The 72,089-nt window shown below is 40.5% G+C and overlaps 3 protein-coding genes across 3 annotated transcripts; all 3 read left to right on the forward strand.

Moving 5' to 3' along the window:
• Positions 1-27,743: 27,743 nt before the first annotated feature.
• LOC126653979 (uncharacterized) lies at positions 27,744-30,367 on the forward strand. The gene is made up of 7 exons (XM_050347983.2): positions 27,744-28,175; positions 28,357-28,428; positions 28,760-28,827; positions 29,054-29,210; positions 29,698-29,778; positions 29,858-29,947; positions 30,051-30,367. Exons 1-7 carry the CDS (start codon positions 27,930-27,932, stop codon positions 30,168-30,170), a joined length of 834 nt encoding a protein of 277 aa, XP_050203940.1. The 5' UTR covers positions 27,744-27,929; the 3' UTR covers positions 30,171-30,367.
• Positions 30,368-35,014: 4,647 nt separating this feature from the next.
• LOC126687645 (uncharacterized) lies at positions 35,015-35,859 on the forward strand. The gene is made up of 2 exons (XM_050382200.1): positions 35,015-35,436; positions 35,514-35,859. The coding sequence occupies exons 1-2, from the start codon at positions 35,015-35,017 to the stop codon at positions 35,857-35,859; spliced, it is 768 nt and encodes a 255-aa protein (XP_050238157.1).
• Positions 35,860-60,017: 24,158 nt separating this feature from the next.
• On the forward strand, positions 60,018-61,322 carry LOC130015717 (uncharacterized). Its single transcript, XM_056106410.1, has 2 exons — positions 60,018-60,716; positions 60,796-61,322. The coding sequence occupies exons 1-2, from the start codon at positions 60,129-60,131 to the stop codon at positions 61,270-61,272; spliced, it is 1,065 nt and encodes a 354-aa protein (XP_055962385.1). The 5' UTR covers positions 60,018-60,128; the 3' UTR covers positions 61,273-61,322.
• Positions 61,323-72,089: the final 10,767 nt, after the last annotated feature.

Consider the following 72,089-nt stretch of genomic DNA (forward strand, 5'->3'; position numbering starts at 1 on the left):
CCCCCTGGGATTTTTGAGCTTGTCCTCAAAGGACCCATCGTTCCCGCAGTTCCTGCCGGAGGTGGGCGAAGGGGAAAGACTATTCCGTCTGTTCTTGCTAGTAGAGTTGGATTGCTGCCTCCGGCCATCTCTCTATCTCTGACTCCGACTCCAGGTGGTGGTGGTTCATCATGGTTGTCCATGAGTTTGTTTCAGTTCGTAGAACCAAAATTGATTGATTTTTAGGAAAGAACAATTGTTTCCCACAGACGGCGCCAAATGGCGCCCACCGAGGGGCCCGAACCCTCGACCACCGAGGGGCCCGCAGAACATGTATTATCCATCGCCCCTGTATAATCAAAACGCGGCAAGTTGGCCGCAAACGTATACCCCATGGGGTAGCCAGTATCACCAGGGATATCAAAGACCCACCGCACCAATTCCTTTTCCGTCCCTAGACGTAGAAGGAACCGTCACAACGGCAACAGCTGGATACATTCCACCATATGTACCACCAGGAGCCCAGCTACGACCGCTCTACCATGAGGCGGTGATGAAGAGCTTTAACGACTTCCAAGATAGACTGATTGGAATCGCGAAGGAGAAGACTGTAGAGGCAGATAAAGCACCAGCTCAGAGAAGGCAACAGTCGGAACCAATCCCAAGAGGGCGAGACAAAGACGCACGGAAAGATAAAGAAACGGCCCCCGGCGTGTTCTCACTGCACCACTCCCAGGAGACATGGGAAAGGAAAAAGGAGGGGACGACGCACAGCAAGACGAAAAAGCAAGGGATGAAGAAGTCGCGAAGAAGCAGAGAGAATACGTAGACCTGGAGAAGGAAGAAGGAGGAGGTAGACGGAAGGAACGAAACGCAGAAAGCCACTCTTCAAACAGAAGAAGAGCCGTTGAAGAAAAGAACACTCTGGATGAGAAGATTAAGCATGCGATGCGAAAGTACCAGAAGGATAGCTACGAAGACGATGAAGGAGGAGACGATTTTTCACCACTGAAAAGGGAGGTATTAGACGTGAAATTCTCTTCTCGTTTCAAACTACCAACGTTTGAGCCCTTCGATGGGACCGGAGACCCAAAAAGCCATATCTCAAAATTCAAAACGATAATGTTGCTTCAAGATGTTTCAGATCCGATGCTTGCAGAGTATTCTCGGCCACCCTCAAGGGATCAGCACAGAAATGGTACCTCGGACTGAAGTCCAATACCATCGGAATGTTTGCAGAACTGGCAACGGCATTCAAAGGGCGTTTCCGCACAAACATCCCGCTGCAGAAGAACTCAAGTGATCTACGGAAGTGCCGACAGGGTGAAGGCGAGACGTTGAAGAACTTCGTGGAGAGATTCAATAAAGAAGCAGTCAAGATAGAGCACCTAAACCATGATACAGCCATAGAGGCCATGAAGATGGGAACAAGGTTCGAACGACTGAGAGATAATATCTTAATGAAAAAGCCTTCCACTTTCCAAGAATTGATGGCAATAGCACATAAGTACGTAGAACTGGATGAGGCAAGAAGAACGCTGACAAAACAATATGAGGAAGACAAACCAGAGAGATACCGCAGTAGAGGAGGAGACGACAGAACGCAGAGATATGGAAGAGGAAACAAGCCATTTGACTTCACACCTTTGAATAGAGCACCAGTGGAAATATTCAGCTGGATGAAGAACAATAGAGTCATGTACAATGCACCCAGAAAGCTACACCCAGACAAAGAGAGAGACAAGAGCAAGTATTGCAGATTCCATGAAGGATATGGCCACGACACAGATAGATGCTGGGACTTGAAACGGGAGATAGAACAGCTGATCCAGTCAGGAGTATTGAAGAAGTTTGTACGCACAGAAGGAAGTGCAGAAAAAAGGAAACCAGAACATGTGGAAAAAGAAGAGGCAAACAAAAGATTCAAAGAACCCATGGGCGTGATCAACATGATAGAAGGGGGGGAACCCTATTCAAAGGCACAGAAGAAGAAGATACGTAAGGGCGTGTACTCGATAAGCACTAGAGCATCCGCAGAGGAGCTGCCGTTAGTCACCTTTGGACCAGAAGATGGGAGGCATGTGCAGGAACCGCACAACGACGCGCTAGTAATCAAAGCATTGATTAACAATTTTAGAGTAATGAGGATCCTGGTGGACGAAGGAAGCGCAGTTAACCTCCTTACCTTGCAAGTCTTTAGGGGGATAAGGGGATCGGTAACGGATCTCAGACAGGGAGCCAGTTAGCCGCACGAGAATGCAACTTGATCACTGAAGAAAAAGGCGAAAGTCTGAACATTGAGGCATTCCCTGAGGATCCAGAAGAAGAAGAAGGAGATAGGAATGCCCCAGTGGGCAACATGATGGAATTCCAGATCACCCAGAAGAAAGCAGTGATGATCGGGACAGAAATACCAGAGGCTGTGGCTGTAGAGATCAAAAGTGTATTGCAGAAGAATGGAGACACCTTTGCCGCAGATGCCTCAGAAGTAGTGGGAATAGACCCAGCGATAGCATCCCATAAATTGACTGTATATAAAGACGCCAAACCAGTAGTACAGAAGAAGAGATGGTTCGCAGAAGATCGTAGGAAGGTCATAGAGGAAGAGGTCAGGAAGTTGGAGGCAGCCAAGTTCATAAGGGAGGTGATGTACCCGGAATGGGTTGCTAACGTCGTCTTGGTGAAAAAAGCAAATGGAGGATATCGCATGTGCGTAGATTTCACGGATTTAAACAAAGCATGCCCAAAGGACAGCTATCCGCTGCCGAATATCGATCAGCTGGTAGATTCAACAGCTTGCTACCAGCTGTATAGTCTTGCAGACGCTAAACAGGGTTATCATCAGATACCAATGAACGAAGCAGATCAGGTGAAGACAGCTTTCACTACCGACTTGGGAACGTATTGTTACAACGTCATGCCATTTGGGCTGAAAAACGCGGGAGCAACGTACCAACAACTGGTGAACTTCATGTTTAAGGATCAACTGGGAAGGAACATAGAGGTCTATGTGGACGACTTGATCATAAAAAGCAGTACACCTGAAGAGCACGCCAAGGACCTGGAAGAAACCTTTGCGGTACTGAACAAATTTAACATGAAGCTAAATCCGGAGAAGTGCGCGTTCGGCATTAAAGCCGGGAAGTTCTTGGGGTACTTAGTGAGTCAGAGAGGCATAGAGGCAAACCCAGAAAAGATTCAAGCCATCCTAAACATGGTAGCACCGCGAAGCATCAGAGAAGTCCAAAAACTAAACGGAAGGGTGACAGCGTTGGGGCGATTTGTTTCTTCGTCTACAAAGAGATGTCTCCCCTTTTTCAAGCAACTGCGCAACATGAAGAAGTTCGAATGGAATGAGGAATGTCAGAAAGCTTTCGAAGAATTGAAAGTCTTTTTGACCAGCTCACCGTTACTCAGTCGCCCAAAGGCAGGAGAAATTCTGTACTTGTACCAATCAGCAGGTAAAGAAACGATCGCGTTGGTACTAGTAAGAGAGGAAGAAGAAGAGCAGCTGCCCATTTACTACTCCAGCAGAACGTTGAAAGGCGCAGAGTTAAATTACCCGACAATTGACAAGTTGGCATTAATGGTGGTAGTAGCAGCGAAGAAGTTAAGGCCATATTTTCAAGGGCATACGGTCATCATACGCACTAACCAACCTCTGAGGAAGGCATTGCAGAGGCCAGAAACTTCGGGAAGGATGGTTAGCTGGTCCGTCCAGTTGAGGGAACATGATATACGATATGAGCCGAGGAAAAAATTGAAGGCGCAAGCACTCGCAGACTTTGTGGTAGAGATGACGGAGAAACCAGACACTGAAGAACCCAGAGAAGCAGTTACTTGGAATCTCTACGTAGATGGAGCATCCAATGACCTCGGAGCGGGAGCAGGTGTTGTCTTGGAAGGACAAATGGGAATAATAATCGAGTATGCAGTACACTTGACATTTAAAGCAACCAATAACATGGCAGGTATGATATCAATCTATCATTTAAATATACATACCATTTATCGCAATAAACTAATAGTACTGCAGAATACGAAGCTCTCATAACAGGACTGTCAATTGCGAAAGCAATGAAAACCGAAGTCCTACGAGTCCATAGCGATTCCCAGTTAGTCACATGACAAATAGGAGGACAGTTCCAAGCAAAAGAGGCAAAGATGGCGAAATATATGGAGAAAGCAAAAGACCTCTTGAATGACATAGAGAGATTTGGAGGAGAATGGGAAATCTGCCCCACACCCAGATGATGGTTCTGCGAATGGTAGGGTCTTCTCTTGTCAACCTGAGATCACGAACACAGGTTAGAATGAGTCGGATGTTTGTGTCCGACCACACTCCGATGCCTAAGTCAGAAACCTTTGCGGTACTGAACAAATTTAACATGAAGCTAAATCTGGAGAAGTGCGCGTTCGGCATTAAAGCCGGGAAGTTCTTGGGGTACTTAGTGAGTCAGAGAGGCATAGAGGCAAACCCAGAAAAGATTCAAGCCATCCTAGACATGGTAGCACCGCGAAGCATCAGAGAAGTCCAAAAACTAAACGGAAGGGTGACAGCGTTGGGGAGATTTGTTTCTTCGTCTGCAAAGAGATGTCTCCCCTTTTTCAAGCAACTGCGCAACATGAAGAAGTTCGAATGGAATGAGGAATGTCAGAAAGCTTTCGAAGAATTGAAAGTCTTTTTGACAAGCTCACCGTTACTCAGTCGCCCAAAGGCAGGAGAAATTCTGTACTTGTACCTATCAGCAGGTAAAGAAACGATCGCGTTGGTACTAGTAAGAGAGGAAGAAGAAGAGCAGCTGCCCATTTACTACTCCAGCAGAACGTTGAAAGGCGCAGAGTTAAATTACCCGACAATTGACAAGTTGGCATTAATGGTGGTAGTAGCAGCGAAGAAGTTAAGGCCATATTTTCAAGGGCATACGGTCATCATACGCACAAACCAACCTCTGAGGAAGGCATTGCAGAGGCCAGAAACTTCGGGAAGGATGGTTAGCTGGTCCGTCCAGTTGAGGGAACATGATATACGATATGAGCCGAGGAAAAAATTGAAGGCGCAAGCACTCGCAGACTTTGTGGTAGAGATGACGGAGAAACCAGACACTGAAGAACCCAGAGAAGCAGTTACTTGGAATCTCTACGTAGATGGAGCATCCAATGACCTCGGAGCGGGAGCAGGTGTTGTCTTGGAAGGACCAATGGGAATAACAATCGAGTATGCAGTACACTTGACATTTAAAGCAACCAATAACATGGCAGGTATGATATCAATCTATCATTTAAATATACATACCATTTATCGCAATAAACTAATAGTACTGCAGAATACGAAGCTCTCATAACAGGACTGTCAATTGCGAAAGCAATGAAAACCGAAGTCCTACGAGTCCATAGCGATTCCCAGTTAGTCACATGACAAATAGGAGGACAGTTCCAAGCAAAAGAGGCAAAGATGGCGAAATATATGGAGAAAGCAAAAGACCTCTTGAATGACATAGAGAGATTTGGAGGAGAATGGGAAATCTGCCCCACACCCAGATGATGGTTCTGCGAATGGTAGGGTCTTCTCTTGTCAACCTGAGATCACGAACACGGGTTAGAATGAGTCGGACGTTTGTGTCCGACCACACTCCGATGCCTAAGTCAGAAACCTTGCAAGGTTCAAAGATAAATGACGTAGTTTAAAGAGAATGAATTAGGGTTTACCTTTGGTCTTCGGTCTATTTATATAGAATCCTCTCTCAGTAATCGACTCAAGGTCATCTTGTTGTGATTGTATTTAATTCGGACTCATGCTGGAAAATAGGGATCAGGTCAATCCCAATCTTTCCGGATCCCAAAGATCATATCTGTTAGGATCTGCGTTGTCTGACTAATGACAGCTGTTTGGTATCTGCTGTCTACCGTACTTATTTGACTATATGTACTGGGGTCAACTGCGTATCCATCATTAGCCCCTCCCCTCTCTATTCCGTAGCGCAATCATTTATGGTTGTTTGAAACACTACCCGGATAACTTAAATGCAGGGAAACCTTAGTTATGAAGTAGTTATCCTATTTTCATGCCGCGTGGCCCACTATTTGAAATTTCAATAATTTGAAAATCAAAATCAAATAATACCCGTCCTTTCCGTTTCTTACGCTATCTCCCTTCTCCACGTGTTCTTTCTTACCTTCCCTTATAACTGCTTCTCTTTCTTCTTTCTCCCATTACCTCTTTCATTCTAGCAAGTTTCTGTTTTCTCCCTTCTTTTTTGCAAATTTCTACTTTCTTCTTTCTTTCTTGGCGACCGTCCCCTCCATTTTTACCAGGTATTTTCTTTCTCCTTTTTATTTTTATTTTCCTCGCATCATGACTCGCACCCGTTCTAGTGTTGCCACTCCTTCTTCTGGGACCACTGTAGATTACCGTAGGGATTTAGTTGAGTTTACCTCTAAGATTGATGACGGTATGCTTCCTGGTATACGCGAGACATACGACATTCCCTTTGATTACACTTTGCATTCCTGTGATCCATCCTTTAGTGCTAACTATCGCCCTGACGCCCATCGTATTGTCGTTTATAAAGAACAGTTTTGAGGTGGTCTTCGTTTTCCTCTCACTCATTTCCTTCATGATTTCGTTCTTACCCACAAAATACCTCTAGGACAAATTCATCCAAATGCTATCCGGTTGTTGTGTGCGTTTGCTGAACTGGTTCATCATAAAGGTCTTATTCCCACCTTAGGTTTAGTGGCCGAAGTGTTTAATGTTTCCCGGCGAGCCAACGAGTTTTACCTTTATCTTCCTTTTGTTCGTGGCAAGCGTCTGCTTGCTGGTCTTCCTAAACTCAATAAGGGTTGGCAAAACTTGTTCTTCTGTGTTGGTCATGAAAATGCATTTGCTTCCTTTCCCCTTGTTTGGTTGGACAAACCTTTAAAAATTTCTGTTACTAAACCTCCGAAGAAGGACCTGCTTCTTCTGGAACAGCTTATTGGTGCTGCGCGCATCAAATGTTTCAATGCTCCTGGCCTTGTTAACAATTACTTGGCCCGCTTGTTTCCTGAGTACGCTCCCCTTGTGGATAATTCTGGTGGATCCCCAGATCCTAGTGCGGGTAGCCAATCTCTTCAGTTGAATGGAGATATGGATACGTGGAGGCAGGTACCCGTTCATGACATTTTTGATAAGTTTGATGCTTCCTTGCTGCATGTAAGTATTTCTTTCGTTAATTTCCTATTCTTCTTCTTACTTTGCTTGTTATGCTATCGTGACTTATCTATTATTTTTTTTAGGTGGTTCAAGGTGTCTCCCTTCTGCGTCAGCAGAAGGATCACTTGGTGGAAAAGTATGAACAAGAGCTTGCATCTCTGCGAAAGTCTACGCAGGCGGAGATGCAGAAGCTGAAAAACTCTCTCCAAGCGGCTGTTGACAAAGGCAAGATCTTGGAGCGAAAAGTTGCTGATCGTGACGCTTCTCTTTTGGAGGTGCAACGGGTTCGCGATAGGTTACTGTCTGAGCAAAAAGAGAATAGAAAAGATGTGAATGCCTATATTTCTGGCTGTTTAACCGACTTCTGTGCTACTGCTGTTGGGGTGGTTCGTCAAGACTATCCTGACTACGATATTGGGAAGTTCTTAGCTATTGATCTCCGTGCCTTGGGTCAGCGCGTCATGGCGAAGACAGCTGCTAAGAAGAAGCTGTCTGTAGATGCTTCTACGGAGAAAAGGGTTGCTTCTGCGCCTCTAACACCGCGTTCAGCGTCTGGGGCTACATCGACGTCTGATGATGGATTGGCGTTTGACAAGCCTCCACCTTCTGAGACTGCGGCCCTTAAGAGCGCAGATGATGTTGAAAAGGAGGTTACCGAAGAGCTTCCTACAGCTGATTCTTCTGTTCTGGTTGAGCGTCCTTCTGATACTATTCCTAAAGATACCCTTGGCGTGGATGCTGTTCCAGAGAAAGTGCTGTCTGCTGGAGAGGAAGATGTTCCTGTCACCGAGACTGCGCCTTCTGCGGAGGAAGTGGTGTAGGCTGTGAAGCCCTTCTTTTATATACTTATTCTTTTAAGCTAGCTTTCTTTTGTAATTGCCTTTTGGACAAAAACTTCTTAGTTCTTTCTTTTGTTTGGGGTACTTACGTTTTATTTGAACTGGCCCACTATTTTTAGAACTGTTATTTTTCGTAATTACTGATGCAATTTAAGTTTAAAGGGAAAATAACAGATGCCATGCTTTATTAAACTTTTAGAATGATAGCAAATACATCTACTGGAAATACTTCTTCATGTCATTAATATTCCATGTTCGGGGGAGAATCTGCCCTTCTAGGTGAGCGATTTTGTAAGCCCCTTTGCCTACTACTTCTACGACTCGAAATGGTCCATCCCAATTGGCTCCTAGTTTGCCAACTCCTGCTGCTCCTTTACCAATTTCTGCCTTCCGGAGTATCAAATCTCCTACTATGAAGCTTTTTCCTTTTACCTTGGCGTTGTGGTATTTAGCCATCTGCCTCCGGTATGCTTCAGCTTTTACAGCTGTCTGGTGTCTTCTTTCTTCCAAAAGATCCAGACATAATCGCATGGATTCTTCATTCTTTTCTTCATCAAAAACTTGAACTCTTAGTGAAGGCATGCCGATTTCTACTGGTAATACAGCTTCTGTGCCATACACCAGACTGAAGGGGGTTTCTCCGGTGGCCTTTCTGGGTGTGGTGCGGTACGCCCAGATGACTTTGTACAGTTCATCAATCCATCTCCCCTTCAGATCATCGAGTCTCTTCTTTATTCCTGTGAGGATAGTTCTGTTGGTGACTTCTGTAAGTCCATTCGTCTGCGGGTGGGCTACTGAGGTGAACTTCAGCTTTATGTTCAACCCTTCACAGTATGCTCTGAACTTGCGGCAATCGAATTGCTTTCCGTTGTCAGTGACTAAGGAATGTGGTATGCCAAACCTGTCTATTTATATTAGCAACATGCAAATTTATACAAGTATATGATAAAAAAATATAAAATGTTTTACCTTCCCATGACTTCTCTTGATAGCCAAGTTTGGATCTTCTCCGTAGTGATCGTCTTCATTGGCTCTACCTCCACCCATTTGGTGAAGTGATCTACGGCTACCACGATGAACTTTACTTGTCCCCGCGCTGGGGGGAAGGGTCCCAGTATATCTACGCCCCAAGTCATGAATGGCCATGGACTACCGATGGGGTGTTGCTCAGATGCGGGTGTTCGTATCACTGCGCCGAACTTCTGACACTTATCACATTTAAGTACTAGGTCTTCTGCATCCTTCTTCATTGATAACCAGTAGAATCCTTGTAAAGATGCTTTCCTAACCAGGGCTGCTGACGCCACATGGGCTCCGCAGATCCCCTTATGGATTTCCTGCAGAACATATAGACCCTCCGTCTTGGTCAGGCATCGAGACCATGGGTGCGTAGCTGATGCCCTGTAGAGTACTCCTTCTAGGACTGAGTACGACGCTGACTGTCGAACTACCTTTGCGGCTTCAGCTGTTTGCTCTGGTAGAATGCCTTCTGTTAGGTATGCCAGTAGTTTCTGCATCCAGGTGTCCACCTCTTCTATAGGTAACACTTCCTTCTCCGTATCTACGGAAGAAGTCGAACGCTCCTCTGTCATTTTCATCTCCATGAAACGCTGGTTCTTTGCGGCTGCTGCTTTGGCGATTGCATCCGCGGCTGCGTTCTCTTCTCTGGGTATGGGGCAGATTTCCCATTCTCCTCCAAATCTCTCTATGTCATTCAAGAGTTCTTTTGCTTTCTCCATATATTTCGCCATCTTTGCCTCTTTTGCTTGGAACTGTCCTCCTATTTGTCCTGTGACTAACTGGGAATTGCTATGGACTCGTAGGACTTCGGTTTTCATTGCTTTCGCAATTGACAGTCCTGTTATGAGAGCTTCTTATTCTGCAGTACTATTAGTTTATTGCGATAAATGGTATGTATATATAAATGATAGATTGATATCATACCTGCCATGTTATTGGTTGCTTTAAATGTCAAGTGTACTGCATACTCGATTGCTATTCCCATTGGTCCTTCCAAGACAACACCTGCTCCCGCTCCGAGGTCATTGGATGCTCCATCTACGTAGAGATTCCAAGTAACTGCTTCTCTGGGTTCTTCAGTGTCTGGTTTCTCCATCATCTCTACCACAAAGTCTGCGAGTTCTTGCGCCTTCAATGTTTTCCTCGGCTCATATCGTATATCATGTTCCCCCAACTGGACGGACCAGCTAACCATCCTTCCCGAAGTTTCTGGCCTCTGCAATGCCTTCCTCAGAGGTTGGTTAGTGCGTATGATGACCGTATGCCCTTGAAAATATGGCCTTAACTTCTTCGCTGCTACTACCACCATTAATGCCAACTTGTCAATTGTCGGGTAATTTAACTCTGCGCCTTTCAACGTTCTGTTGGAGTAGTAAATGGGCAGCTGCTCTTCTTCTTCCTCTCTTACTAGTACCGACGCAATCGTTTCTTTACCTGCTGATAGGTACAAGTACAAAATTTCTCCTGCCTTTGGGCGACTGAGTAACGGTGGGCTGGTCAAAAAGACTTTCAATTCTTCGAAAGCTTTCTGACATTCCTCATTCCATTCGAACTTCGTCATGTTGCGCAGTTGCTTGAAAAAGGGGAGACATCTCTTTGCAGACGAAGAAACAAATCGCCCCAACGCTGTCACCCTTCCGTTTAGTTTTTGGACTTCTCTGATGCTTCGCGGTGCTACCATGTCTAGGATGACTTGAATCTTTTCTGGGTTTGCCTCTATGCCTCTCTGACTCACTAAGTACCCCATGAACTTCCCGGCTTTAATGCCGAACGCGCACTTCTCCGGATTTAGCTTCATGTTAAATTTGTTCAGTACCGCAAAGGTTTCTTCCAGGTCCTTGGCGTGCTCTTCAGGTGTACTGCTTTTTATGATCAAGTCGTCCACATAGACCTCTATGTTCCTTCCCAGTTGATCCTTAAACATGAAGTTCACCAGTCGTTGGTACGTTGCTCCCGCGTTTTTCAGCCCAAATGGCATGACGTTGTAACAATACGTTCCCAAGTCGGTAGTGAAAGCTGTCTTCACCTGATCTGCTTCGTTCATTGGTATCTGATGATAACCCTGTTTAGCGTCTGCAAGACTATACAGCTGGTAGCAAGCTGTTGAATCTACCAGCTGATCGATATTCGGCAGCGGATAGCTGTCCTTTGGGCATGCTTTGTTTAAATCCGTGAAATCTACGCACATGCGATATCCTCCATTTGCTTTTTTCACCAAGACGACGTTAGCAACCCATTCCGGGTACATCACCTCCCTTATGAACTTGGCTGCCTCCAACTTCCTGACCTCTTCCTCTATGACCTTCCTACGATCTTCTACGAACCGTCTCTTCTTCTGTACTACTGGTTTGGCGTCTTTATAAATAGTCAATTTATGGGATGCTATCGCTGGGTCTATTCCCACTACTTCTGAGGCATCTGCGGCAAAGGTGTCTCCATTCTTCTGCAATACACTTTTGATCTCTACATCAACAGCCTCTGGTATTTCTGTCCCGATCATCACTGCTTTCTTCTGGGTGATCTGGAATTCCATCATGTTGCCCACTGGGGCATTCCTATCTCCTTCTTCTTCTTCTGGATCCTCAGGGAATGCCTCAATGTTCAGACTTTCGCCTTTTTCTTCAGTGATCAAGTTGCATTCTCGTGCGGCTAACTGGCTCCCTTTTACGGTTACTATCCCTTCTTCGTCTGGAATTTAAAGTGTCAGCCATCTGATGCTGGTCACTGCGCCACACTGGTACAGGAAAGGCCTTCCCAAAATGGCGTTGTATGCCAAAGGGATATCCACTACATTGAAAACTGCTGTCATGGTCTTTAGTGGCCTTTCTTCTGCTTCTCCCAGAATTATCTCCAGCTCTACCATCCCTTCCGGTCTGATAGGCTTTCCTCCTAAGCCAACCAACGGCACGGAAACCTGTCTGAGATCCGTTACCGATCCCCTTATCCCCCTAAAGACTTGCAAGGTAAGGAGGTTAACTGCGCTTCCTTCGTCCACCAGGATCCTCATTACTCTAAAATTGTTAATCAATGCTTTGATTACTAGCGCGTCGTTGTGCGGTTCCTGCACATGCCTCCCATCTTCTGGTCCAAAGGTGACTAACGGCAGCTCCTCTGCGGATGCTCTAGTGCTTATCGAGTACACGCCCTTACGTATCTTCTTCTTCTGTGCCTTTGAATAGGGTTCCCCCCCTTCTATCATGTTGATCACGCCCATGGGTTCTTTGAATCTTTTGTTTGCCTCTTCTTTTTCCACATGTTCTGGTTTCCTTTTTTTTGCACTTCCTTCTGTGCGTACAAACTTCTTCAATACTCCTGACTGGATCAACTGTTCTATCTCCCGTTTCAAGTCCCAGCATCTATCTGTGTCGTGGCCATATCCTTCATGGAATCTGCAATACTTGCTCTTGTCTCTCTCTTTGTCTGGGTGTAGCTTTCTGGGTGCATTGTACATGACTCTATTGTTCTTCATCCAGCTGAATATTTCCACTGGTGCTCTATTCAAAGGTGTGAAGTCAAATGGCTTGTTTCCTCTTCCAAATCTCTGCGTTCTGTCGTCTCCTCCTCTACTGCGGTATCTCTCTGGTTTGTCTTCCTCATTTTGTTTTGTCAGTGTTCTTCTTGCCTCATCCAATTCTACGTACTTATGTGCTATTGCCATCAATTCTTGGAAAGTGGAAGGCTTTTTCATTAAGATCTTATCTCTCAGTCGTTCGAACCTTGTTCCCATCTTCATGGCCTCTATGGTTGTATCATGGTTTAGGTGCTCTATCTGGACTGCTTCTTTATTGAATCTCTCCACGAAGTTCTTCAACGTCTCGCCTTCACCCTGTCGGCACTTCCGTAGATCACTTGAGTTCTTCTGCAGCGGGATGTTTGTGCGGAAACGCCCTTTGAATGCCGTTGCTAGTTCTGCAAACGTTCCGATGGTATTGGACTTCAGTCCGAGGTACCATTTATGCGCTGATCCCTTGAGGGTGGCCGGGAATACTCTGCACAGCATCGGATCTGAAACATCTTGAAGCAACATTATCGTTTTTAATTTTGAGATATGGCTTTTTGGGTCTCCGGTCCCATCGAAGGGCTCAAACGTTGGTAGTTTGAAACGAGAAGAGAATTTCACGTCTAATACCTCCCTTTTCAGTGGTGAAAAATCGTCTCCTCCTTCATCGTCTTCGTAGCTATCCTTCTGGTACTTTCTCATCGCATGCTTAATCTTCTCATCCAGAGTGTTCTTTTCTCCAACGGCTCTTCTTCTGTTTGAAGAGTGGCTTTCTGCGTCTCGTTCCTTCCGTCTACCTCCTCCTTCTTCCTTCTCCAGGTCTACGTATTCTCTCTGCTTCTTCACGACTTCTTCATCCCTTGCTTTTTCGCCTTGCTGTGCGTCCTCCCCTCCTTTTTCCTTTCCCACGTCTCCTGGGAGTGGTGCAGTGAGAACACGCCGGGGGGCCGTTTCTTTATCTTTCCGTGCGTCTTTGTCTCGCCCTCTTGGGATTGGTTCCGACTGTTGCCTTCTCTGAGCTGGTGCTTTTTCTGCCTCTACAGTCTTCTCCTTCGTGATTCCAATCAGTCTATCTTGGAAGTCGTTAAAGCTCTTCATCACCGCCTCATGGTAGAGCGGTGGTAGCTGGGCTCCTGGTGGTACATATGGTGGAATGTATCCAGCTGTTGCCGCTGTGACGGTTCCTTCTACGTCTAGGGACGGAAAAGGAATTGGTGCGGTGGGTCTTTGATATCCCTGGTGATACTGGCTACCCCATGGGGTATACGTCTGCGGCCAACTTGCCGCGTTTTGATTATACAGGGGCGATGGATAATACATGTTCTGCGGTGTATAATAATTCCAAGGAGGAAATACCTGACTAGTTCCGGGTAGTTGCGCTCCTCTGCCCATCAATCCTGCTGTTGATCCGGGTATGGAAACCAGTGGTGTGATGCCCGCACTTGCGGCTCCAGTCCCCCTTGGGATTCCTGAGCTTGTCCTCAAAGGACCCGTCGTTCCCGCAGTTCCCGCCGGAGGTGGGCGAAGGGGAAAGACTATTCCGTCTGTTCTTGCTAGTAGAGTTGGATTGCTGCCTCCGGCCATCTCTCTATCTCTGACTCCGACTCCAGGTGGTGGTGGTTCATCATGGTTGTCCATGAGTTTGTTTCAGTTCGTAGAACCAAAATTGATTGATTTTTAGGAAAGAACAATCGTTTCCCACAGACGGCGCCAAATGATGGTTCTGCGAATGGTAGGGTCTTCTCTTGTCAACCTGAGATCACGAACACAGGTTAGAATGAGTCGGACGTTTGTGTCCGACCACACTCCGATGCCTAAGTCAGATACCTTGCAAGGTTCAAAGATAAATGACGTAGTTTAAAGAGAATGAATTAGGGTTTACCTTTGGTCTTCGGTCTATTTATATAGAATCCTCTCTCAGTAATCGACTCAAGGTCATCTTCTTGTCATTGTATTTAATTCGGACTCATGCTGGAAAATAGGTATCAAGTCAATCCCAATCTTTCCGGATCCCAAAGATCATATCTGTTAGGATCTGCGTCTACTGACTAATGACAGCTGTTTGGTATCTGCTGTCTACCGTACTTATTTGACTATATGTACTGGGGTCAACTGCGTATCCATAACCAGAGAAGAGAACGCAGTCGCGGATGCAATCGCCAAAGCAGCAGCCGCAAAGAACCAGCGTTTCATGGAGATGAAAATGACAGAGGAGCGTTCGACTTCTTCCGTAGATACGGAGAAGGAAGTGTTACCTATAGAAGAGGTGGACACCTGGATGCAGAAACTACTGGCATACCTAACAGAAGGCATTCTACCAGAGCAAACAGCTGAAGCCGCAAAGGTAGTTCGACAGTCAGCGTCGTACTCAGTCCTAAAAGGAGTACTCTACAGGGCATCAGCTACGCACCCATGGTCTCGATGCCTGACCAAGACGGAGGGTCTATACGTTCTGCAGGAAATCCATAAGGGGATCTGCGGAGCCCATGAGGCGTCAGCAGCCCTGGTTAGGAAAGCATCTTTACAAGGATTCTACTGGTTATCAATGAAGAAGGATGCAGAAGACCTAGTACTTAAATGTGATAAGTGTTAGAAGTTCGGCGCAATGATACGAACACCCGCATCTGAGCAACACCCCATCGGTAGTCCATGGCCATTCATGACTTGGGGCGTAGATATACTGGGACCCTTCCCCCCAGCGCGGGGACAAGTAAAGTTCATCGTGGTAGCCGTAGATCACTTCACCAAATGGGTGGAGGTAGAGCCAATGAAGACGATCACTACGGAGAAGATCCAAACTTGGCTATCAAGAGAAGTCATGGGAAGGTAAAACATTTTATATTTTTTATCATATACTTGTATAAATTTGCATGTTGCTAATATAAATAGACAGGTTTGGCATACCACATTCCTTAGTCACTGACAACGGAAAGCAATTCGATTGCCGCAAGTTCAGAGCATACTGTGAAGGGTTGAACATAAAGCTGAAGTTCACCTCAGTAGCCCACCCGCAGACGAATGGACTTATAGAAGTCACCAACAGAACTATCCTCACAGGAATAAAGAAGAGACTCGATGATCTGAAGGGGAGATGGGTTGATGAACTGTACAAAGTCATCTGGGCGTACCGCACCACACCCAGAAAGGCCACCGGAGAAACCCCCTTCAGTCTGGTGTATGGCACAGAAGCTGTATTACCAGTAGAAATCGGCATGCCTTCACTAAGAGTTCAAGTTTTTGATGAAGAAAAGAATGAAGAATCCATGCGATTATGTCTGGATCTTTTGGAAGAAAGAAGACACCAGACAGCTGTAAAAGCTGAAGCATACCGGAGGCAGATGGCTAAATACCACAACGCCAAGGTAAAAGGAAGAAGCTTCATAGTAGGAGATTTGATACTCCGGAAGGCAGAAATTGGTAAAGGAGCAGCAGGAGTTGGCAAACTAGGAGCCAATTGGGATGGACCATTTCGAGTCGTAGAAGTAGTAGGCAAAGGGGCTTACAAAATCGCTCACCTAGAAGGGAAGATTCTCCCCCGAACATGGAATATTAATGACATGAAGAAGTATTTCCAGTAGATGTATTTGCTATCATTCTAAAATTTTAATAAAGCATGGCATCTGTTATTTTCCCTTTAAACTTAAATTACATCAGTAATTACGAAAAATAACAGTTCTAAAAATAGTGGGCCAGTTCAAATAAAACGTAAGTACCCCAAACAAAAGAAAGAACTAAGAAGTTTTTGTCCAAAAGGCAATTACAAAAGAAAGCTAGCTTAAAAGAATAAGTATATAAAAGAAGGGCTTCACAGCCTACACCACTTCCTCCGCAGAAGGCGCAGTCTCGGTGACAGGAACATCTTCCTCTCTAGCAGACAGCACTTTCTCTGGAACAGCATCCACGCCAAGGGTATCTTCAGGAATAGTATCAGAAGGACGCTCAACCAGAACAGAAGAATCAGCTGTAGGAAGCTCTTCGGTAACCTCCTTTTCAACATCATCTGCGCTCTTAAGGGCCGCAGTCTCAGAAGGTGGAGGCTTGTCAAACGCCAATCCATCATCAGACGTCGATGTAGCCCCAGACGCTGAACGCGGTGTTAGAGGCGCAGAAGCAACCCTTTTCTCCGTAGAAGCATCTACAGACAGCTTCTTCTTAGCAGCTGTCTTCGCCATGACGCGCTGACCCAAGGCACGGAGATCAATAGCTAAGAACTTCCCAATATCGTAGTCAGGATAGTCTTGACGAACCACCCCGACAGCAGTAGCACAGAAGTCGGTTAAACAGCCAGAAATATAGGCATTCACATCTTTTCTATTCTCTTTTTGCTCAGACAGAAACCTATCGCGAACCCGTTGCACCTCCAAAAGAGAAGCGTCACGATCAGCAACTTTTCGCTCCAAGATCTTGCCTTTGTCAACAGCCGCTTGGAGAGAGTTTTTCAGCTTCTGCATCTCCGCCTGCGTAGACTTTCGCAGAGATGCAAGCTCTTGTTCATACTTTTCCACCAAGTGATCCTTCTGCTGACGCAGAAGGGAGACACCTTGAACCACCAAAAAAAAATAATAGATAAGTCACGATAGCATAACAAGCAAAGTAAGAAGAAGAATAGGAAATTAACGAAAGAAATACTTACATGCAGCAAGGAAGCATCAAACTTATCAAAAATGTCATCAGCGGGTACCTGCCTCCATGTATCCATATCTCCATTCAACTGAAGAAACTGGGAGTACAGACCAGACACATCCGCGTCATGAATGGACGCAGAACCAAGGTGCTCTTCAATCCAGGCGCGAGGATCAGGACACAAATCCATGTCAAGCTTTCGGCGTTTCGCAGACGCCTGTTTCAACCGAGTAGAGGGCTCAGGCACCTTTCTGGAGGAAGAATCCCCTTTCTTCATAGGAGGTTTGTTCAGCGCAGACCGCGACGCAGGCATTGTTTGAGAGCCCCCAGACGCAGACGCAGTGGGAGTAGAAGAAGCAAGAGCAGACGCAGAAGGCGTTACACCAGGAAACTCCTCCACAACAATCTTGATGTCATCTAGATAGTTCATTTCTGGAGGCACAGCAAAAGCAGATCAATACACATAATAAAAATTACAAAAACTGAGAGATTAGCATACCCTTTTCAGAAGAACTTAGATCCATAAGTGACGCAGATTCGGTAGGTTCGTGAGAAAGAGATTGGCTACCCACACTAGGATCTGGGGATCCACCAGAATTATCCACAAGGGGAGCGTACTCAGGAAACAAGCGAGCCAAGTAATTGTTAACAAGGTCAGGAGCATTGAAACATTTGATGCGCGCAGCACCAATAAGCTGTTCCAGAAGAAGCAGGTCCTTCTTCGGAGGTTTAGTAACAGAAATTTTTAAAGGTTTTTCCAACCAAACAAGGGGAAAGGAAGCAAATGCATTTTCATGACCAACACAGAAGAACAAGTTTTGCCAACCCTTATTGAGTTTAGGAAGACCAGCAAGCAGACGCTTGCCACGAACAAAAGGAAGATAAAGGTAAAACTCGTTGGCTCGCCGGGAAACATTGAACACTTCGGCCACTAAACCTAAGGTGGGAATAAGACCTTTATGATGAACCAGTTCAGCAAACGCACACAACAACCGGATAGCATTTGGATGAATTTGTCCTAGAGGTATTTTGTGGGTAAGAACGAAATCATGAAGGAAAGGAGTGAGAGGAAAACGAAGACCACCTCGAAACTGTTCTTTATAAACGACAATACGATGGGCGTCAGGGCGATAGTTAGCACTAAAGGATGGATCACAGGAATGCAAAGTGTAATCAAAGGGAATGTCGTATGTCTCGCGTATACCAGGAAGCATACCGTCATCAATCTTAGAGGTAAACTCAACTAAATCCCTACGGTAATCTACAGTGGTCCCAGAAGAAGGAGTGGCAACACTAGAACGGGTGTGAGTCATGATGCGAGGAAAATAAAAATAAAAAGGAGAAAGAAAATACCTGGTAAAAATGGAGGGGACGATCGCCAAGAAAGAAAGAAGAAAGTAGAAATTTGCACAAAAGAAGGGAGAAAACAGAAACTTGCTAGAATGAAAGAGGTAATGGGAGAAAGAAGAAAGAGAAGCAGTTATAAGGGAAGGTAAGAAAGAACACGTGGAGAAGGGAGAGAGCGTAAGAAACGGAAAGGACGGGTATTATTTGATTTTGATTTTCAAATTTTTGAAATTTCAAATAGTGGGCCACGCGGCATGAAAATAGGATAACTACTTCATAACTAAGGTTACCTTGCATTTAAGTTATCCGGGTAGTGTTTCAAACAACCATAAATGATTGCGCTACGGAATAGAGAGGGGAGGGGCTAATGATGGATACGCAGTTGACCCCAGTACATATAGTCAAATAAGTACGGTAGACAGCAGATACCAAACAACTGTCATTAGTCAGTAGACGCAGATCCTACTTGGATCAGTTCGTGATCGTGTTCATCGACGACATTTTAATTTATTCACGTACAGAAGAAGAGCATGCATAACATTTGCGAATAGTATTACAGCCGCTAAGAGAGCATCAGCTTTACGCCAAATTCTCGAAATGTGAATTTTGGCTAACGGAAGTAGCGTTCTTGGGTCACGTGGCATCACAAAGCGGCATAAAGGTTGATCCAAAGAAGATCGAAGCTGTGATGGAGTGGAAACGACCGGACTCAGTTACCAAAGTTCAAAGTTTCCTCAGTTTAGCGGGATATAACAGATGATTTGTACAGGACTTCTCAAAGATCGATGTACCTTTGACAAAGTTAACTCAGAAGAACGCGAAATTCAACTGGACAGATCAGTGTGAACTCAGTTTTCTAAAACTGAAAGAGTGTTTGACAGCGGCACCAGTTCTAGCACTACCGGAAGGAACAGAAGGATTCACAGTTTATTGTGATGCGTCAACAGTTGGATTAGGATGTGTTCTAATGCAACATGGTCGAGTAATCGCGTACGCCTCGCGACAGCTTAAGAAGCACGAAGCGAATTATCCAACGCATGATCTGGAATTAGCAGCGGTGATTTTTGCGCTGAAGATCTGGAGACATTATTTATATGGCGCCACGTGCGAGATATTTACAGACCACAAAAGCTTGAAATACATTTTCGACCAGCGAGAGTTGAACCTCAGATAGAGGAGATGGATGGAGCTACTAAAGGACTACGATTGTACGATACAATATCATCCGGGTAAAGCCAACATAGTGGCAGACGCGTTAAGTAGAAAATCGGCGGGAAGTCTCGCACATGTTACAACGACATGGCGGAGACCATTAATTAACGAGATGCATACGATGTTTAGCGAAGGAGTGGAGTTCAAGATTTCATCTCTCGGAAACCTTATGGCTCAGCTAACGATACGATCAACGTTGATTGATCGAATTAAAAGAATTACAAGCGGACGACCCTCAATTAAAACATTTAATTGAGGAAGTTCAACAAGGAAAGAGTCAAGATTTCAGTATCGTCAACGGAATACTGAAGTACGGCAATCGAATGTGTGTACCAGACATTGGTAACTCAAGACAGAAGATCATGAAAGAGATGCATGGAACGCTATATAGCGTTCATCCAGATTCCACAAAGATGTACCACGACGTCAAGGGAATGTACTGGTGGAGTGGAGTAAAGAAAGACATCGCGGAGTTCGTGGCTAAATGTCCGACCTGTTAGCAAGTCAAATTAGAGCATCAGCGGCCTTACGAATTTCTTCAGCCGTTACCTATCCCGGAGTGGAAATGGGAGCAAATCACGATGGATTTCGTAGTCGGGTTACCCAAGATGCAAAAAGGTTTTGACTCCATTTGGGTAATCGTGGATCGTTTGACGAAGTCAGCGCACTTCATACCTATCAAGACGACGTATTCTGCGGCAAGATTAGCTCAAGAATACATCGATAAGATTGTAAGCCTACACGGGGTACCAGTGTCAATTGTCTCAGACAAAGGATCTGTATTTACCTCTCATTTCTGGAAAAGCTTGCAAGAAGCGTTAGGGACGCGGTTAAACTTCAGTACTGCGTTTCATCCTCAAACAGACGAACAGTCTGAGAGAACGATTCAAACGTTAGAGGATATGCTTTCGAATATGTGTATTAGATTTTGGAGGTAGTTGGGATATGTACCTACCTTTGATCGAGTTCGCCTACAACAACAGCTATCACTCGAGCATCGAGATGGCTTCATACGAAGCGTTATACGGGCGTAAATGTCGATCCCCTATCTGTTGGGATGAAGTCGGCGAGCGGAAGCTAACTGGAGCTGAGATTATTCAGATTACGTCAGAGAAAATACCGTTGATAAAGCAGTGATTGAATACTGCTGCCAGTCGACAAAAGAGCTACGCGGATCCCAAGAGAAAGGATATAGAGTTTCAGATTAGAGATTACGTCTTCCTCAAAGTATCACCAATAAAAGAAGTGATTCGCTTCGAAAAGATGGGCAAGTTGGCTCCAAGATATGTCGGACCATACCAGATAGTAGAGCGCATAGGCTCTGTTGCCTATAAGCTAGACTTGCCACCAGAAATGTCGCAAGTTCATCCTGTCTTTCATATTTCCTGGCTTCGGAAATATGTACCAGACCCTTCTCGGATAATCCAACCACAAGTGGTGGATGTGAGTGAGGAACTAACATACGAAGAACAGCCAGTGCAGATTGTCGACACACAGATACGACAATTGCGAACGAAGAGGATCCTGATGGTGAAAGTTCTTTGGAGAAGTCAATCCATAGAAGAGTGCACATGGGAGACAAAAGAGGATATGAGGCAGAAATACCCATCCCTATTCACTCAAGGTACGTGGCTAAAGTTTTAAATTCGAGGACGAATTTATTTTAAGGGGGGGTGAATGTAATACCCCAAAATATTTTAAGATAATTATGTCGTGCCACGTGTCGATAATTTCGGTAAATTAAATTAAGAAGAATTTAATTTACTTATATCGGGAATCTGGAATAGTGTTTATTGAACGATTTAGCGGGATTTAAGGATATAACTTAGAAAATTAATATAAAATAAATTATAAATCCCGTGACGGAAATTATTTCGCCAAAGTCCGCGAAATATTTTATAGTATTTGTCATAAAAGTTTCGAGTCCATCGGAGATCGTTTAAAATTTGGACGCAGATAGGTTTTGGGCTAAATTGCAACTTTTGAAAAGTTACAAGGACTAAAGTGCAAATTAGCCATTTATATATATAAGATTTGGATCATTGAATGAATCATCCAAAAGCTTATATCAGTATCAGATTTCATTTCTTTCGTTCATCGCCGTTCTCACCGTTTTCATCGTACGATCTCTATTTCTCGTCTGTTTTCGACGTTTAATAACTCATATCGATCGTATTTCGAAGGACAATCACGGTAAGCAATTCGTTTCTCCATTTGTTTGAGTTTATTTAATGGAAAACGATTTGAAACGATAGGTTATGGCGAAACCGTATCACAATTACGTATTCGATTCGTTTTATACGTTTTTATTGTGTTTTGGATATATTAGGATGCGATATGGATGTTGGATAAGTTCGTGATTGATTTAGCACGCCGGAATGGCCGTTTTCAGCGGCCAGAGTCGTGCCCACGACGGGGCACGACGTGCTCAAAGTTAGAGCACGTCGTGCAGCGGCACAACGTGCACTAAGGAGGTGCACGACGTGCCCTAGGGGGGTGCACGACGTGCACCACCCTTCTTTTTAAGGGGAATGATCCTAAAAACCTAATTTGACGATTCCCTATCCCGATATCGACTACCGGACTCCGAAAATGCTAGATTCGGACGTTAAACGAGTAAAATATGACTAGTAATTTGGAATGAGATAGTTTATGGATATCAATTGGTTTTATTAAGAAAACCTATATTCTAAATCAAGAATTGAATTGAGAAGTATTAAGGAACGAAAGAAGTATGATTCATTTATCGGAAAAGATTACGTTTGAAACACGACGGTTTATGCTTTGTGTCTTGTCGTGTCTCGAGTCTAGAGTTAATCTTAGAATAGGATTCGGATTTGAATTGTCCACTTTAAATTGTTTATATCCGGCGAGGCAAGAAGCAGCTGGACCAGGAGCTCGAGAAGCTTGACGTTTCTGAGCACTGACGTATTTTGGATAAGCGTTTTCTGTGAGTTTGTTTGTTTACTTTTCAAGTATTTAAAAAGTATATCGTTTTTACATCGCAAATGCTTTATATTATTTATTTACATCGCATTTGCTTATATCGTGAATGTTTGTATGGAATTGCATTCATACCTGAATTTGAAACCAGTATAGATCGGATGAAACGTGCCTTCCTATTGGGCGGTAATAGGACTGTGTGATCACCAGTTTTGATTAGAGAAATTATAAAAAAAAGGGCCCATATTATTGAACATCGAATATCGTATCGTATCGAAGTTGGAATATATATCGAATTGGATACGAGGTTTAACTCGGTTGAACTATCTCGGGACCTGTATCCAGTGGGTTTAACTCGGTTGAACTATCTCGGGACCCACAACTTGGGATAAAGTGACGGTAGAGGTTGAACTCGGTTGAATTTTCTCGTGACCCTACCAATTGGATCGATCGATTTGATTATTATCGTATATCGACAGATATTTGAAGAATAGGGTTTCATCCGGATCAGTTACTCGGCTGCATTTGATCAAATCGTTTACATTATCGATTTTATGTTTTATTTAAATGCTTATTAGTAACTATGCAAACTCACTCAGTATATCCTCATACACTGACTCCTCACAGCTTTCCCTTTCAGATGAAAGATGTTTTTGAAGCAACGGACTTCTATCCTACTTCCAGAAGTCTGTATTTTTGAAAGTATGTAAAGAAACAGTACTTTACTCGTAGAGCTGCAGTAGATAGATGTTTTGTATCAAGTGGTTTTCTGTAATATATAACTTTATGTTTTAAAGTATAAATGTTTTATACTTGCTGCGCTATAGTGATTGTGATTGCCAGAGGATAAGTATATCTGGCATGTTTTGTAGCATGACACGTGTATGTGTTTGTCATGCATGGCATTTGATGTTTTGCGAAAAATTGATTTACGTTTTTAGGCTTACTACGAGTTTCGGAGCAACCACTTCCATTCTCTAGCGCCGGTCTCGGCCCATGAGATTGGGTCGTGACAATAAGAATACAGCTGAAGTCGCTATAGAAGAAGATCGTATAAGAAGATAATGATATGAAGATCGTCAATGACGATTGACATTAATGTACAAGAAGTACAGGGCTGGAATGACAATTTCACGCGCCGACAAGTATCGTAAGGTATACGGTATATATATATTAATGGATTACAATAAGTAAGAAGTTATATGAAAATTCGAGAACGAATTTTTAAAAGGGGGGGGGGGGGGGAAGAATGTAATATCCCAAATATTTAAATTGTGCCACGTGTCGTAAATTCCGATAAGTTAAATTAATATGGATTTAATTTAATATTATTGGGAATTCAGATTGATTTTTGTTAAGCGTATTAGCGGGAATTGAGGAAAAGGTTAGAGAATTAATATAAAATAAAATATAAATCCCGTGATGAAAATTATTTCGCCAAAATCCGCGAAATAGTTAATAGTAATAGTGGTAAAGGTTTTGAGTTAATCGGAGACCTTTTAAAATTTGGACGCGGATGCGTTTTGGGCTAAATGCAATTTTTGAAAAGTTTAAGGACCAAAGTGTAAATTATTCAATTAAGCTTCGAGAATAGTAATTAAAAGATTATTGATGAAAAATAATAATTTTGGGTTAGTATTATTTATTTGGATATAAATAGTACGTACGTAATTGAGTTAAAGTAGATAATTAACCATTTGGTTAAAATAGAAAGTTTGAAAGAGAAATGGTTTAAGTTAAAGAAATAAAGGGTTAAAGTGGAAAATTTTCCAAACTATATATACATTTCCTTATTCATAAGGAATTGAAGAGATCAGATGAAACATCCAGAAGCAAAAGCGAAAGAAAGTGACGAGTGATTCGATCCGTTGCGGTTTCGCCGTTTCTCGTCCAAATCGCGCGTTGTTTATATCGATTCGCTCAGAATTCAATCCTCTATCATTTTTGAGCTTCAAATCAAGGTAAGCTCGACGTTTTAGTTGCGATAATTATAGAATATGGGCTGTTTTGTTTTAAACGAATTAAACGAATTGTAATCGCGTTTCTATTATCGTTTTTGATGTTTTCATAAAGCCAAGAGTTGAGTTTTGTTGAATTCGGCATTTTATGCATGATGGAGCACGTCGGAACGGTCGGAAGTGAATTCCGGGTCTGTGCGAAGCCGTTGTGTGCGAGCGCACACCTATGAGTGCAAACGCACACAAGGTTGTGTGAATGTACACAATCTCTTGTGCGCTCGCACAACCAATGATGTATTCGTTTAGGACATTTTCGCCCCGTCACGATCTAGTTTCCGACTTTTTAAGTATCGGACATTAAAAAGGAAAATACGGACCACGAAAATGAGATATTTGGATATCAAACATGACGTGCTCGATTAGAGTTTCGAGATATAAAAAACCTATGATTTAAAAATCAATGAACAAAAGATATAACAAGTATCTCGATTAAGTATTGGAAAACGAGCAAAGTTAAGAGTCGTATTTGGAATATAATTGTATTAACTTAAGTTTATAACTTAAGGTTTTAGTACTAAGCCTACGTTTATGGATTAAACATATAGGTAACTCGACTAAGTAACTGACGTACCGACAAGCTACCAAGCCGTCTAGCTGGAGTGACTACGTGATCGGACAACGCATAGAGCTTACGCTTGCGGCATTATATTTGGATAGCGGTCACAGTGAGTTGCAATTTACTTGCGCGTATTATTTATAAAAGTTATTTTCATATATTACGAATTTATACATCGCATTTATATGATTTGAATGATTGTATTTGAACTGAGACTCTAGTATGCGATCCGGAGAAACTAGCTACCTATTGGGTGTCAATAGGCTGTGTGATCACTAGAATAGAGTCAGTCTAGTTGTTTGAATATGAGAAATGATTTGATATATATATATATATATATATATATATATATATATATATATATATGCATGATGTGAATTTCGAAGTTGGATATATGAATGCGATACGAGCGAGAACTCGGTTAAAGTAACCTGAGCCCCGTATCTACTGGGTTGGACCCACACTTTGGGATTAAGAGATTGGTCGCGGCTGACGTGGTTGAATGTGAACACTCCTGAGTCGGACCATTTGGATTAACTTTATTTGAATATTCGTGAGTCGTGTCATGTTTCAGGCTTTTAGTTTCGAACGGATCAAATGATGGATTATATGTATTTTTGTAATAAAGCTTTATTTGAAATGCGATGATATGTTCTTCTAATAGCGATTGTAATTTGCAAGCTCACTTAGTATTTTCCCAAATACTGACCCCTCACTGTTGTTTTTCTGGTAATCGGAGTCGGATCATACAGACCATCTCCTTTGTGTTGGAAGTCTTTTGACTTGCACAATGTACAAGTCTTTAAAGAGCTGTAGTAGTCAGTAGATGTCAATATAAAGTTTATGATTTGATTTCAAACGGTATTTGAAGTATAAACTCGGATATAATTTATAAATAAGTTATTTATAAAGATGACGTTTTATCTGTTTGATTTCTCTAACCAACTGCCATGTGTGGAGTTGGTAATGATTATGATTACAAACATGACAGTGCTGGATATGAGATATCGCACTGTAAGACCCTGGTTTCTGTAAATCATTTTGCAGTGGCTCTCAAAAAAAGAAATATGAGATTTCGATATAAGTTATTATATTATCTAAAGAAGTTTTCTGAAACGTTTTATATATAATAATATAGTTAGTTCGCGAAAAATTTATAATGGTTTCAGGCTTACTACGGGTTCCGGAGCTACCACTCCCGTTCCCTAGCGCCGGTCTTGGCTCAATAAATTGGGTCGTGACAGTTACACGATTAGAGAAAATGGAGGTATTGAAGGCGAGAATCTCGCCGAATAGAGGACATGCAAATAAAATCCAATTCTTCTATCGTACTTTTCAAATTTTGAAATATTTTTGAGAAACTGAAAAATACTATTGAAAAGTGAAATTACTAAAACGTAATCATCAAAAGTGAAAACACAAACTGTATGTTTGCGATTAAGTTGGGCTAAGCCCGTAATTAATTTAAAGAAGTCTTATTTTTAAGCAATTAAGCCTTAATACATATATAACAGGGACGACCAAAACAACATTATCATAAACTCCTAACTTGGATAAAACTCTTATATAATTTTTAAAATTTGTTATTAATAGATAGTTCTTATTAGTTTTTCAACTTGAATAAAATATTTATACCAAACAGACACATCTATTAATTTTTATTTTAAATAAATTTTTTATTTTATTTTATTATATTTCTAATATTATTAGAAGATAATTTTTATTATTTTTTCAAATTAAATTAAATATTTATTTTTAGCCATCATTTTTATAATTTTCTTTAAAAATATAATTATTAATTAAATTTCGTGCAAATACGCGCAGTGAAGAGTGGTTTTATAAAATTGTAATGAGAAAATAGTGCTACCCTTATATTATGAAAAAGGCTTAATGCCTTGAAAAATCCCGATCTTTCATCCCCTTTTCAATTATATCCTGACGTTGAAAAATTGTCAATTTTACCCCAGTTTGCAATTTTTCATTTCAATTGTACTCTAAAGCATAAAAAAAATTTGCCGGAAGAAGTATAAAATTATTTTTTATTTATTTGATAAAAGTTCAATAAATTTTATTTAAAATGGTCAATTTAATATAAAAAGTTTATCTAATGCAAAAAATGTCAATTTTAGAGAATTTTTACCAAATAAAAAAAGATTAATTTTATGCGTTAGGTACAATTGAAATGAAAAATACAAAATAGGGTAAAATTGACAGATTTATAATGTCAGGATATGATTGAAAATGGGATGAAAGGTCAGAATTTTTTAAGACATTAAACCTATGAACAATTGTTACACGGACCATTGCGTCATGTTATTTGTGCACAAATCAATAATGCGTTTAGACATGTGAAAAATTGGATAATAAAAAATTAAAAAATAATTAAAAAATTTCTATTGTAAATGTTTATTAATTTACTGTAAATATCACATGGCGCATAAACACTTAACACTTTTATATTATAGATAAATCCTAAATATTGACAATTGTCATAAGCAATTGGAGCCATCCTTTTTTTTTTTCCGAGTAATGGAGCCATCCTTCGAAACGCGGTTGTTTTGTTACATATAAAAAAAAACAGTAAAATAAAAAAAAAAGTTTGTTGAACTCTTCCTCTGAGGAAGAAACCTAGGATCCGCTGTTTTATGAGTGATAGCGTGATCTGAGGTTTCGGATTTATTTTTGTAACATAAAAGAAATGAGCGATCACGTGGTGTTGTGTGTTGACCGGTTGATAAAGCCGCCGGCGGAGGCTGATCGGAAGGTCCCAGAGGCCTCTGCTGCTGGACCTTCAAGTCCGACTGAGGAAACAAACGGTGCCGTTCTAGCAAATGATGATGATGAGGAGGAACCGTTGATTCAGGTCACCGAGTGCCGCATTTGTCAAGAGGAGGATTTGGTTACCAATTTGGAAACTCCTTGTGCCTGTAGCGGTAGCCTCAAGGTTTCATTTCTATTGAGAAAGTTTATATCTTTAATTTTCCAACTGCTGAATTCTTTTGCTTTTGAATACCATTATTACTTGTCTAATGTGAATTATATTATCTTATTCAGAAATGTTTAAACTTGTGTGTTCTGATTTTGGTACCTGTAATTTAATCCAGTATTATTACTATTTTGTGCAGTATGCTCATAGGAAATGTGTTCAGCATTGGTGCAATGAGAAAGGAGATACCACTTGTGAGATATGCCATCAGGTTTATTTTACTTTTTGAGACGAGTACTTATTCGACAAAATCATAGAATAACAATTCCATGTAATTTGCTATTCCATAGCTATTCTATTTCGGACCTATTCCGTGATCAAACATAGCCAATCATGAGAGTAAACAGGAAGTGTCTTTCTGAAGTGAAAAATCAGCATGTCTTATGCAGTAAATTATTTTAGTAATAACTTCTACAATATGCTCATATGGATCTCATGCTTATGTGTGATATTGAGCTAGCTGCTATTGTTCATTGCATTTTCATGTTTATGGATTTTTAGGTGTGTTTTAAATTTGACGCGTCTCATGATGTTTATTGTAGCCATACCAATCTGGCTATACTGCTCCACCTCGTCCAGCTCGCTCTGAAGAGACTGCTATTGATATTGGGTAGGTCAAGTATTTTTCCACTCTTATCAAATGCTTTCAGTTCTTCGGTTCCTTTCTTCTTTTTTGAAACTCGTATAACTATGTCTTTTCTGAAGCTAAAATCACCTTCAACTGAATACCCATTCATTCATATGGATATGCAATAGAAAGATCATTTTATATTGATGGCGGCCTTTGAATCCCCCCAACTTGTTTACATTTTGTTTTTTCATCTTCTTTTATGCAGCGGGGGCTGGACCATATCCGGCACTCCTCTAGATCTGCGGGATCCTCGCCTTCTGGCAATAGCCGATGCGGAACGCCATTTTCTAGAAGCCGAGTATGATGAGTATGCTGCTTCAAATGCCAGTGGAGCAGCATTTTGCCGTTCAGCTGCTCTGATTGTAAGCCATTTATGTTATAAATTGTCCTGATTATTGTTCACTGATTTAGACTACTGTAATAGTAATTGTTGCGTGCTGAGTAGATAGATAAGTCATTTTGTAAGCCAAATAATGATGGTCAAAATGCTGGTGTTAGTATTAGATAAAAGGAAGCTAGATAAAATGAAGAAAGTTATAACCTTCATGTGTCTGCCTTTATCTTTGGAAGTTTCTATTTTCTTACACCAGCGAAGAACTTCTTATGACCACAATAGCTAGCAAAATTTCACAGTTTATCATCGGAAGAAGACCAGCTTGTACTATCTTTGGAGGCTATAGCATATCATTTGGGAGTCTGGGACATGTTTACATACCACCTGGGCTATGATTCCTCTGGTCATTAGAAAACATACAAGTCTGCTGATGCTTTTTGGTTTAGGGATTTACGTGTTCTTCCTTCCTAGAGAAATTTAGATTGATTTGGAGCTCACTTTTTTTTTGGGTATAGCTGATGGCACTTTTACTCTTGAGGCATGCATTGACTGGTACAGATGGTGACGGAGATGATGATGTGTCTACCTTTTTCTCTGTAAGTTGAATAGTAGCACTTATTCTTGTGCCTAAATTGTGTGGTTTAGAGTTATAATGAAATGATTGGTCCCTTGCAGCTTTTCCTGCTAAGAGCAGCTAGTTTCCTTTTCCCTTGTTACATCATGGCTTGGGCCATCAGCATCCTGCAGCGTCGAAGGCAAAGACAGGTTTGTGTTATGGTTGTACCTTTGGCTATGGTGCCTTTGCCTACCATATTGATGATGTAACAAAATCAATGCTAAAATTTGTATCATTATTTTGGTGATACAGGAGGCAGCGGCACTGGCAGCAACGCAAGTTGCTTTTGTGCTCCAGTCGGGCCAGCATAGGGGTTTGCATTTTACGATAGCATCAGCACCCCAAGTAACTGCACATCAGCAACCTGTTTAACTAGGAATGCTGAAGCAAAATTCTAAGAAATTATGTTCCAAAAAGTTAAGTGTATGATATGCTTGCTTTCTTTTGGCACTCTTCTGAGTTTGATGATATTGTATATATGGTTCCACGTCATTAGGAGCTGCTGTATAATTGTTTGAAATCTTAATATGCTGTTGAATTTTAGCATTCTACTCGAATTCTGTGTTTAATTTTTGTTCTCCAAGTCACTCTTGCAGGAGAAGATTGTCTATAGCTATAAGGACTCATTGAAATGAGTCATTTCTTGAGTGCTTGTGGGATGATCGATCCCACGACCTAGGAGATTGCTACTCAGCGCTTATACCATTGGAGCTATAGCTCATTGATTCATTCTTGTTACTTAAAAGGTCCTTTAATCTATAAGATTTTGCTGTTACTTATATTATAAATTCTATAATACTATTAACAAATCATTTTTGCACTTACTCACCTTTTTGATTTTTTATATTTATGGCTTATCTTTCAAAATCTTTAATTTTAGTCCATTTTTTCATTTTCACTTTCAATTGTGGTCATTTGTCCAGATTGAAATGGAAAAAGTTCAAATTTTTGTTTATATTATTTCATATCCCCTCCGTTCTTTTTTAGTTGTCCATTTAGCCAATTTTGCACATACCAAGATAGTGCTCATTTTGTCTTAATTTATAAAGAAAAATACTAATATAGCCCTATCAGTTAATAAATGCTTTTTAAATAAAAACATGGAGTCATTTATTAGGGATGGATAAATTTGGAAGATAAGAGCTAAATTCACATTGAAATCTTAAATGGACAACTAATTAGAGACAAATATATTTTGCTAAATGGACAACTAAAAAGGAACGGAGGGAGTATTATTTTAATTTGTAATTTTATCTTAATAAATTCCAAAAATGAAGCAATATAAGAGGTTTAATTGAATTTTTTTATTCCGATTTAAACAAATGGCTAAAATTGAAAGTGAAAATTGAAAAATGGATAAATTTAAGATTTTAAAAGTTGAGGCCATGAATGAAAAAAAAATTGAAAAGTTAGAGGTAATTTTGGATGATTAGTCCTATTTAATTTTACCCATAAGTCGAAAAAGAATATTATTAGTTTATATAAAGAGGAAATTTCTTATGGTACACAATTTTGTATTTTATTTTCAACTTTACATTGTTTTTAAATATATTTACAGGTCGTACTTTTTTATCAATTTTTTTTAATTTCTAAAATACCTTTGTTTTTCACTTTTTACTGATTTATGCTTTTTTTATGGAGATTTTGTTTTCTAGTGTTTTTTACTATCGTGTTTTTTATATAACTTGTGTTTTTATAGTAAACTATTGGTGTTTGTTTTAGTGTAACTATAATGTTTTTATAGTGTATTTATGATGTATATATAGTGTATATATTGTGTTTTTTATACTGTTTAGTGTACCATAAAAACAATGCAAAAACACTGCAATAATACCAAAAATATATAGATACACCAGAAAACACCATATGGATACACTAGAAATACACTATAACATAAATACACCATAAAAATACTGCGGCGGCGCAACTTTGTTCTGGCGGCGGCGCCGGTTGCAGGGGCGGCGGCGCCGGTTCGTGACAACAGTTCCGAGATTTTTCTTTTGTTTCATTCTCACCCGTTTCAACTTTGTTTCTCATGCAAAAGTAGTCAAAATCGCTGAAAATTGAATAAGGAATCCAAATATAGTATTTACAGAGTGTTTAGGGCTCATTTAAACGGAAAATTTATTTATGGGCAGCAAGTATTTGCAGGTCTTTTTCATGGTAAAAAGAGCTAAAATCACCTAGAAACATGCATCTTAGGGCTTTAAATCGATTGGGTTTCTGGATTTGAGCATAAACACGATTAATTACAGCTAAATAACATGCTTTTTTGTCGAATTTCATGGCCATTTATTGAAAATATCGAATTAGCTAATATGACAATTTTGATGGCAAATACAATAAAAAGACTAAATATGCATCCTAAAACATAAAAATTTAGAAACTATGACAATCAAGGCATAAAAATTGATGGCAAATCAAAGGAATAAAATATTGAGGGTCCTCAAAATTACCGGTCTGAGTTCTTGACTCGTTTGCTGGCGAAGTGGATGCAGAATCCAGCTTTGAATCCGTATGAATGTTGCGTTCTTGGAGAATTAACACTATTATTGTTTTTAGAACCGGAATCGATGTGATTGTGTGTGTGTGGTAGGGGTCTGCACGGTTCGGGGGAGTCCGAGAAATGCTAAATATCCGGAACCGTATCAAAAGGCGGGGATCTCTAAAATAAAGTCTCTGGAACTGTACCATAAATCGGTTCGGTTTAGGGATTTCATTTTTCGGTACGATTCGGTACGACGGTTCAATACGTTTCGATACGGATATCACTAGAACTATAGATTTTTTTCATTTATATCGTGATCTCAAACATTTTTATCATATTATTTAATTCATCAAACTAATTTTTTTAATTTTGTATTGATGGATAACAAATCCTATCTTAAGTACAATAGAGCTGAGTCGTAGGAGATCCATTCTCAGACGATACCGAACTCCCGCCCGAAGGGCCAAAACAGACGAAACAGGCGTCTGAATCCATAGGCTACGCCTCGATTGGAACAACATTTGATGGGAAGAATGTTGAATCCCTGAGGACTCGGACAAAGCGCGTCGACTCTGGGATTCGGACAGATTACCAGATCTACTGAATATTCTCGAGTATCTTACCTATTTGGATACAAACTCCAACTTAGGAAGACGAGACTATTTAGGAAGACGTTCCTAAATAGGACTCATGTCTGAATAAGGAATATCACTCCTAATCAGGGTCAAACCCTACAAAGTAGGATTCACCTTCCTACTACAACTCTACAAGGTATATCATCTACTATAAAAGGAGCTTGAGGTATGCCTAAACACGCAACTACATTAATACATAAAAATGCTGCTTAAGCTCAATACTAACTTTACCATCAGAGAATCAATCAGACAACCACCGTCAGTTAGCTTCTACCCTATTTTGCACGTCACATTACCGGATCAGAAGACAGACTTCATCAATTGGCGCCGTCTCTGGGAAAAGGTTAACAAACTGCAAATCGAAGGAGTTTTTCTGAACTCAAATAAATACTATTGAAGAAGATGACTTCTGACGGAATAAACCTGAAAGATAAACAGTTGATGGACCCCAAAACCCATCAAAACAAACCGGAGATTATTAATGTTACTGAAGACTGAATTCATGGCTCTGCGGGAAGGAGTAACACCGGAGGAACCTCCTTCTCCACTCCCCAGTACCAAACCAACCCAATCAGGGAAGCAATTTAATTGCTTTCAATTTAGGAGCTGAAGGAGAACAAACGCCAGGCATGGCAGCACAAGACATGTATAACAAAATCCTGAAGATAGTGTTGATATATGTCCAGAAAAATTTGGACAGATTGGCCAGCAAAGACAAAAGAACAAACGACAATCATGATGAAACAATGAAGATGCTAAGGGAAAACTTCAGCCCATCTTCTGCCAGAAGAAGAGAAAGAATAGAAAACACAGACCCAGGCCACTAAGGGCCAACCAGAGGAAGAAACCAACAAAGAAGCGAACAAAGAAACAAAGGGAGAAACAAAGAGAGAAACAAAGGGAGAAATGAGATGAGGAACGAAGGAAGAAACGAGATGGGGAACAAAGAGGAAGAAAGCCTAAAAAACCATGAGCATAGAAGAGACGATTCTGAAGAAGAAAATCAGAGAGAGCCGCCAAAAACGGCCAAAATCAAGACGATGCCCGCAGCGGGCTCAATTCTAAAAGAGAAGAACAAAGGGAAAAAGAAAAGGAGGACGTGCCTCCAAAAAGCAAAAAAAAAAAAACAGGATAAAGACGCAGGCAAAGCACAATCAAAGAAAAAACACTAGAAGGGAGAGGGCGAATCCTCAGAATCGCCCCAGAAGAGTAAATCTACATATGTCGTGGAGGAAGACTTGGAAGAAAAGATTGCCAAAGCTTTGAAAAAGTTGAAATCTGAAGAGCTGGACATACACGACCTCAGGTTGAAGGGTTCGCCCCTTTCAGTTGAGATAATGGAGGAAACGATCCCGTACAACATGAAGTTGCCCACCTCGCCAACTTTCAATGGAGAAGGAGATCCGAGGGACCATACATGTAGATTTATCGCCATTATAGGGCTGTTAAGCGTATCCGACAAATCTTATGTTGAGTGTTCCTAACCACCCTCACAGGAACCGCCTAGAGATGGTACAACAAACTCAAGCCTGGATAGATCAAGAGCTTCACCTCACTATCGATAGAATTCTCAACAGGTACCTCACTAATATACCAACCAAAACGACCACCGGCATCATGAGGTCGTGCATTCAGGAGGAAGGAGAAATGCTAAGAAGCTATATCGAGCGATTTTAACAAGCAAGCTATGAAGTAGACAACTTGAATGTCGACATGGAAACCGAAGCACTACAAGAGGGAACACGATTCGACAAATTAGTGGATAAACTGCTGGCTAACAAACCCACCACTTTCTCAAACCTGATGGGCATAGCCAAAAAATACTTCGAACTAGATGAAGACCGCAGGGCTATTTGGGGAAAAAAGGCGAAGGGGTAGGAATCAAAGAAAAAACCCAAAGAGAAGTCCAAATCTCGGTCGGAAGATAGGCGGGAGAGACCTGAAGAGAGCAGGTGATTCGCCCCCCAGGGAAGATACGAACCAAGATACGACCCCTGAGATGATGAACGCAATTATACACCACTGAACACCAGCCGAACTAATGTCCTCATGTGGATTAAAAAAAAAGTCAAAACGTGGTATGGCCACCCAAGATGAAAGCTGAAATCAAAGACACAAGGAAGTACTGCAAATTTCATGAAGATTATGGGCACGAAACAGATGGGTGCCGAGACCTAAAAGTGGAGATAGAGAGAATGATAGATGTAGGCGAGCTGAGGAAGTTTATAGCTCACAAGACAAAGAGCAGTGATAAGGGAGAGAAGAGGAGTAGGGACGACAAAGGGAAGGAAAAGGAAGAAGAGAGGCCATCCAAAATTCTGGGAACTATACACATGATCAATGGAGGAGGACATAACAGTTCGACTATTAGAAAAAAACAAAGGAGAGAAGTGATGAATATCAGAGAAACGCACATGCCATCAGTGATTTTTTACGTTGAGGATTACGAGCATGTGAAAGCACCTCATAATGACACTCTGGTGGTAACAACCATCATCAAAAATTGGAACATGAAGTGAATCCTCATTGATGAAGGAAGTGCTGTAAATCTGATTACGAACGCTGAATATAAGATGTTGGGACGAACCGCAGTAAGGTTGCGCCGAGTACAGATCCCGTTATCCGGACTCGGAGGCCCCTCAATCAACCAACTAGATGTCGTCTCACTGGAAGTCATAATCGGCCCGGAAAGGGGGATCAACAAGAAGGTCATGCCCTATTTAACATAGTGGGTATGGAACTGACATATAATGCCATCCTCGGGAGACCATTCCTCTACGATTCAGCTGCAGTAACCAGCATAAGAGCCCTGGCAATGACAGTACCGACTGAGAAGGGAGTAGTAACGCTGAGAGGTGACCAGAACATCGCCAAAAAATGCTACGACGAGTCTGTTGTAGATTTTCAAGAAAACAAAACAGAGAAGAAAGGAGAGTAGAAGGAGTTAAATAACACATCGCTAGTAAAGACCTTATGTCATACCCGATGGTGTTACAATTATCTTTAATGTTTTGTAAGCAGTTATTATATTAATAAAAGTTCAGTTTTCAAGTAATGTGTGATCCGCTAAACGCAAAAAAGGAACCGGAAAACAAAGCAAAAAGCTAAAGATAAGAGTTTAAATTAACTCGAGCCAGGCGAAACGATAAAAGTTAGTTTAGATTAAAGAGTTTAGATTAACTCGAGCAAGGCGAAATGCCAAAATAAGAGTTTAGATTAACTCTCAAATAAGGCAAAATGCCAACAAAAGATAGAGTTTAAATTAACTCTAAATATAATACAAAAAAAGAAAAGGATGAATCAACTCGAAAAATACCAGGAACGTTTCAAAGAAAAGCTTAACAAAAACATCGACAACAATAAAATAAAGCACAGGCGAACCAATCAGGAAAAATCCAAAAAGAAATTAAACCAAACATTCGAATCAACAATGAAGGAAAAGAGCCATTATATTCATAAAAAGATCCAAGTTACAAAATCACTACAATGATACAAAAAAGGCAAAGGCCAAAAAATCAAAAATCTACTTTCTCGACAAACGATCCCTCGCCATCTTCTCGAGCAAGTCAAGAGCTATAACTTGAGGATCTAATCCATTCACGCTAGACAAATAATTTTTTGGATTCTGCTTCAAAAGCTTCCTTCCAATGGCGAGACGATACTCGCTGATCAGAGCGGAATAAAAAGCTTTCGTACTAAGAAGACGAATATGAAGCTTCTCCACTTCTTCCCTCAGTTTATTCCGCTCTTCCCCAACATAAGTATTCACCTTAAAGAACTCCTCGATCTCCCGAGTCAGATCATCAATTTTCTTTTCAATTACCTTGACCTGGCGATCGTTAATAGCGTCTTAAGCCTTCAGCTGTAAAAGAAGCGAATCATGCTCTTCCAGCAAAGCCTTTAACTTCGCCCTTTCCGACTCGGACGTCGCCAAAAGAGATATAAGGCATTCAGCTTTCTCTTCGGCACATTGCTGGCGATCGTGCAAAACCAACACAGCTTGAAGGGCCTCACATGAAGACATCAAGGAAAATGAGTTATCAAAGAGAAATCAACAAGAAAAGCTAAATAAGCGGAAAATAAAATTAAAATTAACTCACCGAGAAGCCATGAAAACAAGCGATATCCGAAAGCTCATGACCGGGCTTAGAGGCGAACAAGAAATATCCGCAGGAATTGTCAAACTCCTGATGTACTCAGCCAAACCCGAGGGTTCAGTAGAGTCGACGGGTCATGGCCCTCAACCCACTTCACTAGCTTCGGAGCGGATGACGAACTGCCGCAAGAGCCTTCCCCTAAGGGGGACTCTTCATCGACCCGACGCCTCTTCCAAGATGGCGAACCAGTAGGACCTCAACTCGGGGAAGCCTCCTCTGAGTTTAAGACGATGGCCTTGTCATCCGCGGGCTCGTCAACCGCGGGCTCATCAACCGCAACATCTTCTGCCACGACGATTATTCCATCGCTGGCTAATAAGATCGCCCCAGCAGGAACCAAGGCGACTTGATCTTCAGCTTCAGGCGGCAGCAGCATCTACTTCAGGACCGCCCATCGGAATGTCCAGATCCATTTTGAAATCGGAAAGCAGATCATCAGATGAAGAAGACATCCTAATAAAAAAAAAGATAAATAACAAAATTAAAAATAAATACCTTCAAGAAACGCATTGTGAAGATCCGCCAAACCACGCGAAGGATCCTCCAAAGGAAGCCATCGACACCGAATGTGACTGTTAACCAAAACGTCTAAAATTGGACACTGAAATATACTATGGAATGACAAATCAAAAGCAAGGATCGACTCGGATAAACTTAAAGGAGAAGGATAGTTCGAAAGTCGATAAATAGAAAAACCATCTGGAAAATGAAAAAAAGCAAAATTATGAGTGACTATGAAAAAGCGCTTTCGGCAACCATTGTCCAAACAGGGCAAATAGATGGACGAACGACCCTTACGAACAACTGCAAAAATATAACAACTATCGCACTTCTTTAACTCTACAATATAATAAAAAAACGTTAAGTGAAGGGGATTGGCCCCGAACCCTACACGCTTCGACAAAGGCGAGAAGGACTCTACTTCTCTCGGGATGGAGTTCTCCTACAGAAATCTTTAAGCCCCTACACAACTCTATCAAAAATGGGTCTAAGGGAAACTGAAGACCAGCAGCAAGCTGCTCCTAAAAAGTGATAGCCCTACAAGGCGGACCGGGAGATCCAAAAGAAGGTATACCGTAACCAGTAAGCTTTACTCTATAGTCATAAGGGAAATTATATTTATAATAAATATCCCGAACCTCATCTTCGCTAAGGCAGGAATCGGTAAGAGCCATTGAGGCATATTCCGCTTCGCTGTCACGACCCAAATTATAAAGCCGCGGCCGGCGCTAGGGAACGGGAGTGGTAGCTCCGGAACCCGTAGCAAGCCTTAAATCACTATTAATTTTTCGCAAATAATAAACAAATAACATAAAGCAACAGAAGCAAGTATACATAACATGTATACACAAACATTTACACTAACTGTTCCGTTATCCTCGCGGGCTCTAGTTACCGTACCTCGTACGAACTGGCCTCGCGGTACTATATACATCAGTTAGTGTATCCAACATATCACTGGCACCTAGTGTCGTGCACAACATATAAAACACGTAGCCTACAAAAAAACATATAAACTGGACAACAAGTAATATGTACACTCAACGTGTACTGCTGTCTAGGCTACGACTCTGTCACACGGGACCACTACTGCAGCATTCACAGAAGTCAGATACTAAACATACACAGCTGACTCCTGGACTTCAAAATTGGCCTCTAGCTAGGTCCACATACTAAGTACCTGAAAACATCAAAGGTGAGGGGTCAGTATTTGGGAAAATACTGAGTGAGTTGACATTTACTAACGGTATTAATATAAAAACATAGCATCGCATTTCAAGAAACAATAATATAAAACATATAAACATGTATTTGATCCGTACGAAACTAATATCCTAGCATGCGACACATTTCTCGAATAATCACTATCATTCAACCCAATCGTAAATATCAATCGCGAGTCTAACTCGCTGGTGGCCCAGCCACTAGATACGGAGACTCCAGACTACACCGTAGCCGAGTACTCACTCGTATCAAAAACCCAATCGTAAATATCAATCGCGAGTCTAACTCGCTGGTGGCCCAACCACGCAAATTTTATAATCATCATCAGCTCCCAGCTGTGTCAAGTCATTTCTCAAATGCAATATACTAGACTGACTCGATACTGGTGATCACACAGCCTATTGACACCCAATAGGTAGCTAGTTTCTTCGGATCGCATACTAGTTCTCGTATAAATAGAAATTAATAAAGCATATAACATTTCAATCAATTATATAACATGCGATACGTATAAACAGTATATATATCTATATAAAATATCTTTAATATAAATACACGAAAGTAAATACAACTCACTGTGACCGCAATCCAATCACAAATATGGTCGATGAAATGATATGCCCTCGCTATCCACGTCTACTGACCTCTCTGCTCGCTGACACGTCTGATAAATAATTAATATTTAATGATTAAACGTGAATCTCTTATTCCTATACGTATAATACTTTTAAGTTTTAGGGTTTAGTTTCATTCCGATGAAGTTTTAAGGAGTTTTCAAGGCAATATGCAGGTGCTGCCTGCACACTGACACTGTTTAGTAAAACGACGATCTCTCCCAATTGAACCGTTGGATCGACATGAAATTTGACAGACGAGTTCCTAAGAGGCAAATCTATAAACCGACCGTTGAGATTTTGAATCTGCCAAGTTTTGGGTAGTGTGCGAACGCACACCCTAAATTTCAAGGAGTGTGCGAACGCACACTCAATGTGTGCGAACGCACACTCAATGTGTGCGAACGCACACTCGTGACAGCCCCCGGAAAGTCGTTTTCCGGGGCTTTTAAACCATCCCGACATGCTAAAAACCTTCAAACACGCCAAACCCATATTTCCGTTTACACCAAAACGCTAAAACGATTCTAAAAACGTCAAATTCCTAATCCTTAACTTTAAAACATAAAACAGCCCTCTTTTCACAATTTTAACATCCAATCTTGAAGAATTACCTTAAAACAGAATTTGAGATTGATAGAGGACGAGATTCTGAAGAGATTGCCGCGAAAATCACTCGAATCGGACGTCGAACGGAGAAACGGCGGCGAAACGATCGTGGTCGAGGGTTTTCGACGTTCTGGAGCTTTCTCTTCTTCTGATCTCTTCTTTCATATTTCATTTCTTATATAATTTGACTAAAGTGCCACTTTGATCCTTGTTCTTTTTGTTTACTATCATTTATCCTTTAAACTTTTCTTTTATTCGATTTAGTCCATAACTAAATCGATAAACTCTTAAATTATTACCGTTACGTATTATTTATATCCGATAAATAATACGAAGCTCAATATTAACACTTTTCCGTCAAAATCCAATATTTTCATTTCCGACACAAAGTGGCTAAATTACCACTTTGGTCCCTGTACTCTATTTTGGGCTTTTCTTGTCATTTTTCCTTTTGATTCCAATTCTAACTTTAGAATTGAAATATGATATTAATTTCTCCGCAATAATCTTTTCTAATACCGACCTACTAAAACTTATTTATCTTAGTCTTATCAGAAATCTTTTTGATTTCGCCATTCTGGCGAATCCAGACTGGACACGTGGTCCAATTAGCTAATTAAAGATTTTGGGGTATTACATTCTTCCCCCCTTATAAAAATTCGTTCTCGAATTTTCATAAAGCTTGTTGGGACCTTATGATTGTTCTTCTTCTTTCCTTGTCGTCCATTAATACATGTTAGTCATTTTCTTGTACTTTAACTTTCAGCTCTCTTCTTATAGCTTCCTGCCATTGTATAGTTGAGATTTTTCTTGTCGTTTCTTTTGTCTCTTCTGTTGTTTTTTCCAAAATTGTGTGGCTTAAGACGTTCCATTGGTAACATAATTCTGACGTTATCACCTTTCTTCCTTAACTGGTTATCGGCGTTTCTTACTTCTCTCTACTGTCATCTGACATCTCATTCCTTATTAGCTAATCTTTTTCAACTTGTACCTTGTTTATCACACATGTTGTTTCTTAACGTAGTTGGGTCTGATACATCTTTTACTATCTCCAATTTATCCTTTCTTTGCTTATTTAAGCAATCGTGAATTTCACGTTGCTCTGTTGGTCGTGATCCTTCATCCTTTACCATTGTCTTAAACATTGCATTTCACGTTACCTTTGATTATATAGCTTATATAGTTGTCCTTGTTTACTAGTACTATTCGTATTCTTATCCTCTTCACTACTTTCTAGTTACTCCTTTGAGGTTCGCCTCGAATCTCTTATTGACTTTTCCGCTTACGAAGTTCTTCCTTTACATCACCTTAATCTCTGACTGATTCAACAGACCTTTAATATTTTATATACTTTTGTACTCAAATTTCTTATTGACTTATCAGTCAAAGCTGTTTTTCCTTTACGTCACAATTCCTTATTCATGATGACCTCATAAGAATTTCACACGTTTCTTAAATATTTAAATTTCTTAAGAATCCTTCTTACTGTATAATCAATTTTCTCTTTCGTCTCACATTTTTGTTTCTTTCTTTCAAATAATTTTACGACTTTATTCTCACTTTTCAAGGTGTCGTCTTAGTACCAGTCATGATCATTTCTTAGCTTATCCTTATTCTGTCTCACATCTTCTTCTTGAAGTGTTCTCGATCACTCTTAGCATTTATATCATACTTGACTTTTTAACTCCCAAAATTAGGGAATAGTTTCGACTTTGTTGTCCTATACACCTTATGCTTCTTCAGCATTTATGTCAAGATTCTAATTATCTTTTAAACAACTTACTTTCTCTGTATTAGTATGATACCGTGGTTTCTTAGATACAATTCACTCCTATCTGTCCAATAGTAATGAAGTATCATCTTGTCCTTTAATTACTGTATTCATTACGTCCTTCCTTCATTTATAATAGCTCTGCTACTGCTGTGCTATTCTGATAATCCTTCTGATATATCTCTAGAACTTTCCACTTCTCTATTTATCTTACTAAATCTTAAGGGTATATGAGTTTCCTTCATTATACTTTCTTTCATATTATCCATCATTCTTATATTTACTGGCACGTATGCCTATACGTGTGCCTTTCTCTTTATACTAGAATTTTACAACTTAACTCTCCTCTTTCTGTTAACACAACTTACAACCCTTAATGCTGATATTAGTGACTTCACTCAATATCAGTCAATTAACATCATTCGTTTCTTGATTTATCAAATTTCGAACTTTTATATCTTACAAGATCATCTTCTTCGTTGTTTGTATCTCTTACTTCCTTTTTAGTGTGATTCTCAATATTTTCTAATGCTGACATTAATAAGGTTACATATCCTTAAAATACCATTCGATGTTCCTCACTCATATTATTGTCTTCTCATTCTTATACTTTTAATTTCTCTTTTCCAATATAACTTTCGATCGTCACGCTACCTATCCCAACATAAGAATTATCGTTATATTATTCATCCTTGCGTACTCGTATGTTTCTTTCGTCTAACATGATTCTCTGTCATTTCATCCTTTGTTCTATCAGGAGGATAAATATTATGTCCTTAAATATTGTTAGTGCATCGCAGCTTATCTGCGTATGCTTTCCGGCGATAACTCCTTATTCACATTGTCCTTTAGCTTCATTAGCCTTGTTGCAATAATTGTTAACATGACTTTATTTGGTTATTGGGGTTTATTTTGCAAGTCTTATTCTTATTTATTAGAAATCTTTTATTATTCGTCGCAGAGTTTTTGCATCTGAATGTACTTACTGAGAAAAACGATATTAAAACATCCTTTGGCTGGCCAGCTCTTTTAAACTACTTTTCATAACTCGTTTGAAATCATTAGTACAATTGTAGCTCAGAGTGATGACACCTCTCATCACCAAAGAGTTGCTCAAAATCGCATTTTTCTGTATTATTATAAAGATATGATGCATGATCTATATTTCGAAAATCATTTTCTTATGCATTCCTATCGTGATTATGCAGTGTCATATGCGATGTCTGAGCACAATCGTACTTTGAAAAATCTTAAGAATTCTTCATACTTTTCATAAAACCTAAGTTTACTCCAGATTGTACACTCTGCGACTATTAACGGCTTTCTTTATTATTATTGGGTACATTTCAAATTTTTTTGTATTTCTGTCACCCTCTGTCATTTTGCTGACTATTCTCCTATCACATCAATTCTTTCTCCATATCTCCGATAACTTAATTTAATTCAACATTTTCTACTGCTGTAATCACCACAACCACTTCTTTAACACTCTGTACCATGTCCTATACAAACGCAGGTACCGATGTTTCACATCGATTCCTTGTTGGTAACCCATCTTTTTCTTCACAACTTCTAGAACGTAATACAGGAATTACGTTCGCGATAAATGTATTATTTATCATTTATTATATTATTGTTTTTGTAAATTATGTTTATATATTCATTTTTTTAAGCACATGTTTGTCAATATCGCTTCCTATAGGCCCTACCTATCTGAGGTATTATCCTATAGGTACATTCTACTCGTTATGTTCTATCATGCATGCAGTAAACATATACACAACAATGCAACATATAAACACAAATACTCAAAGCATATTAATCATTTATACCTAAGGGTGCCTGATGTGGAACGCTAGGTTTCCTAATAACTATTCCAATGTGTCGACCTTTAACTCTTCTACTGGAGTTGACTCCGCCTCTATGCACGGAGTGGGGGTTAGTCCTAATACCAGAGGATCGACTAGTATAATCTGGATAGAACGCACGTCTGAAAAAGTAGGGTCGAACAGGATTGCCATCCCACTCGCGGTCAGCCTCGATCTTACGGGCCATCATAGTGAGCGTCCCAAAGTGCTCGTGAACATACTCATATAGCTCATCAAATTCAAGTCCCAAACCCCTAATTTATCTACGGTTAATCGTCCTATTATCTTCATTAAGGTCTGGAACTCTTTCGTCCATGCGAAGAAAGCCAGAGGAATACAGTCCCACTGGTAGTATTCCTCTAGAAAAGGAGCACATTTGCCTCCTAACCTGATTCAAACCCGCTTGTGCCTGGCCATATACTAGCCCTCCATCTTTTCTCAAATTGTGGTACCTCCGCACATTGGACCAGAAATGTTCACTTCGGTACTCCTCAACGTCTGACCCGTCTAACAATTCTTCTTCTTCTAAGTCCTCCTCAGGATTCTCCTCACTTTCTTCACTGTACTCCATTTCAAGCAAGTGAGTTCTACCTCTAACCCTAGAAGAACTACCAATTTCTGATACTGATATGAAACCATTCTGATATATCTCAGATGATCTCCCAATATCTATGTGGAATCCATTCTGGTGGACTTCAGATGGTCCGTCTGTTTTGTTGTGAAATCCATCTTGACAGATAGGAGGCGCTTCCTCCTATTTCTCTACAGCATGTAGCTGAGCTCCATTTTGCCCAGACATGCTGAAAAGAAACAATTACAAACGCCAGCGACCATCTGAGCCCTCTTTTTCCTCGCTTAACTTCAATATCAACTTATAAGGTGCTATAAACATTTAACATTCAATCAATCTGTATGTAATTCGCAAATACGTAATCACTGAATACCCCTTGCACAAGTAATAAACACTTAGTTGCCTTATCCGCTCATATTTGCAAACATTTAACCATTTTCTATCTCTTAGCATAAGCAACAAATACTCAGTTGCCTTAATCATCCGTATAAAGAGATACTAGTCACTTGCTAGCTTAATAGTCCTGGTTCGCGCGCGTTATGCCATATACTACCAATGCACAGATCAAACAAATGCAGACAACTAAGGTCTGACTCTCTGCTGCAGTAGTTCCTAGGTTTACTTACTGACAGAGTATTCAAAGTCAAACAGACATTCAGACACAACTGGCAGTGGCAACTAGACCAACTGCTCTCAAACAAACACTGAAACAAACTTGCAGTGGTAACTGGACCAACTGCTCTGATACCAACATTGTCACGACCCAAATTATTGAGCCGCGACCGGCGCTAGGGAACGGGAGTGGTATCTCCGGAACCCGTAGCAAGCTTTAAATCACTATTAATTTTTCGCAAATAATAAACAAATAACATAAAGCAACAGAAGCAAGTATACATAACATGTATACACAAACATTTACACTAACTGTTCCGTTATCCTCGCGGGCTCTAGTTACCGTACCTCGTACGAACTGGCCTCGCGGTACTATATACATCAGTTAGTGTATCCAACATATCACTGGCACCTAGTGCCGTGCACAACATATAAAACACGTAGCCTACAAAAAAACATATAAACTGGACAGCAAGTAATATGTACACTCAATGTGTACTGCTGTCTAGGCTACGACTCTGTCACACAGGACCACTACTGCAACATTCACAGAAGTCAGATACTAAACATACACAGCTGACTCTTGGACTTCAAAATTGGCCTCTAGCTAGGTCCACATACTAAGTACCTGAAAACATCAAAGGTGAGGGGTCAGTATTTGGGAAAATACTGAGTGAGTTGACATTTACTAACGGTATTAATATAAAAACATAGCATCGCATTTCAAGAAATAATAATATAAAACATATAAACATGTATTTGATCCGTACGAAACTAATATCCTAGCATGCGACACATTTCTCGAATAATCACTATCATTCAACCCAATCATAAATATCAATCGCGAGTCTAACTCGCTGGTGGCCCAGCCACTAGATACGGGGACTCCAGACTACACCGTAGCCGAGTACTCACTCGTATCAAAAACCCAATCGTAAATATCAATCGCGAGTCTAACTCGCTGGTGGCCAAGCCACGCAAATTTTATAATCATCATCAGCTCCCAGCTGTGTCAAGTCATTTCTCAAATGCAATATACTAGACTGACTCGATACTGGTGATCACACAGCCTATTGACACCCAATAGGTAGCTAGTTTCTTCGGATCGCATACTAGTTCTCGTATATAGAAATTAATAAAGCATATAACATTTCAATCAATTATATAACATGCGATACGTATAAACAGTTTATATATCTATATAAAATATCTTTAATATAAATACACGAAAGTAAATACAACTCACTGTGACCGCAATTCAATCACAAATATGGTCGATGAAATGATATGCCCTCGCTATCCACGTCTACTGACCTCTCTGCTCGCTGACACGTCTGATAAATAATTAACATTTAATGATTAGACATGAACCTCTTATTCCTATAAGTATAATACTTTTAAGTTTTAGGGTTTAGTTTCATTCCGATGAAGTTTTAAGGAGTTTTCAAGGCAATATGCAGGTGCTGCCTGCACACTGACACTGTTTAGTAAAACGACGATCTCTCCCAATTGAACCGTTGGATCGACATGAAATTTGACAGACGCGTTCCTAAGAGGCAAATTTATAAACCGACCGTTGAGATTTCGAATCTGCCAAGTTTTGGATAGTGTGCGAACGCACACAATGAGTGTGCGAACGCACACCCTAAATTTCAAGGAGTGTGCGAACGCACACTCAATGTGTGCGAACGCACACTCGTGACAGCCCCCGGAAAGTCGTTTTCCGGGGCTTTTAAACCATCCCGACATGCTAAAAACCTTCAAACACGCCAAACCCATATTTCCGTTTACACCAAAACGCTAAAACGATTCTAAAAACGTCAAATTCCTAATCCTTAACTTTAAAACATAAAACAGCCCTCTTTTCACAATTTTAACATCCAATCTTGAAGAATTACCTTAAAACAGAATTTGAGATTGATAGAGGACGAGATTCTGAAGAGATTGCCGCGAAAATCACTCGAATCGGACGTCGAACGGAGAAACGGCGGCGAAACGATCGTGGTCGAGGGTTTTCGACGTTCTGGAGCTTTCTCTTCTTCTGATCTCTTCTTTCATATTTCATTTCTTATATAATTTGACTAAAGTGCCACTTTGATCCTTGTTCTTTTTGTTTACTATCATTTATCCTTTAAACTTTTCTTTTATTCGATTTAGTCCATAACTAAATCGATAAACTCTTAAATTATTACCGTTACGTATTATTTATATCCGATAAATAATACGAAGCTCAATATTAACACTTTTCCGTCAAAATCCAATATTTTCATTTCCGACACAAAGTGGCTAAATTACCACTTTGGTCCCTGTACTCTATTTTGGGCTTTTCTTGTCATTTTTCCTTTTGATTCCAATTCTAACTTTAGAATTGAAATATGATATTAATTTCTCCGCAATAATCTTTTCTAATACCGACCTATTAAAACTTATTTATCTTAGTCTTATCGGAAATCTTTCTGATTTCGCCATTCTGGCGAATCCAGACTGGACACGTGGTCCAAATAGCTAATTAAACATTTTGGGGTATTACATTCGCCCTCTTAGCCGCCATTCTAAACAGGAACAGGAATTATACGAGATTGAAAAAGAGGAAGATCAAATAAGGGAAATAACCAAGAACTCTAAAAACACCAAAGGAAGTCTACCCAGAATATTAAAAACAATTAAAACCAGAAGTTGCAAATTATGAAAGAACAAATGAGTTATTTTAAATCTCTAATTTAACCACAAGGAGTACCTGAAAACTAAACTTGAAGAATGAGGAATCAAAATCGAAATATTGCAAGAAAGCGAGAATGATTTCAGAGAAAAAGGAATAATTTTAGAACGAGAATGATTTCAAATAAGTAAAAATGGAAGTAGAAGATATGAACATTTTAAATACACGGAAAGACACTTGTCTTAAAATCAAGTTACAACAAAGAATCAACAAACGACACGTAGAAGAGAGAAGAAAATAAAAATCGTGCTGGAGAAGTAAATCGACTCGCCAGAATATAAAACGACTCACCTACAAAAGAGATAAATTTTACTAAGGCATAAATACCAATACGTTAGCTCACTTGAGGGGGGCTAATGATGGATACCGAATCCTATGTTAAGTACAATTGAGCCGAGTCGCAGGAAATCCATTCTCAGACGATACCGGACTCCCGCCCGAAGGGTCAAAACAGACGAAACAGGCGGCCGAATCCATAGGATCCGCCTCGACTGGAACAACATTCGATGGGAAGAATGCCGAATCCCTGAGGACTCGGACAAAACGCGTCGACCATGTGATTCAGACAGATTACGAGATATGCTGAATATTCTCGAGTATCTTACCTATCTATACTATACTATAAAGTTGAGCTTCAAATCTATACTAATTAGTATTGAGACAAGTGTCTCTCTTATATACATCCATCTGGACTCCTCTACAACAATGATGTCGTTACATTTGTTTTTCTGAAAACTGAAAGTATAAACCTTTCTACTTACCTGCTAATTTATTATTTTGGTAACCTTTTCATTTATCACCTAATTCATTGCTTTCTCTATCATTCAATTTACCAGCTAATTAATTTTCCTGCCTCATTTATAATTATTCTTCATCTATTTCTTTTTTGATAGAAACTTTCTAATTTCCTTAGTTAAGTTTTCGGCAACTGTTTCCTATTTTTTGTTTCTATATATATCTTTCTTTTTCTTGTAAGATACCAAGATTAAAGAACTCATATATCATAACCTATGATGCGTTCAATTTTGGGTTTGCTAAGTCAAATCATTATGGTTCTTTTGGAGAATTAAAGTGTGCAAAGTTTGTTCTTCATGTGTTCATTTTGAGCTTTTTGGCATAAGAATGTGGGTCTTCGATAGCTGTGCGAGGCTACGAGTATGAAAGTTTTGTGTGAGTTGATTAATTGAGAATTATGAGTTCAAATGAGATGTGTTGTGTTGAGAGCTTTGATGCTAATATAATAATATTATTGTTTGCACTGTTATGACTTGTAGATCTGCTTGGTAAAAGAAGTTTTGTGGAAATTAGAGTTTAAGGAGTTTAATTAAATTTGGGATATCTGTAAATGCAATGAAGTGTTTGATCAAAATTCTTATTCAAATGTTATATCTTGCAATCGATGAATTGCAGCTTTTATATGATAATGAAGGATTATAATGTTTATAATTAGTATCTCTTTATGCACGTTTGAATATTAGTGAGTATAATTTGATAAATGACAGCAAAGAAGCAAATGAAGACATTTCATAACTAATTGAGCTATTTTCACGCAGTTTATCTTTTCAATTTACTTATGTCTATATATTGCAGTTGTTGGTAGCTATAAAAAACTCCATCAGTTCACCAAAGCAAGGTTTTCAATTTCTTCTCAAGGGCGAATATTAATTAGTTTCTTATAATTGATTATATACATTTATGCAATTTACACATGCAAATAGATTTTCTTTTCATATATAAGAGGTATGTAGAAAATTAGGCTTAATTGTAAAAGGATATGAAGCTTTGAATGTATTTGCAATTTAAACAAAACTTTTTAATTTTTGTAATACTATCCAAATCTGATAATTTTGTTGTAAATTTATCCATTTTTTCAACTAATTTAATATTTTTAATATTTCATCTCAATTTAATACCTATTTTTTTTATTTAATTTGTCATCATTAGCTTCAAACCTATTTTATTTTTACTTCAACCACCGAAAGTTAGAGAATTTAGAATTAGATTTAATGTTATTTTCGAATATTTTATATTATAAGTTAAAAATTGAAATTATGAATGATTTTTCCTAATAATGGATTAAGTATATAAATTCAACTGAATATTGAAACAATTAAATTGATTAGAATTAATTTTGAAAGGATTGCAACTAAAAAATAAAATTAGGATAATATTACTAAAATTAAAATTTTTTGTTCAAATTGAAACATACGCAATACAATTAGGCTGAAAAATTATATGAATAATTTGAATATATAATAATTTTATTCCACTGATATTTATTCCAAAATTTTAATTATTTGCAATGTAACGAATCTCTTTTTAACGGAAGATGTAATGAATCTTAACTATCAAAATATATGTATGAATTATGAAATTTGAAGAGTTTTTATTAATATTTATAAGTTATAAAATTTTAAGTTTTTATATATCAATAATATTAATCCTGCTTGAGAATGTCCTCTTCTTGTTTTCGAAAGAAGGCTTCCACAATAAAGGACCCGACCATCGAATTTCAGTTGAACATAGCGCATCCAAATTATGAAATCAAATACTATTTTATAATTGAATTTAGCTTTAATGTAAGTTATATAAATGAGGAAATTTTAAAAATTCATGGCTAATATATTTTATTTTAGTTTATTACATGTACTTTATCAAATTTTATTTAAAATGGCATATTAACTAAATATTACAAATATATAAAATAACATTACATTAATCAAAAAATTAATTATGAAATTTAAAAAGTTTTACAGAGTATCAAAATTTACATGTTATGAAACATGACAAATTAAACTTTATTAGTCAAAATTTAAAGAGTAATTAACAAAATTACCACAAAAAACATTTAGTTTTACACTAAATACCATTTAACTAAAGAATCTTACACCAACACCAAAAAACTAATATTCTTTTCATTAATAACATCTGACACATGCATTAGCATGCGTCAGCCATGTTGGTTGATTGACGCGCGTCACAACGAATTCCCCCCCACACCCTTCAATTGTCATCTAATCAAATCTTAACTTTTAATACACAGGTGTTTTTATAAGAAATCTTTTGCACAAATTATGATTCTTTGTCCATTTCTTGCATATTGTTCATTTTTTATGCAATTGTAATTCCAACATTGACGCCATTATATTGGCACCATGCATCTTGCCCATCAATTTTCTTTATAATATATTTATTTATTATTTAAATTTCAAAATATTAATATTAATATTAATTTTAATTTTAAAAATCTAAATATATTAAATTTTACCAAAACAAATAGATAAATTTTAACAAAACAAATAGATAAATGTATCAAATATGTATTAAAGATGTATCAAGAATATATATCGAAAATGTATCTATTATTTATCTACAATGTGTCGGAGATGTATCCATCGTGTATAAAACATGTATCAGAGATGTATAATATATGTATCGATGTATCAAATATATATCGGAGATATATCCATCGTGTATAAAATATGTATTTGTTATATAAGATTTAACAATGGTATATTAAATATATTTTTTCATATTTTTTATTGTATGTTTGATAATTTCTTAATCATTTATTTATAGCATAAAATGCACATTGATAATAAATATATGGAAAATGTATCAAAAATGTATCTATCATATATAAAATATATATCAGAGATGTATAAATATAAAACCGGACCAATCGAATTAGTCGGTTGATACAATTACAATCAATCGAATACTTAAATTATATATTAAAGATATATCTATTTACATACATTTTAAAATATATCTATCATGTATAAATTATATATCTGCGATGTATCAATTACATTTTAAAATATATCTATCATGTATAAATTATGTATCTGTATCAATTACATATATGTTTATAATTTTTTCTAAATATAAAAACGAATCAATTGAATTAGTCAGTTAATTCAATTAATGTATCAAATATGTATCTATCATGTATAAATTGTGTATCAGAGATGTATCAATTATATATTCGAATTAGAATTAAATATAGTCAATTAGAATTCAATAAGCACTAGAAAATAACATTAGCAGAAATAATATATTCGAAATGCACTATCTAACACTCAAAAATTAAAAATTTAAACTCAATTCATTAAAAATAAAATTAGAGACGTATTAAAAATGTATCGTAGATGTACCAGAAATGTATCGGAAATGTATCCGCTCTATTAAAAAATTTCTAACGCCGGTCTCGATTTGAACTTTTGATACGTTATTGATGGAGTCTGCCTTCTGAACCGGTGAGTGAACCTGCAAAACAGGGTAGAAGCTAACCGGACGGTGGTTGTCCGATTAACTCTCCGATGCTAAAGTCAGTCTAGAGCTTTGAGCAGCGTTTTGAGTATATGAATGTAATTGTGATTCTAGGCATACCTCGTGCTCCTTTTATAGTAGTCGAATATACCTAGTAGAGTTGTATTAGGCAAGTGAATCCTACTTTATAGGGATTCGGCAATATCGTAGGGATTCTCCTGATTTGTCGTGATCTACCTTAATCTGATAAGAGTCCTATTTAGGAACGTCTTCCTAAATAGTCTTATCTTCCTAAAGTAGAGCTTATCCTTCCATATGTAGTGTTTGTGTCCAAATAGGACAATATTTCCATATTTAGTCGTTTACCCGAATCCCGGACTCGATGCGCTCTCGGCGGATCACGTGGGATTCGGTCTTTATGTTACCGAATCTAAAGAGATTCGGCATTTTCTTCATATCTTTGGATCTTCAGGGGGAGTCCGGTATCACCTGAGAATGGATCTCCTGTAACTCGGCTCCATTATACTTTCAATAGGATTCGGTATCCATCATTAGCCCCCCCGCAAGTGAGCTGAAGTAGTTTGGCATTTATGCCTTAATGGATTTTAGCTCTTTTGGAGCTGAGTTCTTTTATACGGGCGAGTCGTTTTGTATTCCGGGCGAGTCGTTTCATATGTTTGTGGGTGACGTTTCTTCTTCAGTAAGATTCTGTGTTGCCACGTGTCGGCATTTGATGATTCAACGGTTAATGATTCAAAAACTTTTTGTATTTAATCTCTTTGCATTTCTTCTTTTCCCTCTTACTTACTTTTCGAATTTACTCTTATTTCTTGCAGCTATTTCCTTTTCGCTCTTTGTTTGATTATTTGATTCTTCGTGACTTGTTTCCTCCAGATTTTTCAGGTATGTTTTCTTTCGTCGTTTGGATGTTAATATGGCTTTCTTCTTTGTATATATTCTCCATGATTTATATTCTGGGAATTCCTTTTCTGTACTTGGTGTTCTTCGATGTGTTCTTCAACGTGTTCTTCAATATATTTTTTGTTTGATCCTTATTCTGTGTTTATGTTTGTGATTTCCTGTTCTAGGATGCCTCTTAGTCGAGTGGAAGATGCATGCGCTGCTATGGCTTTTACCCGATCAAAGCTTCGTAGGGATGAAGTCTTAGATATCTATTTTAAGTATAGCTTTCCTTTCGATTATAGGGTAATATTACCCGGTGCCGATATGGCTGCGTCCGATTCTCCAGGATCTTCTTGTAGGGCGGTTCTCTTCGAAGAGCAATTTGCTGCTGGTCTTAGGTTTCCTTTACATTCATTTTTAGTAGAAGTGTGTAGGGATTTAAAGGTTGTTCTGGGGCAACTTTACCCTGGTACGATTAAAGTAGTGCTCGCCTTTTCGGAGGCATGTAGGCTCCGGGGCTGTGCCCCTTCTCTCAAAGTGTTATATCATTTTGTAGACTTTAGGAAGTGTGATGGTTGCTTCGTTTTCGCCCTTGGCAGGGAAGGGCGATCTCGTATTTATCTTCCTTGCCTAACCAGTCGCTGGCGAAGGCGTTTCTTTATTGTTTACCATAAATTTGCTTTTCTTCATTTTTCGGATGGTTTTTCTTCTCATCAAGTTCGGAGCTGTCCGTCTCCTTTAAGTTTATCCGAGTCAAAACTTGCTTTTGACATATCTTCCTGTAGTAGTCATCTTCGGAGTCGATGGTTTCCTTTGGAGGATCCTCCTCGAGGCTTGGCGGATCTTTGCTACTCTTTTGTTCAAGGTATATTAATTTGCTTAAGTTCTTTTTAATGTTTCTTTTGTAGGATGTCTTCTTCTTCTGACGATTTCCTTTCCGGATTTCAAGTAGATTTGGACGTTCCGATGGGTGGTCCTGACGTTCCTATCGCCAACATTATTCCTGGCGACATTGACGTGGATGGGGCTCCTGTTGATATCCCCCTAGCTCCCGCCGAGATAGCGTTGCCTGAGGTTATTGTTGTAGATGATGATGATGATGATGACTCGGCTGATCCAGTAGGTGACGAGGCGGTTCCGTCGCCACTTCCCCCTCTAGCATCATTTACCGTTTCTGGGGGAGTTGGGGGTGTGACTTCAGAGGGGTTGGTTGTTGCTGATTCGGGAGAGATTCCTCAGGGTCGAGACCCGGATTCTCCGTCTAGGAAGAGGCGTCGAGTTGGCGATGGTTCTCCATCGAGGGAGAGTTTTCCTGGAGACTCTTATTCTGCTCCAGATTTGGTGCAGTGGGTCGAAGGTCAGGATCCTGCCAGTTTGCTGAATCCTAGAGTGCTAGCGGAATATATCCGGACTTTGGCGATTCCTGATGATGTTACGTGGTTTTGTGGTAGGCCGGGTCAGGAGCTTTCCGATCTGGCTTGTTTTCATGGTTTCTCTGTAAGTGCTTTCTTTCTTGAATATAATATGTTGTTTGTATTCAATTGTTTCCTTATTTGTTTGTTTCTGGTGCTTGTAGGCTCTTCAATCTGTTCTGGTATTGAACGACCGTCGACAGTGTGCCGAGGAGGAGGTTGAGCGTCTGTCCTCTCTTTTGGCGACTTCCGAGTCTGAAAGGGCCAAATTGAAGGCTTCTTTGGAAGAGCATGATTCCCTTCTGGCGCAGCTTAAGTCGCAGGATGCGATTAATGATCGCCAAGTTAAAGTGATCGAGAAGAAAACCGATGACTTGACTCAAGAGATTGAGGAGCTTATTCGAATCAATTCCCTTGTTGGTGGGGAGAGGGACAGTCTAAGATCGGAGGTTGAGAGTCTTCATATCCGTCTGCTAGATACGAAAGCTTTTTACTCTGCTTTGATAAGCGAGTATCGTCTTGCGATTGGGAGGAAGCTTCTAGAGCAGAATCCTGATATTGATCTTTCTGGGGTTAACGAGTTGGATCCCCAAGCCATCGCTCGTGATCTTCTTGTCAAGATGTCTAAAGACCGTGTCTAGTAGTTTATCTTTTGATTGTATTTGCTGATGTACTAATTTTGCTTTTTGTAATTCGCAATTTATGAATACATTTTCTTCGTGTTTCTTCGGAATGCGCATCCGCCTTATATTAATTTTTATGTACCTGTCTTGCCTCGAGGGTTATTCTAAACCCTGTTCTTGGCGTTGCTTTTTATAGAGTTAATCTAAACTCTTTTATTTTAGTTTTTGTTTCGAGTTAATCTAAACTCTTTTTTGGCGATTTGCCTTTTCTGAGTTAATTTAAACTCATTTTTTAGCCTTTTGTGGCGATTTGCCTGGTTCGGCGATTTTGCTTTGAGTTAATTTAAACTCATTTTCTTGGCTTTTAACCTTTGGTGGCGATTCGCCTAGTCCGGCGATTTTGCCTTGAGTTAATTTAAACTCATTTTCTTGGTTTTTAACCTTTGGTGGCGATTCGCCTAGTCCGGCGATTTTGCCTTGAGTTAATTTAAACTCATTTTCTTGGTTTTTAACCTTTGGTGGCGATTCGCCTAGTCCGGCGATTTTGCCTTGAGTTAATTTAAACTCATTTTCTTGGTTTTTAACCTTTTGTGGCGATTCGCCTAGTCCGGCGATTTTGCCTTGAGTTAATTTAAACTCATTTTCTTGGTTTTTAACCTTTTGTGGCGATTCGCCTAGTCCGGCGATTTTGCTTTGAGTTAATTTATACTCATTTTCTTGGCTCTTAGCCTTTCTTGAATTTGATCTTTATTTTTTCTTCTTTCATCTTTGATTTAATCGTTCGTGGCTGTTCTTGATTTTCATTTCTTTATTGGTTCGTCTGGCTAATCAAATAGCAGCAAAATTGAACTTTTATTGATAAAAAGATGGCATACAAAAAATTAAAGATAGATTTGACGCCATCTGGTAAGACGTAAAGTCGTTACCGATGATGGGTCGTTTTTCGTTCCTATTCTTCCTTCTTTTCGGTTTTGTTTTCTTGGAGATCAACCACTGACTCGTCATAGCACTTCTTGGCTATTCCTTGGTCTCCTCTCAACGTCACTACTCCCTTTTCGGTTGGTACCTTCATTGCCAGCGCTCTGATGCTGGTTATTACTGCCGAATCATGGAGGAAAGGTCTTCCTAGGATGGCATTATATGTCAATTCCATGTCCACTATGTTAAATAGTGACATGATTTTCTTGTTTATTCCTCTTTCTGGGCCGATTATTACTTCCAAGGTGACTGCTCCCAGCGGAGTGATGGAGGGACCACCGAGTCCTGATAGCGGAATTGGGACTCGGCGTAGCCTTGACGCTGTTCCTCCCAACATTTTGTATGCTGCGTTTGTCATGAGGTTTACTGCGCTTCCTTCGTCGATAAGGATCCGCTCCATGTTCCAATTTTCAATGATAGTGGTCACTACCAAAGCATCGTTGTGAGGTGCTTTGACGTGTTCATAGTCTTCTACATCGAAGATCACCGGCGGCATGTGAGTTTCTCGTATGTTCATTACTTCCTTCCTCTGCTTCCTCCTGATCGTGGAGCTGCTATGTCCTCCTCCGTTAATCATGTGTATGGTTCCCAGAATTTTGGATGGGCGCTCGTCTTCCTTTTCTTTCGGCTTGTCTTCTCTGTTTCTTTTTTCTCCCTTGTCACTGCTCTTCTCTTTTCGGGCCACAAATTTCCTCAGCTCGCCTGTGTCGATCATTCTTTCGATCTCGACCTTCAAGTCTCTGCAGCTATCCGTTTCGTGTCCGTAATCGTCGTGAAATTTGCAGTACTTTCTGGTGTCTCTTATCTCTGCTTTCATTTTTGGTGGCCATACCACGTTTTTGACGTTTTCTTTGATCCACATGAGGACATTAGTTCGGCTGGTGTTTAGCGGAGTGAAGTTATTCTCGTCATCTCTGGGATCATATCTCGATTCATATCTTGTCTGGGGGGCGAATCGTCTACTCTCTTCGGGTCTTCCTCTCCTGTCATCAGGTTTGGACTTGGTTTTTTCTCTGGATCTCTCTTTTGATTCTTTTCCTTTTGCTTCCTTTCCGCGAATCGCCCTTCGCCCTTCGTCTAACTCGAAGTATTTCTGAGCTATGCCCATTAAGTTCGAGAAAGTTGTGGGTTTATTGACTAGCAGCTTGTCCACCAGCTTTCCGAATCGCGTCCCGTCTCGCAATGCTTCTGTCGCCATGTCGACGTTCAGGTTGTCTATCTTCATAGCTTGCTTGTTGAATCGTTCGATGTAGCTTCGCAGGGTTTCTCCTTCTTCTTGGATACAGGCTCTTAGGATACTGGTAGTGGTTTTAGCTGGGATGTTTGTGAGATATCTGTTGAGGAACTCTGTTGAAAGCGAAGCGAAGCTTTTGATCGAGCCTGGTTTTAATTTGTTATACCATCTCTGGGCTGTGCCCGTGAGTGTGGTAGGGAAAACCCTGCAGAGGATGGCGTCTGATACGCTGAGTAGCCCCATGGTCGCTGTGAACCTAGAGGTATGGTCTCGGGGGTCTCCTTCCCCATTGAAAGTTGGCAAGATCGGCAGCTTCATGCTGTGCGGGATGGTTTCCTCCATGATCTCGGGCGAGAGGGGTGATCCTTTCAACCTGAGGTCGTCTATATCCAATTCTTCAGATTTTAGTTTTTTGAGCGCTTTGGCGATCTTCTCTTCTAAATCTTCTTCCACCACATATGTGGCTTTGCTTTTTTGGGGTGTCTCTGACGATTCGCCCTCTCCTTCTTGGTGTTTTTTCTTAGTTTGCTCTTTCCTTGCATCTCTTTCTTGTCGCTTACTCCTTGGCGGGGCATCTTCTTTTTCCTTATCCCTTCGTTCGTCTCTTTTCGTATTCAGACCGCTTCGGGCGTCCTCCTGGTTGTGCTCATTTCTGGGTGTCTCCGGTGATTCCTCGTTAGATTTTTCTCTGTTCGAACTTTCCTCGTCGCTGGTTTTATTTTCTTGCTGGTTTCTTGCTTCATTCCTTTCTTCGTTCCCTTTGGTTCGGGGTTCCTTGCTTTTGTTGTTTTCTGCCCTTGTCTCTCGTCGGCCTGGGTTTGCATTTTCTGTTCTTTCTCTTCTTCTGGGAGCTGTAGGGCTGAAGTTTTCCCTTAGCATTTTCATAGTTTCTTCGTGCCTGTCGTTTGTTCTTTTGGCTTCGCTAGCCAGTCTGTCAAGATTTGCCTGTACAGATTCTAGTATCTTTTTTAGCATTTCGCTGTGTGGATCTTGTGCTGCTGCATTTGGTGCTTGTTCTTCAGTGCTTAGGTTGAAAGCAATTGGGTTGCTTCCCCTTATCGGATTAGTTTGGTACTGAGGTGTTGAGAAAGAGGGTCCTCCGGTGTTGCTTTTTTCCCGGGAGTTGTGAAGCCCGTCTTCCGTCACGTTGATTATCTCCGGAGTGTTTTTTGGGTCCATTGGCTGTTTGTCTTTCAGGTTTACTCTTTCAGAAGTCATCTTCTTCAATGAGATTTGTATTTGAGTTCAGAAAAGCTCCTTCTTTTGAAGTTTGGTTAAGCTTTTCCCACAGACGGCGCCAATTGATGGAGTCTATCTTCTGAACCGGTGAGTGAACCTGCAAAACAGGGTAGAAGCTAACCGGACGGTGGTTGTCCGATTAACTCTCCGATGCTAAAGTCAGTCTAGAGCTTTGAGCAGCGTTTTGAGTATATGAATGTAATTGTGATTCTAGGCATACCTCGTGCTCCTTTTATAGTAGTCGAATATACCTAGTAGAGTTGTATTAGGCAAGTGAATCCTACTTTATAGGGATTCGGCAATATCGTAGGGATTCTCCTGATTTGTCGTGATCTACCTTAATCTGATAAGAGTCCTATTTAGGAACGTCTTCCTAAATAGTCTTATCTTCCTAAAGTAGAGCTTATCCTTCCATATGTAGTGTTTGTGTCCAAATAGGACAATATTTCCATATTTAGTCGTTTACCCGAATCCCGGACTCGATGCGCTCTCGGCGGATCACGTGGGATTCGGTCTTTATGTTACCGAATCTAAAGAGATTCGGCATTTTCTTCATATCTTTGGATCTTCAGGGGGAGTCCGGTATCACCTGAGAATGGATCTCCTGTAACTCGGCTCCATTATATTTTCAATAGGATTCGGTATCCATCATTAGCCCCCCCGCAAGTGAGCTGAAGTAGTTTGGCATTTATGCCTTAATGGATTTTAGCTCTTTTGGAGCTGAGTTCTTTTATACGGGCGAGTCGTTTTGTATTCCGGGCGAGTCGTTTTATATGTTTGTGGGTGACGTTTCTTCTTCAGTAAGATTCTGTGTTGCCACGTGTCGGCATTTGATGATTCAACGGTTAATGATTCAAAAACTTTTTGTATTTAATCTCTTTGCATTTCTTCTTTTCCCTCTTACTTACTTTTCGAATTTACTCTTATTTCTTGCAGCTATTTCCTTTTCGCTCTTTGTTTGATTATTTGATTCTTCGTGACTTGTTTCCTCCAGATTTTTCAGGTATGTTTTCTTTCGTCGTTTGGATGTTAATATGGCTTTCTTCTTTGTATATATTCTCCATGATTTATATTCTGGGAATTCCTTTTCTGTACTTGGTTTTCTTCGATGTGTTCTTCAATATATTTTTTGTTTGATCCTTATTCTGTGTTTATGTTTGTGATTTCCTGTTCTAGGATGCCTCTTAGTCGAGTGGAAGATGCATGCGCTGCTATGGCTTTTACCCGATCAAAGCTTCGTAGGGATGAAGTCTTAGATATCTATTTTAAGTATAGCTTTCCTTTCGATTATAGGGTAATATTACCCGGTGCCGATATGGCTGCGTCCGATTCTCCAGGATCTTCTTGTAGGGCGGTTCTCTTCGAAGAGCAATTTGCTGCTGGTCTTAGGTTTCCTTTACATTCATTTTTAGTAGAAGTGTGTAGGGATTTAAAGGTTGTTCTGGGGCAACTTTACCCTGGTACGATTAAAGTAGTGCTCGCCTTTTCGGAGGCATGTAGGCTCCGGGGCTGTGCCCCTTCTCTCAAAGTGTTATATCATTTTGTAGACTTTAGGAAGTGTGATGGTTGCTTCGTTTTCGCCCTTGGCAGGGAAGGGCGATCTCGTATTTATCTTCCTTGCCTAACCAGTCGCTGGCGAAGGCGTTTCTTTATTGTTTACCATAAATTTGCTTTTCTTCATTTTTCGGATGGTTTTTCTTCTCATCAAGTTCGGAGCTGTCCGTCTCCTTTAAGTTTATCCGAGTCAAAACTTGCTTTTGACATATCTTCCTGTAGTAGTCATCTTCGGAGTCGATGGTTTCCTTTGGAGGATCCTCCTCGAGGCTTGGCGGATCTTTGCTACTCTTTTGTTCAAGGTATATTAATTTGCTTAAGTTCTTTTTAATGTTTCTTTTGTAGGATGTCTTCTTCTTCTGACGATTTCCTTTCCGGATTTCAAGTAGATTTGGACGTTCCGATGGGTGGTCCTGACGTTCCTATCGCCAACATTATTCCTGGCGACATTGACGTGGATGGGGCTCCTGTTGATATCCCCCTAGCTCCCGCCGAGATAGCGTTGCCTGAGGTTATTGTTGTAGATGATGATGATGATGATGACTCGGCTGATCCAGTAGGTGACGAGGCGGTTCCGTCGCCATTTCCCCCTCTAGCATCATTTACCGTTTCTGGGGGAGTTGGGGGTGTGACTTCAGAGGGGTTGGTTGTTGCTGATTCGGGAGAGATTCCTCAGGGTCGAGACCCGGATTCTCCGTCTAGGAAGAGGCGTCGAGTTGGCGATGGTTCTCCATCGAGGGAGAGTTTTCCTGGAGACTCTTCTTCTGCTCCAGATTTGGTGCAGTGGGTCGAAGGTCAGGATCCTGCCAGTTTGCTGAATCCTAGAGTGCTAGCGGAATATATCCGGACTTTGGCGATTCCTGATGATGTTACGTGGTTTTGTGGTAGGCCGGGTCAGGAGCTTTCCGATCTGGCTTGTTTTCATGGTTTCTCTGTAAGTGCTTTCTTTCTTGAATATAATATGTTGTTTGTATTCAATTGTTTCCTTATTTGTTTGTTTCTGGTGCTTGTAGGCTCTTCAATCTGTTCTGGTATTGAACGACCGTCGACAGTGTGCCGAGGAGGAGGTTGAGCGTCTGTCCTCTCTTTTGGCGACTTCCGAGTCTGAAAGGGCCAAATTGAAGGCTTCTTTGGAAGAGCATGATTCCCTTCTGGCGCAGCTTAAGTCGCAGGATGCGATTAATGATCGCCAAGTTAAAGTGATCGAGAAGAAAACCGATGACTTGACTCAAGAGATTGAGGAGCTTATTCGAATCAATTCCCTTGTTGGTGGGGAGAGGGACAGTCTAAGATCGGAGGTTGAGAGTCTTCATATCCGTCTGCTAGATACGAAAGCTTTTTACTCTGCTTTGATAAGCGAGTATCGTCTTGCGATTGGGAGGAAGCTTCTAGAGCAGAATCCTGATATTGATCTTTCTGGGGTTAACGAGTTGGATCCCCAAGCCATCGCTCGTGATCTTCTTGTCAAGATGTCTAAAGACCGTGTCTAGTAGTTTATCTTTTGATTGTATTTGCTGATGTACTAATTTTGCTTTTTGTAATTCGCAATTTATGAATACATTTTCTTCGTGTTTCTTCGGAATGCGCATCCGCCTTATATTAATTTTTATGTACCTGTCTTGCCTCGAGGGTTATTCTAAACCCTGTTCTTGGCGTTGCTTTTTATAGAGTTAATCTAAACTCTTTTATTTTAGTTTTTGTTTCGAGTTAATCTAAACTCTTTTTTGGCGATTTGCCTTTTCTGAGTTAATTTAAACTCATTTTTTAGCCTTTTGTGGCGATTTGCCTGGTTCGGCGATTTTGCTTTGAGTTAATTTAAACTCATTTTCTTGGCTTTTAACCTTTGGTGGCGATTCGCCTAGTCCGGCGATTTTGCCTTGAGTTAATTTAAACTCATTTTCTTGGTTTTTAACCTTTGGTGGCGATTCGCCTAGTCCGGCGATTTTGCCTTGAGTTAATTTAAACTCATTTTCTTGGTTTTTAACCTTTGGTGGCGATTCGCCTAGTCCGGCGATTTTGCCTTGAGTTAATTTAAACTCATTTTCTTGGTTTTTAACCTTTTGTGGCGATTCGCCTAGTCCGGCGATTTTGCCTTGAGTTAATTTAAACTCATTTTCTTGGTTTTTAACCTTTTGTGGCGATTCGCCTAGTCCGGCGATTTTGCTTTGAGTTAATTTATACTCATTTTCTTGGCTCTTAGCCTTTCTTGAATTTGATCTTTATTTTTTCTTCTTTCATCTTTGATTTAATCGTTCGTGGCTGTTCTTGATTTTCATTTCTTTATTGGTTCGTCTGGCTAATCAAATAGCAGCAAAATTGAACTTTTATTGATAAAAAGATGGCATACAAAAAATTAAAGATAGATTTGACGCCATCTGGTAAGACGTAAAGTCGTTACCGATGATGGGTCGTTTTTCGTTCCTATTCTTCCTTCTTTTCGGTTTTGTTTTCTTGGAGATCAACCACTGACTCGTCATAGCACTTCTTGGCTATTCCTTGGTCTCCTCTCAACGTCACTACTCCCTTTTCGGTTGGTACCTTCATTGCCAGCGCTCTGATGCTGGTTACTGCTGCCGAATCATGGAGGAAAGGTCTTCCTAGGATGGCATTATATGTCAATTCCATGTCCACTATGTTAAATAGTGACATGATTTTCTTGTTTATTCCTCTTTCTGGGCCGATTATTACTTCCAAGGTGACTGCTCCCAGCGGAGTGATGGAGGGACCACCGAGTCCTGATAGCGGAATTGGGACTCGGCGTAGCCTTGACGCTGTTCCTCCCAACATTTTGTATGCTGCGTTTGTCATGAGGTTTACTGCGCTTCCTTCGTCGATAAGGATCCGCTCCATGTTCCAATTTTCAATGATAGTGGTCACTACCAAAGCATCGTTGTGAGGTGCTTTGACGTGTTCATAGTCTTCTACATCGAAGATCACTGGCGGCATGTGAGTTTCTCGTATGTTCATTACTTCCTTCCTCTGCTTCCTCCTGATCGTGGAGCTGCTATGTCCTCCTCCGTTAATCATGTGTATGGTTCCCAGAATTTTGGATGGGCGCTCGTCTTCCTTTTCTTTCGGCTTGTCTTCTCTGTTTCTTTTTTCTCCCTTGTCACTGCTCTTCTCTTTTCGGGCCACAAATTTCCTCAGCTCGCCTGTGTCGATCATTCTTTCTATCTCGACCTTCAAGTCTCTGCAGCTATCCGTTTCGTGTCCGTAATCGTCGTGAAATTTGCAGTACTTTCTGGTGTCTCTTATTTCATGCTATATATAATATCAATTAAGAAATGAAATATTTTTAAAAATTTAAATTATAATGTAATTATTTAAAATATAAACTAATAGAATATTTAAAACTTTATGGCTATAAATATAGAAGAGTGATATTATATTAACATTATTTTTTCGTCGTTGAATGCAAATGTCTTTTTATATATAGTCATTAAATTTAATTTGTGTTTAATTAGAATATTATAAAATATTATTTATATTAACAAATTAAATAATTTTAAGTTAATATAAGTTGCAGAAATGAAGTAACTTTTTAAATCCAACCAGTAAATTATATTTGATTTTAGATTTATTTAAATAAATAAAATAAAATTAATTAATTAAATTAAACACTTTATCTTTTATCAACTAATTCAATAACTAAATTGAAAAAGGCTCCAAGTTAAAAGTTAAAAGGATATTACATGAATTGAAATTTTTAAATTTTTAAATTAAAATATTAATTTATTTAGTTTTACCCGCGCAACGCGCGGGCATCGACCTAGTTTAGATAAAAACTCCAACTTAGCAAGATAACCTCTAACTTAGGAAGACGAGACTATTTAGGAAGACGTTCCTAAATAGGACTCATGTTTGAATAAGGAATATCACTTCTAATCAGGGTCAAACCGTACAAAGTAGGATTCACCTTCCTACTACAACTCTATAAGGTATACTATCATCTAATATAAAAGGAGTTTGAGATATGCCTAAACACATAACTACATTAATACACAAAAACGATGCTTAAACTCAATACTGACTTTAACATCGGAGAGTTAATAGGACAACCACCGTCCAGTTAGCTTCTACCCTGTTTTGCAGATCACATTATCGGATCAGAAGGCAGACTCCATCATGTACCTATAAATTTATTCAACGTTATTTATTTTATTAAATATCAAAAATAAATATTTTTAAAAAATAAATAATAAAAGAAAAAAATTGAAAAAAATAATAGTCATGATACGAACTCATATTCTTCTATATTTGAAAAACAGATTGCTATATCCATCAGCTCCAGGAGCTTTGTGAGACTCAATTCTGAACATTGCCTCTTTGACTTCAGAATCAGTAACCTCCAAACACAACTTGATTCTATCAGCCTCAGACACATATCTCCCATCTTCCATAATACTTGACAACACCTTTCTTGAATTTTATCTTCCAATAATTTCTTTATAATGCTCAATAATACTGTTTGCACCGGCCCAGAGATCTGGGTAGAAAGTGATTAAACCCAAAACTTGGTGAAAAAGCTGAATGGGCTCATAGGGGATTTCAGCCCAATAGGAGCTATATTTATTTTAGCCTTTTTTATTTAGTTTCTTTCGTTAATTAGGAGATGGAATCTCATTAGAATTAGGTCTCTTTATTAGGGTTTGTTCCCTATAAATAGCTAGTATTATTGTATTATTATTTATCAACACATCTTTAATCAAAAACCAAAGCTCAGGCTTTTTATCCCAATCTCCGGATTGAATCTTAGTTTAGGAGTAGAATTGATATTAATCTCGCTTGGATCTCAGGATTCCCAGATTAATATTGTTAGTTTTAAATCGAACGGCGGCAACGTCATTCACAATTTGAACAACGTTACTTGAATTCGGGTTACGTCACTTGAATTAAGGTTACGTCATTCAAATCCTGTTTACCTCATCTAGAATCACACCGGTTAAAGCATCAGTACCTAAAGTTACCCATTAACAAATTCAAAGGTTTGAGCAAGGTGAAAATCTAGCGAACATCTTTTGGCGACTCCACTGGGGACAGTTTATGGTCAGCACAAAAACCGGAGTTGTTTCAGACGATTACAGGGAAACTCGGTCTCAAAGCCGAGCAAAACTTCAAAGGAAATTCGGAGAAATAGAGCAACCAGATCCAGAGATCATCACCATCATGGAGAAAGGAGATAAGCAGCCACAGAACAAAGGGGTTCAGAATACGATACCTGAGGTGATTTCTGCAAGCAACAAAGCCGTAGAAGGCGATGACGTGGAGAAAGATTTCGACGAATTTTCCCGAGAAATACCACCCACTCGCCCGTCGCTATCTAGGGCCGATTTTACCATTATGAGAGACGAAATAGCTCAGGAAAATCGGCAGATGTTTGACGGGGCGATGCAACAGATGTCCAACGCCTTCAAGGGGATGTTGGCCTACCAGGCGGTCGTTCAGCAGTCAATCGTGAAGAATTTGAACAACTTGACGAGCTCAATGGACAATCTGGGAAAGATCTTTTCGGGACAATCAGTGACCGATCAGAGTCACCGTAGAGCCGATTATACCTCGACAGTGCAAAGAAATGGCGGTCTCGGTAGTTCGGCCGATGCAGGGCAATCACCAAGTAAAACCGGTTTCACTTATGGATCGGTACGGTTGTTAACACGCCCAGAAGGAGACACAGGGGTTAGGGCCGATCCATCTTCATCAGGAGCCGGGCGATTTCAAGTGGGCGATCCATCCTCATCAGGAGCCGGGCGATTCCAAGGGGGCGATGGAACTGGTACCGGAGCAACACGGCACCAGGGCAATGATCTGCCTGGTCTAGGAACCGGAAGATACCAAGGCAACGACCAGTTGCCAGGGCAACAATACCCAAACCAGCAATCGCCGCAGGATAATTTCTACGGTAGCGACAACGCCCCCATGGGAGAAAACAACTTATACAATCGGGGGCAGTTGCTAGATGAACTGGAGAAATTAGGGGTTGACGTCAGGCCGATGCCTCGGCCGTCATACATGAAGCCGTACCCGGATTGGATTGATAAACTGTACCCATTCCCTAGGGGGTACAAAGTGCCCGAATTTAGTTTATTCTCAGGAGAAGAGAAAAGCCAGTCCACGGTGGAACACATCGCAAGATTTTCTGCTCAATGTGGAGAAGCAGGGGCCCACGACTTCTGGAAACTGCGGTTATTTGCCTGCTCCCTCACCAAGGTGGCATTCACGTGGTACTCCCATTTATCGCCCAACTCGATCGATACGTGGAAAGACCTGGAAATAAAATTCCACGAAGAATTTTACAGAGCGCCACCCGATGTTACTTTGGCCGATCTTGCAAGGATTTCGCAACTACCCAGCGAATCCGTCGAAAAATATATCGGCCGCTTCCGGAATTTACGGACGAGGTGCATGACGCACATATCCGAAGGAGATTGCGTGCCAATGGTCGTAAAAGGGATGAATTTCGCAATGAGGGAACATTTCAAAGGCCACCGATTTAGAGACTTGTTTGAACTCACCAACAGGGTTACAGGTTACGAGCGACTACTCCAGGAGAAGGAACAGAGGCGAGGTTCTTCGTAAGGCACCTATTACCGCGATCAGTTGGACGTTGCCGTCATCCCCGATAGCGAGGACGATTCATCCGATGACGAGATATGTATGGCCGAGTTCCTTGGAAAGAAACCAACGGAATGCGCAGCGTTAAGGAAGCCGGGATTTGTGAAGAAAAATAAGATGGCGGTCATCCAAAAGGAATACTCGTTCGACTTGACGAAGGCCGACGATATATTTGACGCCTTGTTAAAAGACGGGCAAATCTCCTTATCTGAGGGTCATGTTTTGCCAACAAACGAGGAACTAGTTGGCAAAGACTACTGCAAATTCCATAACTCATGGAGACACAACACCAATAATTGCGTGGTGTTCAAAAACGTAGTCCAAAAGGCGATAACTGAAGGGAAATTGTTGTTCCCGTCCAGAAGGGAGGCCGATGCAAAATGCGTCTCGATCAACTTGATCCGGCCCAACTTAGACCAAGTATTGGGTATCGGGAAAGTTCTGGAGAAATGGAGTGCTAAGCGACCTCGGCAAAGAGTAGCAGTGAATAACGCAACAAGGCAACATTGAATAACCAAACCAGTTATATCAGAGCCGATTTGCCAACATTGCCAGCACTGCCAGAGCCGCCCCGAGACCGAGTACGTCCGGAAATCGGCCAGAGCAAATCCAAAAACCTTTAAACCAAGGTCCCCCACCAAGGAATGGCAACAACACATGCCATCTGGACAGAAGGGGAGATCGGTTTTTAAAAGGGTGTTCAGGCCAACGGAGGAGACCCCTCGTATGACCAAGACACAAAAGAGGCGGATGCAGAGAATGCGACAGGAGTCGCGACTGATCGCCGCAGGACCCGAGTTGGCACCAGGGAGCCGAGTTCCGGTAAAAAATCGTTTGGCCGTTGCTGCACCTTCTTCCGGGACTAAAAGACTGATCCAAGAAAGGTTGGGGGAAACCAAAGACGATCAAGAAGCAAACAAGGGCAAGCATAGTCGGTCCGAAACCGAGCCCTTTGAGACACCAAAGCGAAAACTTAGGAAGGTTTGGGTGGAAAAGAAACGACATCAGGATGATGGGCTACCTTCTCATACACCTGCAAGAGATGAAAAATCACCAAACAGCGACAGGCGATCTTACAGGGACGTAGTCCTGAGCCACGCAGATGGCCAGTTGAAGGCCTGGGTGCCTGTGAAAAAAGAGTTAGTCGTTGTGCACCAAGGCGGGCAGCTCAAAGCATGGATTCCTAAAAGTGATAATCGAAAAGAGGTCCAAGTAGTTACTCTTCCGGATTCTTTTAGGAATAAGCCGGGTCAGAAGTCGATTTTAGACGGAGATGTTATAATCCTGGACGAGAATAGTGCTGACGCGTCGGCAGTTGTTTCTTTAAGCAAACCACCGGCAAGAATGACAAGGCACATAAGGCCGTTGTATATCAAAGCCGAGGTAAATAGCGTCGCCATTGGAAGGGTGCTAATTGACAACGGCGCAGGAGTAAACATCCTGCCTTCCCGGATGCTCAAGAAGTTCGGAATAGAACGTCACCAGCTGGAAACCACCGATGTTTATATGACAGATTTCGCCGGAGGCGAGACCCCCACCGAAGGGTACATCACCCTTAAGATAAAGGTTGGCCGAGTCGAGACCGAAGAAGGTTTCTTTGTTGTTAATGCTAGGAGCAATTACAATGTTTTACTCGGCCGAGACTGGATCCATTCCAATATGTGCATCCCATCAACCATGCATCAGATGCTGATATTATGGCGAGAGGCTGGGGAGGCCGAGATAGTACAGGGTGACCCGAGCCCTTTTGGCGAAGATAGCAACGTTCTAGAAGCTATGATGTATGACGAGCAAGTAAGGAACATCCAATCTTTAAGTCATCGAGATATGAAAAGTCCCAGGATCCTCATCAATGCGGATCGGCCGGCAGACGTTACCCTCGGGGGCAGTGGCCGATCCACCATCCTGCAACATTCTGATGGATAGACGACACACAGAGTTGCGAAGGAAGGTTCATAACTTAGCACTCAGTCACGGAGTGTTATCCGCGGAGTGCATATATGAGGATCAAGATCAAGACCCTACTGGTACCTTGAGAATAGAGGATCTCAAAATAGCCACCGGGAAGTTGGGGGACGATCCAGCCCAAGTCCAAGACGCGCTCTTAGAGGTTAATTTAGGCTCAGAAACATCCCCAAAACCGATATACATCAGCGCAAGCCTCGATGTCACGTTTAGAAACGAATTGATTGCGCTTCTTCGGGAATATAAGGATTGTTTCGCTTGGTCATATGCAGAAATGCCGGGTCTTGATAAATCAATCGCCGAACACAAGTTACCTCTGAAAGATGGCTTTCGTCCATTCATGCAACCTCCTAGACGAATGTCAAAAGAGGTCGAGGAGTTGATCAGAGAAGAGATCAATCGGCTTAAAGAGGCCAACTTCATACGGGAAGCTAAATACACAGAATGGTTATCCAACATAGTGCCCGTCATGAAAAAGAACGGCAAGCTGCGAGTATGCGTCGACTTCCGAAATTTGAACTTGGCGACGCCCAAAGATGAATATCCGATGCCGGTAGCTGATATGCTGATCGATGGAGCAGCCGGGCACAACATCCTTAGTTTTCTAGACGCCCATTCTGGGTACAATCAAGTGCCGATTCACGAAGCCGATATTTCTAAAACTGCTTTTCGCTGCCCCGGGCCGATTGGTGCTTACGAATGGATTGTGATGCCCATCGGTTTAAAGAACGCCGGTGCAACTTACCAACGGACTATGAACAAAATGTTTGAAGGGTTAGCGTGTCTAGAAGTATACATCGACGATGTGGTCGTAAAATCGCCGAGCAACGCAGCTCACCTGAAACAAGGCTTTGAGCGGATCCGAAGCAATGGTTTGAAGATGAATCCATTAAAATGCGCCTTTGGGGTATCGGCAGGGAATTTCTTGGGTTTTTTGGTTCACCAGCAGGGGGTGGAGGTAGATAAGAATAAAGCGAAAGCGATAATCAATGTTGAACCACCAAAAACCAAGAAACAGCTACAGCGGTTGATCGGACAAATAAACTTTTTGAGGCGCTTCATTTCAAACACAGCAGGCCGATTACGCAGTTGGAGCGTGTTGTTAAAGGGAAATGATAATGACCAGTTTGTATGGACCCCTGAACAACAACAAGTGTTTGATGAGCTAAAAGCATACCTAGTGAAGCCGCCGATTATGATGCCACCAAAGCCGAATCAACCTTTGTTACTATATATATTAGCAGCTTCCCAATCTTTGGGATGTATGCTCGCACAGGAAGACCAAGGCGTTGAAAGATCGGTCTACTATCTCAGTAGAGCCTTGACCGATACTGAAACACGATACTCGGACATCGAAAAACTGTGCCTATGTTTATATTTCACTTGCTGCAAGTTGAGATATTACATGTTGCCAGTTGTGGTTTATGTCCTAGCACAGACCGATATCATAAAATACATTCTATCCCGACCGTATCTCAGGAATCGGATGGGAAAGTGGGCAGTGGCAATGTCAGAATTTACTCTCGTGTATATGCCTCAGAAAGCAGTTAAAGGGCAGGTCCTTGCCGATTTTCTGTCAGACCACCCAGGAGTCGACATAAAAGAGGGAATCGGCTGTATGGAACTATATCCTTGGAGATTATGGTTTGACGGGTCACGAACAGAAAAGGGTGCCGGAGCAGGAATCGTCATCGTCTCGCCCTCGGGGGCACGGTTCACAATGTCTTGTTCTTTGACATTCAAGTGTACCAACAACCAAGCCGAGTATGAAGATCTCATTTTAGGTTTGGAAATCTTAATGGAGCTGGGGGCAAAATCTATCCAGGTCTGGGGAGATTCACTGTTGGTAATAAAACAGGTCTCTGGAGAATACAAATGCGAGTCGGAACTCTTAATCCGACACTGCAACAAAGTTAAGCATCTTATTGGTGGTTTCTCGGATACATGGTTAGAATACACGGAGAGAAGCGACAATATGGAGGCAAATGATCTTGCCCAACACGGTAGCGGTTATAAACCTTGCTATGAGTATGAGGCGATTCGGCGAGATACACCAAACTTGGTAACCAGAGACGATGCGGTATACAAGGCAATCCATTCCGTGTACCAGTTGGATTTTTTAACAGATTGGAGGAAAGAGATAACTGAATGGTTTGAATCGCCAGACATGTCCAACAGACGATTACGAACTTTGGCTTTCAATTATATAGTCCTGTCCGATGAGTTGTACAAAAAGGGGAGCGACGGTTTGCTGTTTAGATGCATCGGCCCGAAAGAAGCGATGTTGGTCATGGCCGAGGTACACGAGGGAATCGCCGGTGCACATCAGGCTGGTCCACGAATGCGATGGCTGATCCATAAATACGGGTTCTATTGGCCCAAAATGGAGCAAGATTGTATCCGATACTCCCAAGGGTGTGAGGCATGCCAAAAGTGCGGTCCCGTACAGCACGTTCCTGACGAGATGCTACATTCGATAGTTAAGCCTTGGCCATTTCGAGGATGGGCTGTGGATTTAATTGGCAAAATATACCCATCATCGTCAAAAGGACACACGTTTGTGATTGTCGCGACCGATTACTATTCTAAATGGGTTGAAGCCATACCATTGAAACCACCAAGTCAAGAATCGGTCATAAAGTTTTTCAGAGAATACATTATCCTGAGGCATGGGTTACCAGAAACTATTACTACAGACCAAGGAACTATGTTTACTGGAAGCGAGATAACCGAATATGCAAAAGAGATGGGTTTCAAGTTGATACGTTCAACTCCATATTACGCGCAAGACAATGGCCAAGCTGAAGCAACTAATAAGGCGATCAAAGGGATTATACAGAAGATGATAGAAGACAACCCGAAACAATGGCACCATTTATTGACAGAAGCCGTTTGGGCGAATCGCACAAGTCAGAAATCGGCTACGGGCACTACACCTTTCAAACTGGTGTATGGATATGATGCGATGTTACCGATGGAGTTGACAGTAGCTTCTACGAGGCGAAAGATGCAGCACGTTTTGACAAAGGCCGATTATCATGACAAGATGGTCCTCGAAGCTTTAGACTTAGATGAAGAACGATTACTGGCACTTGACCACTTAAAAGCTCAGAAGAAAAGAGTGGAGCGAGTTTACAACAAACGTGTCAAAAGTAAGAGTTTTCTGTTGGACCATCTCGTTTGGAAGGTCGTTCTACCCATTGGAGCGAAGAAGGAAGGACTAGGGAAATGGTCTCCAAATTGGGAAGGACCATACAAAGTTGTCCGAGTATTGGGTAACGGTGCGTATATACTTGCTGACATAGATGGCCGAGTTCATGACCGAGCCATTAACGCACAATATTTGAAGAAATGCGTCCCGAGCTGCTGGGAAGGAGTTGACAGACGTATCTTCGAGAAGTAAGAGGGTAACTTCTATGAAATCGGACTCCTAGCCGATGTGTTGACAGTACGGTATTGATAATCGGAAATAGAGCCGATTTAAATTATTTGTAGTTACCAATCTTCGGTGTTGGAATCTTGTAATTTATATTTACATTATATGAAAATTTCGGAATACCAGCCGATTTGTTCCACCGGCACCGACACCTATGTGGGTTTGAATGTCATAAAAACAATCGGAATACTAGCCGATTATCATGATATTTCGCATTAAAAGAAACGAACGCGTTGGAAATATAAGCAAAACATGGAATTTATAACAATGTACTTCAAAAATTACAAATTCAAA

The sequence above is a fragment of the Mercurialis annua genome, linkage group LG6, assembly GCF_937616625.2.
Source record: "Mercurialis annua linkage group LG6, ddMerAnnu1.2, whole genome shotgun sequence".
NCBI classification, from domain to species: Eukaryota; Viridiplantae; Streptophyta; class Magnoliopsida; order Malpighiales; family Euphorbiaceae; genus Mercurialis; species Mercurialis annua.

What these genes read in the sequence shown, in the direction of transcription:
- LOC126653979 (XM_050347983.2), top strand. Translation starts at nt 27,930, where the DNA reads ATGAGCGATCACGTGGTGTTGTGTGTTGACCGGTTGATAAAGCCGCCG. An exon ending in CCTGTAGCGGTAGCCTCAAG is followed by an intron (nt 28,176 to 28,356) that starts GTTTCATTTCTA and finishes TATTTTGTGCAG; the next exon opens with TATGCTCATAGGAAATGTGT. An exon ending in AGCGTCGAAGGCAAAGACAG is followed by an intron (nt 29,948 to 30,050) that starts GTTTGTGTTATG and finishes TTGGTGATACAG; the next exon opens with GAGGCAGCGGCACTGGCAGC.
- LOC130015717 (XM_056106410.1), top strand. Translation starts at nt 60,129, where the DNA reads ATGTCTTCTTCTTCTGACGATTTCCTTTCCGGATTTCAAGTAGATTTG. An exon ending in CTTGTTTTCATGGTTTCTCT is followed by an intron (nt 60,717 to 60,795) that starts GTAAGTGCTTTC and finishes TGGTGCTTGTAG; the next exon opens with GCTCTTCAATCTGTTCTGGT.
- LOC126687645 (XM_050382200.1), top strand. Translation starts at nt 35,015, where the DNA reads ATGAAAGCTGAAATCAAAGACACAAGGAAGTACTGCAAATTTCATGAA. An exon ending in ATCAAAAATTGGAACATGAA is followed by an intron (nt 35,437 to 35,513) that starts GTGAATCCTCAT and finishes GACGAACCGCAG; the next exon opens with TAAGGTTGCGCCGAGTACAG.